This window comes from Medicago sativa, chromosome 5 (assembly GCF_051527215.1).
Source record: "Medicago sativa cultivar Bolivia chromosome 5, Bolivia_mono, whole genome shotgun sequence".
NCBI lineage: Eukaryota > Viridiplantae > Streptophyta > Magnoliopsida > Fabales > Fabaceae > Medicago > Medicago sativa.
Window position 1 is genome coordinate 10,307,841 of NC_140753.1, and position 72,089 is coordinate 10,379,929.

The 72,089-nt window shown below is 33.0% G+C and overlaps 5 protein-coding genes, 2 long non-coding RNA genes and 2 pseudogenes across 9 annotated transcripts; 4 read left to right on the forward strand and 5 right to left on the reverse strand.

The window, feature by feature from the left end:
- Positions 1-4,719: 4,719 nt before the first annotated feature.
- On the forward strand, positions 4,720-10,312 carry LOC146919894 (protein DA1-related 5-like). The gene is made up of 11 exons (XM_085713286.1): positions 4,720-5,450; positions 6,507-6,910; positions 7,320-7,678; positions 8,261-8,402; positions 8,577-8,660; positions 9,111-9,230; positions 9,419-9,631; positions 9,729-9,791; positions 9,896-10,000; positions 10,084-10,142; positions 10,238-10,312. The coding sequence occupies exons 1-9, from the start codon at positions 4,829-4,831 to the stop codon at positions 9,998-10,000; spliced, it is 2,112 nt and encodes a 703-aa protein (XP_085569412.1). The 5' UTR covers positions 4,720-4,828; the 3' UTR covers positions 10,084-10,142; positions 10,238-10,312.
- LOC146919895 (protein DA1-related 1 pseudogene) lies at positions 10,118-10,572 on the forward strand (annotated as a pseudogene).
- A 3,961-nt stretch (positions 10,573-14,533) lies between these two features.
- LOC146919896 (small ribosomal subunit protein eS4z-like) lies at positions 14,534-17,468 on the reverse strand. The gene is made up of 5 exons (XM_085713288.1): positions 17,403-17,468; positions 16,579-16,656; positions 16,309-16,489; positions 15,779-15,876; positions 14,534-15,098 (listed from the first exon to the last, which is right to left on the reverse strand). Exons 1-5 carry the CDS (start codon positions 17,403-17,405, stop codon positions 14,661-14,663), a joined length of 798 nt encoding a protein of 265 aa, XP_085569414.1. The 5' UTR covers positions 17,406-17,468; the 3' UTR covers positions 14,534-14,660.
- Positions 17,469-17,764: 296 nt separating this feature from the next.
- On the forward strand, positions 17,765-20,142 carry LOC146919897 (putative protein FAR1-RELATED SEQUENCE 10). The gene has a single exon (XM_085713289.1). The coding sequence runs from the start codon at positions 18,149-18,151 to the stop codon at positions 19,652-19,654; it is 1,506 nt and encodes a 501-aa protein (XP_085569415.1). The 5' UTR covers positions 17,765-18,148; the 3' UTR covers positions 19,655-20,142.
- A 6,130-nt stretch (positions 20,143-26,272) lies between these two features.
- LOC146919898 (uncharacterized) lies at positions 26,273-27,282 on the reverse strand. Its single transcript, XR_015011628.1, has 2 exons — positions 27,053-27,282; positions 26,273-26,674 (listed from the first exon to the last, which is right to left on the reverse strand). It is a non-coding gene; the product is annotated as an uncharacterized LOC146919898 (long non-coding RNA).
- Positions 27,283-36,162: 8,880 nt separating this feature from the next.
- LOC146919899 (uncharacterized) lies at positions 36,163-37,836 on the reverse strand. The gene has a single exon (XM_085711077.1). It carries the CDS (start codon positions 37,834-37,836, stop codon positions 36,163-36,165), a length of 1,674 nt encoding a protein of 557 aa, XP_085567203.1.
- Positions 37,837-41,116: 3,280 nt separating this feature from the next.
- On the reverse strand, positions 41,117-43,293 carry LOC146919900 (uncharacterized; annotated as a pseudogene).
- Positions 43,294-56,617: 13,324 nt separating this feature from the next.
- On the forward strand, positions 56,618-59,298 carry LOC146919901 (cytochrome P450 71D8-like). Its single transcript, XM_085710684.1, has 2 exons — positions 56,618-57,592; positions 58,533-59,298. Exons 1-2 carry the CDS (start codon positions 56,678-56,680, stop codon positions 59,139-59,141), a joined length of 1,524 nt encoding a protein of 507 aa, XP_085566810.1. The 5' UTR covers positions 56,618-56,677; the 3' UTR covers positions 59,142-59,298.
- A 7,487-nt stretch (positions 59,299-66,785) lies between these two features.
- LOC146919902 (uncharacterized) lies at positions 66,786-70,338 on the reverse strand. Of its 3 annotated transcripts, XR_015011630.1 has the most exons (6): positions 69,889-70,301; positions 69,647-69,807; positions 69,113-69,563; positions 68,642-68,711; positions 68,289-68,431; positions 66,786-67,800 (listed from the first exon to the last, which is right to left on the reverse strand). It is a non-coding gene; the product is annotated as an uncharacterized LOC146919902 (long non-coding RNA). The 3 variants fall into 3 exon arrangements; XR_015011629.1 differs by lacking the exon at positions 66,786-67,800 and having other exon boundaries at positions 68,132-68,431; positions 69,889-70,338; XR_015011631.1 differs by lacking the exon at positions 66,786-67,800 and having other exon boundaries at positions 68,132-68,431; positions 69,113-69,213.
- Positions 70,339-72,089: the final 1,751 nt, after the last annotated feature.

A 72,089-nucleotide genomic window follows, 5' to 3' on the forward strand; every position in this document is an offset into this window, starting at 1 on the left:
TGGATATGCTAATATTTGTTCAAGTGTGCAGGACCATAAACAAAAATTTAAGTGTCTTTATATCAAGATTAAGTTCTGGAAGAACAAATGAGAGCAATGGAATCTACAAAAAGGGAGCTTGTGTTACAAGATAGAGTTTGAAGAAGATAACATCTGAAGACATTTGAAACAGCTCAGCAGAAGCAGTTCATCAGAAGCTGCTCATTAGAAGTTGCTCATCAGAAGCAATTCATCAGAAGCTGTCACCAGAAGTTGACGTCATCAAAAGCTGAAGATCATCAGAAGCTGAAGACTTGAAGCTCAGTTTGTTAAATGTTGTTATTCTCATGCCTGTGATCGCAGAAGGAATGGAAGCTTATCCACTGAAGAACGCAGAAAAATGACATAGTACAATTGTACAAACACTACTCCACTCTCCATGTCTGCTATAGTACAACATAACAGCTATATCAACGTTGGTTTTACTCTATACTTGGAATGCATTTGAAATTGTTCCTTCATAGGACAATAACCAAATCAAGCAACAAATCATTGGTGATTTGATCAAGCTCCAACAACGACTCTTTTTGTGATGTGCTGGCAATTTCCAACATATCTCTCACACCTCTATATAAAGGAGTGAAGACCTGCTGTTTGGAAACCTAAGACTCTTACAACAATTTTACAAGTACCAAACCTCTGCTGAAATTGTTTCACATCACAGTTCACTTAGAATTTCTTAACAACTTTCATATCTTAGAAATTCTAGAGTCTTAAGAGTCGTATCTGATTTGTATTGTGAACATCATTGATTGTATATCAAGTGTTCAACCTCAAACAATTTTTTTTGTAATTCTGTTTGAATAGAAGTCTCTTACTTTTGTGCTTGAGCATAGGAAGTCTCTTGCAGTTGTGCTTGAGCATAGGAAACCTCTTGCAGTTGTGCTTGAGTAGTTTGAAGTCTCTTGCTTTTGTGCTTGAGCAATTGTAATCAGATATTTATTTTAGTGAACTCTCCTTGGGAGTGCAAAGAGGAGTGAATTACTTCTGTATTGTGGAAGGAACCACTATAAATTGTTTTGTGTCCTCTCTCTCTCTCTCTCTACTTATCTGTTGCATTTAGACTCTGAACATTACATCAGAATCTGAACCTTATCAGCTTCTGATCAGTAACTTCAGTTTTAGGAGAAGAAAAAGTAAACACAATTCAACCCCCTTCTTGTATTTTTCTCACCTTCAGAATTCACTTTATTCGAATTTATTTATTCAATGCACAATTTTTATTCGAATTCACATAAAAATCAATTGATGCTAGATACATACGCACATAATTTATAATGATGCTAGATGATGGAGAAAAGCTTATCGTACCTGTCTGTGCTGAACGACGGCTTAGATGAAAATACAATGCTCTGATTCTGATGATCGGGAATTAGAATTAGAATTAGAGTTCTTGTTTTTTTTTTTTTTGTTGAGAAAATTAGAGTTCTTGTTAAATATTTATTATTTAGAAATTTGCTCTCCACCCAGCAACTTTTACTCGCACCCTGCAGCCATGCCGAAAATGCCCATGCGCTAGTTAACTTGCGCAAGTGTAAGTTTCTGCGCAAGTTAACTTACGCAACGCAAGTTAAGTGGCGCAAGGATACTTTTTCAAATTATTTTTATTAACTTATTCGAAATTATTTTGTTTATTTTAACTTTATTCAAATTATGTTATTTTCTTAACTTTATTAACTTTATTCAAAATTATTTTATTAACTTTATTTTGAAATTATTTTGTTTACATTAATCTAAATTATTTTCTTAATTTTATTCTAAATTATTGATTCAATATTATTCTTTATATTAATACAAATATAAATAAAGGTAAATACAATACAAATATAAATAAAGGTAAATACAACAAATTTAAAACAAAGGAACAAAATTGAGGCATAAATAAACTCTCATTTTATTAATAATTCATAAATTACATTACAATAATTCATATGATAAAAAGTAATCTACTTATTCACTAAATCTACTTATTTTATCCTTCTTGGGGTAAAAAGTGAACAAATCTTCGTGGGGTAAAATAGTGAGCAGCCTTCTTGGGGAAAATACATCATCAATCCTTGAGCTAAATTTAAAGCTGTTTTTTTTACCACACGAACTTCTTTTTACCCACGGTAAAAAGTTTCTGCGGTTAAAAAAACAGGTTTAAAATTATCTCAAGGGTCGATCATTTCCCCAAGTCGGCTACGCACTATTTTAGCCCGACGAAAATTGATCACCTTTTACCCCAAAGAGAATATTGAAAAGAAAAAGAAGAAAGAAGAGAAATAGAGGGAGTGATGAGGGGGAGAAAGTGAGATGGTGTGAGGAATTAGGGAAATATGTAGATGTATTTATAGGTAGAAATGGTAGTATATGTGGTAAATACCATTAATGTGGTCAAAAGACGTGTAAAATTTGGTAGAAAACGTGTGGATTGAATGTTGAAACATTGACCACAGACCAAAAAAACGTTTGTTCTTCAGTTCTGACCACCGGCCAACGTGCGTGACTTAAGTCACGCATTGCTTACAACATGCGTGACTTAAGTCACGCATTGCTTTCAACGTGCGTGACTTAAGTCACGCATTGCTTACAACGCGCGTTCGTTAAGTCACGCTGCGTGACTTAACTAACGCAAGGGTATATTTGGAAGCAGTGCAGGGTGCGAGTAAAAGTTGCTGGGTGGAGAGCACATTTCTATTATTTATCGTGGCCACAATTTCTTCTCGTGTTTAATCCTAAATGGGCCTCCTTTTGTGTTTGCTTTTTGAAAATTTGTTTTTCTAACATGTGTTTTTTTCTTCTTCTTAAAAACACGTGGAAAATACCTTATTCCCTCCGCAACAGTTAACTATAGTTGACACCAATCGACACTAGTTAATTACCGCTGCGATCAAAACTGGTGGTAGCTAACTATCGTTATTCTTCTTGTTTTTTTTGGATCAACACACTTTGGTTCCAAGACTTCGTCATAATTGAAAGATGGCACAAACCGTCGTCATATAAAAAAGAACCAAACTGAGTCAGTCCAATTTTGTGTGACGCTTATGAAAAAGCAAATGAAGGATTTTAAGTTATTGCGAAAGATGAAGATGAATCAATTTCATTAGATGAAATATGACACTTTTTTGTCGGTGTTCGTCATTTTTTACTCGATATTACGCCGACATATTTTTTGTGATATAAGAAAAAAAACTCATTTTCTTTATCCCAAATTATAAGCAAAAAAGACCAACTTTTATCATATTTAATTATATGGTTTCAAAAAATTATCTTTTCCAAAGGAAAATTAAATGCAAAGTGCATTCAATTTGCTCTCCTCTTTCATTTTCTCAATAACCAATGAAAATTGTTTTAAAACTTATTTCAAGGATAACACAAGAAACTATGAGTAAATTACACTCCCCTCCCCTCAAAGATGCTTGAATTACACTCTCCTCCCCTCTTATGTTAAAATATACACTTCTCTCCCCTCTTATTCAAAACATATTAGAAAATATTTCACTCCCCTCCCTTGGGAGAAGCTTGAATTACACTCCCCTCCCCTTTTATGTTAAAATCTACGCTTTAGTCCCTCAATATTTTTTTTTATTCCAAATAATCTAACAAAAAAAAAAAATCTAACACACTTGAAAGAAAAATAGCATTGCGGGTTCATTTTAATATAATCAAATTTTGAATACATATTTTTCTCTATTTTTTATTCACAATTTCATTAACATATAGTTTTAAACCCTATTATAAAATATGAAACAACCCAAAATAAAATTAAAATATGTGAAAAATTATTAAAGTCGATTAAGTATGGCTATTTAAAAGTGAATTTTATACTCTAAATTATAAAATTAATAATAAAATATTTAAATTTAATTGTTTTTTTTGAAAGAATTTAAATTTAATTGTTATTGACATTTAGATTATAAAGAAACGAATTTATATTTTTTAAATTGTGATTCAAAATTAATATATATTATACAAATATTTATTTATGTTAAAATAGATTAAAGTGTAGTCCATATTTAATTATTAAGGGAGGAGGTTGTAATTCAAGCATCTTATAGGGGAGGGGAGTGTAAATTTTACTTTTCAAGGGAGGATAGTGTAAATCAAGCATCTTTGAAAGGAGGGGAGTGTAATTTACTCAATAAATAAAAAATATTGGCGTCGTTTCGTAGTGGCCATTATTAGAAAAACTAACTTACATACCTATCTCTCTTAATTTTAATCTCTTTGTTTATTAGAAAAATTTAATCGATAGATAATAAGATTAAGAGATAGATAAAGTTAGAAAAATGAAAAAAAGAAAAGTGAAGAGGATCCCTACTTTTAAACTATGTAATACTAGTGTTCAAAATATATCCTTTGTTTGATTCAAAATCTTTTAACGTGGGTAATTGAATGAATTTTTTCATTTAATATCAAAAAAATGTTTCGGTAAATTTAACGATAGTAAAGATGGTGAACTTATGATTTTGACAAATGTTTGACTTGTATTTACAAAACAAATTTTCTTTCTATGTATTACTTCTTAGAGTATTTGTTATCATGATTCTACATTAAAGTTAAAAAAATAATTATTTTTCTTAATAACCGGTTAATTAATTTTAAAACAAAAAACTATACGTGTCCTTTGAAGAAAAAATAAACTAGAAGGCGCCAAAAAAAAAAGCATAAACTAAGACAACATGAAGACCAAAAATCACCAAGTCTACGAAACATTTCTTGGTTGAGTTCAAATGCATTTCTTTCTCGTTAGGAAAAACATTTGATTCCACAAAAACAACATTGTTACAAACACAACAAGAGTTGCATGGCGGATCTATTAAGTGGAGGTGCTGTTGGAGGTGTGATGAGTGAAATATTGAAACAAGCTCTTCAAACAATAAAAAATGGTCGTGAATTCGGTCCCACACTTGAAACCAGCATTGAAACTTTGGAAGCTTTGGCTCCTTTGGTTGCAGAAATGAATGGTTTCAACGATTTGTTGGGTCGACCAAGAGAAGAGATAGAGAGATTAGAGAAACACATAAGAGAAGGTAAAGAGCTTGTGCAAAAAAGCAAGAAGCTTACTCGATGGAACTTTCCTTCTTTCCCACGTTACCAAGGAAAGCTTAAGAAGAAAGATGAAGGGTTAAAGAGACATTTGAATGTTAATGTTCAAGTTGAGAATAGAAGGGATTTGATGGAGGTTTTGACTAAGGTGAATGGAATTCTTGAGATTTTGATGAAAATGGATCAGTTTGATAGGAATCAAATAAGGGGTTTGTGTGATGCTCCTGAAGAGCCTGTATGCATGGGAATGGATGAACCTTTGAATAAGTTGAAGATTGAATTGATGAAAGATGGTGTTTCTGTGCTTGTTTTGACTGGTTTGGGTGGATCTGGTAAAACCACTCTTGCTAAGAAGCTCTGCTGGGATCCACAAATCAAAGGTAGTAATAGTATTAGTAACTAATTGCTTTTTTTACTAAATTATTACTACTGTTTTAGGGTCTGTTTTTATTGAATATTTTAAACTAATGTTAAAGAGTTCCAGATTGGTTTGGATAAGATACGGCTCGATAAGGTTGAGTTGGGCCCAACCCAAATTCTAATATGTATTAGAGTATATCCAAGATCTGTGATGTACAATCATGGGCGTGAAGGGTGTGTAGAGTCTCATGTTTTAAGGTTTAGATAAGTCTAATCCAAATTTTAATATGGTATCAGACTATCAGAGTCTATCCAAGATTTGTTGAGCCCCCTGCTACGAGGTTTTCACTTGTATGTTTGTTTTAGAGAGCTTACAGAAAGTGCTTGTAACAAGTTCGTGAGGCACTTTTAGTTTATTTACATAAGCTGTCTATAATAGCTTATAACTCATATGGAAATGGTTTGACTTTATTTTATCTTTTGTTATAGAAATAGCTTATACATAAGTACTTGTATGATTAACGCATATGCTATAAATGTTTAATTAAGTTGTTTGTCCAAACAGGGCGCTAGTCTTGTGAAATCACTTGCCTGTTTAGTTAGTAGTCTCGTATGACATGCATTTAATTTAAAATAGTAACAAACCTTATGTTATGGTTGGACTGAAATGTAATGGAATTGCATTTGTTTTCATTGTCTGGATAATTGGCAATGAGGTTATTTTTTTCAATTAAGATATATATGTGGTCAATCACTTATAGGAAAGTCTTCTAGATGGCCATGGAGAAGTTAAATGAGAAGGTTATCCAGAAAAGAGGGAAAATGAAGTAGTTGAATTGAACTTATTAAAAGCTGTTATTCTGTATAGTCTAATTGAGATTGAATGGAATGGATATTTATGTAGTTCACCCTATCATCTCTTTTCTACTCTAATTTTGGGTGTATGAGTCTCATCTCAATTGACATTCAATCATAGAAATATCCTAAAAAATAATTTCATTTCATTGCACTTCATTTTGCTTCATTTCAGTGCAATCCATTCTTCTTGATTTAGAAAGCTATTTTGTTTTGAATAGGCAAGTTTGGTGAAAATATCTTCTTTGTCACCGTCTCAAAAACTCCCAACTTGAAGAACATTGTGCAGACACTATTTGAACACTGTGGATGTCGGGTTCCTGAGTTTCAAACCGATGACGATGCCATTAACCGATTGGGTCTTCTGTTGAGGCAAGTTGGTAGAAATCCAATACTATTAGTCTTGGATGATGTTTGGCCTAACTCAGAAGGCCTTGTTGAGAAGTTAAAATTCCAAATGTCAGATTATAAAATTTTGGTGACGTCGAGGGTTGCTTTTAGAAGATTTGGTACCCCATTCGAGTTGGATCCACTTGATCGTAATCATGCAGTGTCTCTATTCCATCACTTTGCTCAATTGAATCACAGCAGCACATACATGCCTGATAGGAATCTTGTCCGTGAGGTGCTTTCTCTTCAATCGAACTAAATAGACATGATTATATGCGACAAACTGATACAAAATTATGTTTCTTTGTTATATTAAATCTTCTAATATGGGATATAAACTAAGTATTTATGAATAAAACCCTGATTAGTTTTCAAAGTTGTCAACTGACTAGCAACCTGTTTGGATAAACAGCTTAATTAAGAGCTTAAAGCATAAATGCTTATCGTATAAGTACTTTGGTATAAGCTATTTCTATAATAAAAGACAACGAAGTCAAATTGTTTTCATATAATTGCTACAATTTGTTTTGATAGTCTCTCACAAGTGTGTATACCAGTAGATAAACTCAAATAAGCCAATTCAAACAGTCCATAGTTAGTATTGCATACTAGTTATTACTCTCTGATTTTGCTTCTATGCACAGATAGTGAAAGGCTGTAAGGGTTCACCGCTGGTGATTCAGGTTATTGCTGGATCACTATGTAAGCAGCCTTTTGAGAAGTGGCAAAATATGAAGGAACGTTTAAAGAGTAAAGCCGTTCTTGAGTCTAATATCACTGACTTGCTTTGTTACCTTCAACAAAGTTTGGATATATCGGACGATATCAATGAAAAAGAGTGCTTCATGGATACGGGACTATTTCCTGAAGACCAGAGGATTCCTGTTACTGCCCCCATTGATCTGCCGGCAGAACTGCATAACTCAGAAGAAGATGGTGCAAAGGCAATCGCCATTGACAACGATTTAATCACCAGAAATTTGATTAATGTCATAGGTTCAAGGTAAACAGTGTCACTTATAAAGCTTGTACTCATACCACTTCAAGAAAGATGTACTTTGAAATGCATTCTCTCATGACATGTGATTTAAACAATTTGTAAATAAAGAAGTAAAGAATGCATGGATTTCGTTTTGTCGTTATAAAGCAATGAAGTAAAACTATTCTATCAAATAGATTAGTTTCTCTCGATTTTTACGTATTTCTAAATTTTGCTGATTCACGGAAAATTTTGCTGCTTTTTAAACAATTAATCAATGAAATGAAACTTGATGAAAATATTTCAATCACGGAAGGGGGGTCTTATGTGTTACTTTAGTTTCCATATAGATATCATATTCTTAAGTTTCCATTGTATTTGTAAGTTAGGACTTACGATTATACATCTATCCAAAATGAATTAAAAAACTTGATTGTTAGGCCATTCGACTAACTGATTCAGACTAATGTATGGTAATCATTCTTGTCTTTGATGTATTTACCCCTGTTGCAACAACATGGATCCATATAGTAGACATCTTTGGAATTCTAGTTTTATATTTTCATGGATATTTTTTTCCTTACTAAAAATGAACCATTGACGTAGTTCTGAAAAATTTGTATACAAAATCTGTGCGGGATGCAATGCCGAGATTTGCCATGGAAGATTTTTAAGTTGCATGGGAGGTGTCTGGCATCCACCATGCTTCATCTGCCATGCTTGCCATCTGCCAATCACTGATTTTGAGGTTAGAATTTCTTTTTCTATGCTACTTGCTCGACAAAACTGATTTTAATCAAAACAAGTTGAAACTTTATTCAAAAAATCATAAGTTAGTGTCGTCGAATTATTTCTGCTGTTTCTTTAGTCTATTACAATAGGATTATGAATAATACTTTGACATTCAGTCGTTCTATTACAGTTTTCCATGTCTAGCAATAGTCCTTACCATAAGTCCTGCTACAGGGAGAAGCATCACCCAAGATGCGATGTTTGCAAGAATTTTGTAAGTATCTCAGCAGGAGTCTTTCACTTGCAGTAGTCAATAGTCATTTTACTATCAAAGTTTCCTCTTATCATGGACATGCATTTGAAATTTTGATACGAAGTACATATGCTTTGGCTAGTAATGATATTGAGCTATTCTTATTTATTAAAGAGGTCGGAATTCAGAACAATACTTGAATATGTTCTGTTGAACTGTTTTTGAGTCTTTATGAAAAATTGTGGGTCAGCTATATTCATGCAACCACAAGAAGCATGAATGCAAAAAAAAAATATATCACAAGGGTATAAGTGAAAACATCACAAGTCATTGGGTTGAAATGTGATGCTCACTTTTCTTCCTTACTGGGAAAAAAAAAAGGTCTATCTTTTTAAATGAAAGAAATTTCGGGCAATACTGCAATATGTGGTGTATGGTGAATGACAAATTTTTATTCTTATATTATTGCAGATCCCCGTTAATTCAGCTGGCCTCATTGAGTTTAGAGTTCATCCTTTCTGGATTCAAAAGTACTGCCCAACTCATGAGCTTGACGGCACTCCAAGTTGTTGTAGCTGTGAAAGAATGGAGGTCAGTTATATCCGCACCAAAAACATTTCATCCTGCTATTACTAATTAAGAGCTATCAATGATCCAGTGTTTACCTTCTCAAATGTTTAGTCTTTTCCTATTATCTAATATGAAACTTTTTTTTTGGACTTTTAGCCCTCTTCGTAATAAAAATATATATTTATATGTGAACTTTTTAATCTGTGCAGCCAAAGGATTCAAAATATCTTTTGCTTGATGATGGTCAAAAGCTATGTCTCGAGTGTCTTGACTCGGCAATTATGGATAATGATGAATGCCAACCTCTCTACCGAGAAATACTAGAATTTTTTGAAGGTTTAAATATGAAAATGGAGTGGCAAGTTTCTATGCTTTTGGTGGAAAGACAAGCACTAAAAGAGGCCATGGAGGGAGAAAAGAACGTATGTGTTAAAACTTTCATTTGCAGAGTATTGTTACTTCTGTCTTTTTGTTGTCCTAACTTCGGTTTGTTATTTTGCTTTTCACTATCGAACATAGGGTCATTACCATTTACCTGAAACTAGAGGGCTCTGCTTGTCAGAAGAACTAACTGTCACCACCGTAGGGATTCCTTGCTTCCAAATTCAAGTTTTTATACATTTTTAATTCGGATGTAAAAGATTTGTGTATTATATAACAGTTTGATATATTTAATGTAATACCAGATTTTAAGAAGACCAATTATGGGGGCAGGATACCGAGTCACAGACATGATAACCAAGCCTTATAAACTGACCCGTCGATGCGAAGTGACAGCCATTCTTGTTTAGGTAACCATATAACATCTACTTTCACAATCTAGCGCTTGCAAATGACTTTCACCGTATATAATTCAAGGATTTTATGTTTATAGATTGTTGACAGGATCAATCCTAGCTCATGAGATAATGCATGCATGGCTCAGGCTTAAAGGTGTTTCATCTGTTCCCTGATATCATCATCATGCAAGAACTTTATATTTTGTTTTATGATGCTAAGTTAGACAAAATATATGGTTTTTTTTATAGGTTATTCCAACTTGAGGCCAGAAGTTGAAGAAGGAATCTGTCATATCTTGGCTCATATGTGGTTGGGATCAGAGCTCTATTCTGGATCTGGGAATAATGATGCACCGTCTTCATCTTCATCATCATCAATGCCGCCATCTTCTTCTGCATCATCGAAGAAGGGTAAACAGTCTGATTTTGAGAAGAAACTTTGCGAGTTTTTCAAAAACCAGATTGAGTCAGATACCTCACCAGCCTATGGAGATGGATTCAGATCGGGTTACCAGGCGGTACTTAATTATGGGCTCAAAAGTACCCTTGATCATATCCATTTGACCGGAACTTTTCCATGTTGAAAATTTGAAAGTTAGCATAACTTTTTCGCCCATATGAACCAATGCCTCATCTTGGTCCGGAGGGACCTGTCTAGCCCCTCCATTTCCTCGAATCAAATATCAGTCGTCGGATTAATCTGATGGTTGATAGTGTTGGTCTCTCGGTGATTAGATTAATTCAACAACTGAGTTATTGTTGGATAGGCAAAGGGATTCGGCTGCCATCATACAAATAATTGACAAATATTGAGTATCTTAAAAGCATTTTTTAAGAATTCCAAAGTAGGAGGTATTGAATCAAAGGAAATGTTACCATAAATACGTTATATTTTCGATTTATTATGAAGTAATAAAAATCCTATGATACCTTTAGGTTACTCGTTAATAAAATCCTATGAAGTAATAAGGATTAAAAATGCACATCTTGGTAACAGAATAAAAGTTGTTACTTGTTGTATTTACAGCACTTTTCAGATGTTGAGAAAAGCAGCTGAAGCAATGAAAGTATTGACAGGTGAGGTATCAGTGAGTTCTTTTGGACCAATTTCATGTGATCCATCGTGGACCGATACTTTAAATTATTATAAATTTCAACGACGATCAACGATACTATTCAGAAATAAAAACTTACGACATTTCTCATACTTACAACTAAGAAAAAATTGGAACGAAATAAACTAAATCCTAGTAACAAACTAAAATGAGATAAAAATCCTATAATTAACAATTTCAATTGCCTTGTTTAAATTAATCAACAATATACGACAATGGCGTCAAAAACTTGATAGACAAAATAGTAGCAAGTATACCAGTGTGTCGACAAGTAGTAATATTTATGAAAAGTTTGTTAGAGATTGTGAAAGTTCTACTAAACAAGATCAATTATTGTTAGGATGTGTAATTTGGAGGATGCACTTGGCAAATAGTTTGGTTTGCAATAAAGAAATAAAAGAATAACACGATAAGGTAAGGAGAATGATTAGGTTGTTCCATTAGCTTCTCTGAACTATTTGGTAAGCTTGATGATGGTCGAAAGCTATGTCTCGACTCGAGTGTCTAGACTGAGCAATTATAGACAGTCATGAATGCTACCTTGAAATACAAGAAGAATTTTATGAAGGTTTAAATATGAAAATGGAGCAGCAAGTTCCTATGCTTTTGGTCGAAAGACGAGCACTAAATGAGGCCATGGATGGAGAAAAGAATGTGTGTTAATGTGTTAAACAATCATTTGCACAGTATTGTTACTTCCTTACCTCATTCTGTCTTTGTGTTATCCTACCTTAAGAGTTGTTACTTTGCTTCACTATTGAATGTAGGGTCATCACCATTTACCTGAAACTAGAGGATTCTGCTTGTCATTGCTTCCAAATTCGAGTCTTTTCAAATTTTTAATTCTGATATAAAAGATTTGTGTATTATACAACGGTTTTATATATTTAATGTAATACCAGATTTTAAGAAAACCAAGTATAGGGGCAGGACACCGAGTCACTTAACACTATGAAATTGTAAGTAACACTATGGAACTGTATGACTTGACTTTATAACTATTTTTTGTTTATGTTCTGAATAGTGAATAGTTTAGTAAAATTCTTCTTTCTTTTGCCTTCTAGACATTTAAAAATACATTATACAATTGAGTATGTTTGTTCTATCTTTTCATACCTGAAAATCACTTTTTCTAATTGTACTTGTTTCAGATTTTCAAAATAATTGAGTATACCTCCTTAAAAAAAAAAAAATAGGAATTTGGGTATGCCATGAATCATATGTTTTGACAAGGTTTAAAAGAATTATGTTAGCAACTCACTCTCATAGGCACACAATTTATTAGTTTGAAATTCATGAATCTCAATTCTATTTAGAGTCTGATTTAGAAAAATTGATTTAGAATTCAACGAATAAAAGTGTGTTAAAGTGTTAATATGTTGCTAGCACCTATTTTAATGGAAATTTATACATACACTTTTCTAGCCTGGGAAAGCAAAGTAGTTTCCCATGATGGGAAAATGCACATTTTACTGCCAGCTGGCTGTTTGTCCCGGTTGTGACTTATTTATCTTTTTTTTTGTTTTAAAATGTGAAAACATATTTTAATTGATTAAGTTTGCAACATTGAATTTGATAAATACATTTCACTTTCTCTGAAAAGTTATCGACACCTACCAATCTTCTCAACTTAATATCCTTCCAAAAATGCCATATCTCCAAACTGCCATTGTTGAATTTGAGCTGGGTTTTTTAGCTTCTATTCAGATCTGGAACTATACCAGTGAAGTGAGGGCAAGATCTTTCTCTATCATTTATATATCGGTGGCACTTTTTACACCTAAAAATCTCGTCGGAGTATGTCTTCTTCGTCACCCAGAATATGGAAAAAAATTAAACTGCTGGTGTAAAAGTTTCAATCACAAAATCCAATAATGTTTCGATTACTGAGAAATTCGTCAGCCATAGGTGTGGAATTCATCTGAACTTTGTTGTTTAACCCCTCAGGTCGTTAGACATGGAACGATTTAGTGTTTCAAACCTAATATACTGATTCTTCATAAACTTCTCCATAAAAAAGATTGTGGTCCTATTGTTGTGGTGATTGTTCAGATCTGTACATTTTTGTGATTATTGTTTAGATCTGGACTTTGAGTAAGAAAAATTGATGAAGATGATGAAGATTCTTTGAAGAAGGAATGAAGAAAACATTAATTTTTTTTTTTTGAAGAAAACATTAATATAAAGTTGTCAATTTAATATCTCCACAATCTGGGTTTTTCTTGGGACAAATATTAATCTGGATTTTAATGAATGAGATTCAATTGAAAAAGGCAGCTTCTTTAAAAAATAAAATTAAGATAGTAGGGCTGCTATAACAATAATACATTAACGTTTTCTTAGAAAGAAGAAGAAAAAAATGCAGGAGTGGTGGAAGGAAAAGGAGACAATGTTTTTGTGTGAATTGATAATTAAATAAAAAGTATAAGTTATTATTTAGTTAATTGGTGGGGCTGGAATTTTTCTTACACAATGACCAACAACAAGTTGCAACAATTACCACTTCTTCAATCTCAGCCATCCAATTAAATCTATGGTTGTAAAGGACACTTGACCATCATGGGAAAAAAGAGTCTATTCCCATACTAAACGTACCTTATGAGAATATTAAAAAGAGAAATGATATTTTGACAACCACTTTTTGACAATTTTTGGACAACTTTCTCTCTCATACTCACATGATGTTGTTATCCTCTCTCTTCCTTTTTCTCTCTCCATTGTTTTTTGACCAATAAGAAGTGCGAAAAACAAGGTTGTCAAGAAAGTTGTCATCAAATGGATGTCAAAATATCATTACTCTATTAAAAAATATGGAGTGATGCATTCACCTACAAAAATATTCATATAAAATTTTGAAATAACAATATGAATCCATCACTGATTTATACAAACATTCTTTCGGCTCATAGTATTCTTGTCGCACATGAACTCGATGTCAGGTTATTACAATTAAGCTAAGCTCAATTCAAGCCAAAAGCACGTGCTCGATTGATTCAGATATCCACACAAAACAAATACCTCAGATTAACATGTTACTTTAACTGTTGTTAGAACAGTCAGACAATTACGTATCCAATAATGTTTACTAATTCTACATGCATATTAAAAAAAAAAAAAAAAACCTATAAATATTTGCCATTTTGATTTCAGAATCATCCAGGCAAAGAGGCACTGGTGCCTTGAACATTGACAAAAGGGAAAACAAAAGCAAAATGTATGGTGATTGTTTTGACATCAAGGCTCTGGAGCTGGGCATTAGGCACGCGAAAACAAATAATCAGCATAATCTAAAATCACAATTTCAGCTCTGGTTATGTGATCAACTAGTATTTTGGTAAGGTGGAAATATAAGAAAATAGTCTAAAATCACATTTCCAGTACCAATATTAAGCTTGAATAATAACAAAAAAAGGACAATAAGTTGAGGATGTGAACTAAAGTTGCTCATATTATAAAAGTCATTCAAAACCAAAATTGATAGAAGAAATTCAAAGCAACAAAGTTGAATAAAAACTACTACAAAACACTCGAGTCTATTAAATTCATTCCATAGATATTTAAGCAGCAACTGCTTGCTGAGCTGCAGCAGCCCTCTTCCTAGCTTCCTCAATGACGGTTAATTTAATACCCTTACCCTTGGGAAGAGATACCCATGGCTTTGTCCCCTTGCCAATAGTGAACACATTGACCAGACGAGTTGCAAACTCATGACCTGTGGCATCCTGAACGTGGATTGTCTCAAAGGTTCCCTTATGTTTTTCTCTGTTCTTGATCACTCCAACACGCCCCCTATTCTTACCACCAGTAACCATCACTACATTCCCAACATCGAATTTGATGAAATCAACAATCTTGTTTTCCTCGAGGTCCAGCTTGATTGTGTCATTAGCCCTGATGACGGGGTCTGGGTAGCGGATAGTGCGACCATCATAGGTGTTCAGGTATGGGATACCTTTCTGCCCAAATTGCACTGAACGAACCTTGCACAGCTTGAACTACCATGTATATCACATACACGAAAAACATGTCAGTCAAACTAAAGTGTAGCAAACAAAAAATATGTATATGCATACTATACATACACAAATCTTGCAAACAGTAAATGCCATTCAAAGTAAAAGCCATCACGTGTTAATTATACTAAGCATGTATATGCATACTATACATACACAAATCTTGCAAACAGTAAATGCCATTCAAAGTAGAAGCCATCACGTGTTAATTATACTAAGCATGTATGAATCTTATATATATATATATATATATATATATATATATATATATATATATATAAGCTGCATACACTAATCTTACAAACAGTAATAGCCATCACATGTTAATTACACCATGAACACATAACATAAATCTTATACATACGATACATACATAAATTTTATAAAGAAAAATCCATACAAAGTAACAACCATCACATGTTAATTATAATATGCATACATGAATCTTATTGATAAATATGATACATACTTGAATCTTAAATAGTAAATCCATTCACAGTAACAGCTATCACATATTAATTATATTATGCATACATGAATCTTATTAATAAACATGAATATGATACATGCTTGAATCTTATAAACATTAAAAGCCATTCAAAGTATCCTACGGAATAAATTAAAAGATCATGGAACAGAGATCAGTAATCAAATAAAGGTACCTTTGCCTCATCATCTCTGACTGAATGGAGACGGAAACGGCCTTTGGTGTCATACAGCAGACGAAAGCTCTCATTTGTCTTAGGGATTGAAACAACATCTGTCCAGATACAAATATTTTAAAAAACACAATCAGGCCGCAGCCAAATCAAATGATTCATAGAATTCTTTCACGAGGATTCCAAAGACCAGGCAGCTTATTTAATTACACAACTTCAGTTCAAATTTTCATATTTAACAAACCAGTAATGAAAACATGCCAAATACAATCTATTGTAACATGGTATTCAATTATTATTTAATTTCCACTTTTAACTTCAGATAAAACCTTGTATTCAATTATTATTGTCTTCAAACAAAACATACCTTTAACCTACCATACTCTGCTATAATACATCAAAAGTCATCAAGCTCAAAATGCAATAACAATAAAGAATTGTAGCATATAAATCATCAATTACATTCCAAAGCATGTTGATTGTCCAAAATAAATTAATCAATTATTTTAGACAAAGATCAGCAAGATTCATACCCATGAATCCAGCTGGATAAGTCTTGTCAGTCCTGACTTTGCCGTCAACAAGGACATGTCGTTGCATCAGAATAGCAATGACTTCACGGTATGTCAAAGCATACTTCAATCTGTTTCGCAAGATCAGAATGAGTGGGAGACATTCCCTAGACTTGTGTGGTCCTGAGGAGGGTTTAGGAGCCTATAAATTTCACACAAAAATTACATCAGCCTTAGATTAAAAAATAAATACTTGCATCAATTGAAATATGATAGAACTTGGAGACTTACAAAAGCACCACCCAATTTGTCAAGCATCCAATGCTTGGGAGCATTGAGCCTCTTCAAATGCTTCTTCAAACCTCTCGCCTGTAACATTCACAAACATCCCAAGTTCAAAAATTATCTTATACCAAATAAAGGATCAAAATTCAATGTTCAGACACACTAAACAAAATGTTCAAAAACACTACATAAAGGATCTGAACATTCAAATTCAACTATGAATCATAAAACTTATTCTCAAAAATCAAAGTTCAAACACACAAAAACTAAGCACCCGTTTGGATTGACCTATTTTTTAGCATATGAAAAATAGGTTCATAAATAAGCTTTTATGTTAATTCAGAGTTCTCACTGACAAAAATTGTAACTTCATGAGCTGATTTTTCATAAACTACCTTAACAACCTTATGAATAATACATAAAAACTTATTTATTTGCATAAGCTATTTGAATAAGCTCAAAAAATAAGCCAATCCAAACAGCCCCTTAAACCATATTTGGATCGGCTTATTTAAAAAGCTTAATCAAGTAGTTTATTCAATCAAGCCCTAAATTAAGGGATCTAATCATCAAAATAAACTAGGAATGGATAAAGCCTAATATCATAAATCAAATAACACAGGTTCCTAAACTCGAAATAAATTTTCGCAACAAACCCAGAAAATAAATCATGATAAAGATCGAAACTTCATCAATTTCAGTAACAGCACTGTGATATGACATAAGTGATTTCAATTCTAAACAGAAAAATTGAATATCATTCCGAAGATTAGATTGAAAAGAAAATGAAAACATTGAGGGAGGGAGAGAAAGAAGAGAATGATACGAACCATTTTGGATTTTCTCCTTCTTCGCAGCAGCTACAGAGTGGAGAGAGTGAAGGTGCGGCTGTTATCAAAGAAAAGATGAGAGGAACAAACCCTAAATCTTCAAGCGTATGTGGATATGGGCCTTTGCCCCATTTATTGCATTCTTAGTGGGCTGATTAGGTCCATATAAAGTTTGGAATGTAAATGTTATAATTTGGAGTAATAAGAAAATTGCTTTTTTGACAAAGAATACTTCCAATTGACACATAGAAATGACCATATTGCCCCTGGCGGTAGTTAACTACCGCTGGGAAACACGCCGGTAGTTAACTGCCGCTGGTACCCAGCGGTTGTTAACCGCCGAAGCCTTTCCCCCCAAAACCAGCAAACCACTACCTCACCTATTCATTCATCACCTTTCTCATTCCAAAACCATACCTAAAAAAAATCCTCATTTCAAATTTTGTGTGTCAAAATCATGCCTCCAAATCGTTGCTGATCGATTGCTAAGACGTTTCTACACACAAAATGCATCAAAGAACAGGTATTACAACGTTAAAATCCATTGCATTTGATTGATTTTTCTGGTTTTTTTTTTGTACTGTCACGCGTTGTAGCGGCAGTTAACTACCGCTGGCGAGCGGCTATTAACTGCCGCTGGACACTTAGAAAATTTTTCAAAATTTTCTAAGTGCAGTAGCTACTGCCCAAATAGTGTTTTTTCCATTTTTTTTCCTTTTGTTTTTTTTGTTTGTTTATGTTAATATATGATATTAGATAGATGTTTATTAATTAGTTTAGTAATTGTATGTTGTTTATTTATAGATAATGTTGAGAATGCGGGTGATGATTCGGGTGATCGAAAACCTAGAGTTGTCGATTCCATTAAGGTTGAAGCTCCCTCTAAGGTCGAAGTCTCCGTAAAAGTTGAGGCTTCAACCGTCAATTCCGATGTGTGGAAACTTCGTGACAACGAAGTGGACACGGCTCATTTCTTTTCAACCGAAGACACATGGAAAGATAAAAACGAATTGTTCGGTTGGGTCCATCGACAAGCAAATAGGGCTGGATTTACGGTTATCATTAGAAGATCTTGTGAAGGAAGAAATGATATGTTGGAGTTGGTTTGTGAACGGAGCGGCGAGCACAAAGTACCGAAGACAAAAGTGAAGAATGAAACAATTGGATCAAGAAAGTGTGGGTGTTTGTTCAAGGTGCGTGGATATGTCGTTAGGGAAGACAATGCTTGGAAATTGGCCATTCTTAATGGCGTTCACAACCATGAGATGGTTCCATATGTAGTAGGCCACCTTCTTGCCGGAATATTAACGGAGGACGACAAGAAGATTGTACATGACTTGACCGATTCTTCGGTGAAACCAAAAAATATTTTGACAAATTTGAGGAATAAAAGGAAAGAGTCCATGACAAATATCAAGCAAGTCTACAATGAACGTCACAAATTCAAAAAGGCAAAAAGGGGTGACTTGACGGAGATGCAATATCTAATCTCAAAGTTGGAAGAGAATGGATATGTTTATTACGTAAGAGAAAAAAAGGAAAGTCAAACTGTTCAAGACATATTTTGGACTCATCCAAAATCGGTAGAGTTGTTTAACAATTTTCCGACTGTTTTGATAATGGATTCCACGTACAAAACCAACTTGTATAGGATGCCATTGTTTGAAATAGTTGGAGTCACCTCAACCTATTTGACATATTCGGTTGGTTTTGCATTTATGACTAAGGAGAAGGAGGATAACTTTACTTGGGCTTTGCAAATGTTGCTTAAACTTCTTGGACCAAATAACGATATGCCTAAGGTGACATTGCCGGATATGGGACACATCATTGCATCATGTTACAATAGGCCGGTGTTAGAGATTACTACATGGAAAGACTACATCTCCGAGACTTTTTTCCCACTTAGAGGACGGCCTCCGGTTAACCCGAAAAGCAACATGATTTGCCTTGGTCTAATTCCAAATCATTTTGTCCTTCTGTCATTAAAAGATGGGTGCTCACTACCTCCAACATCCCCGGAGTGGAGAAATCACAGGAGCGAAGAGGCGGCAACATGGGAGGATGAAATTTTGGATCAACACGATCGTTTCCAAACACTCATGGACATTGAGCTCAAAGAGAGACCGGTTCCACCAAAAAAGCCAACAAATGAAGACAATCCAATTATGTTTGATGACACTCCGGTTAAAGAAAACACCGAATTTAAAGATTTGTTTTTAGATGATTTGCTTTTATTAGATGAAACGTGACACTTTTTGGTCGGTGTTAATCCGTTTTTTGGTTGATACGCACCGACGTATTTTTTTGGATATATAATGTAATGACCAATTTTTTGGGTGATATAATGTAACTAACCTTCAACTATTTATATGTATATCAATATATTTGAGTTTCGCATTTATTAGTAATTAATGTACATTACGTGTAATGTTTTGCATAATGTGGAAAATTTGATGAATTTCAAACAATTGTTAAACGTTAACGCATTATCGGTTTTGTGTAATGTTACCGAATAATTGATAAACTATGAAATGTTGATGTTTGTGATTGCTGGATGTTGTTGTTTCGGTTTGATTTCCTCCGGAATTGCCGTTTGAAATTACAGGTAAAACAGGACACATTTCCTGGAAAAACCAGTTACAGACTGCACTGGTTCTGTAACTGGTGTGAGCGGTTGTTAACAACCGCTGGGTACCAGCGGCAGTTAACTACCGGCGTGTTTCCCAGCGGTAGTTAACTACCGCCAGGGGCAATATGGTCATTTTCATGTGTCAAATGGAAGTATTCTATGTCAGAAAAGCAATTTTCGAGTAATAATCGGCTTGTTGGTCCTTCAACGTATAACGAGTAATCACATTAATCCTTTTATGTATCAAAATTTTAAAATATTCTCTAATTATGCACTTTATTAGTCGAAGTTATCTTTGATGTCAAAATAGTCCATCAATGTCTATAGTAACTCTTTTCTTACAAGGATTGATAAGTAAGTATTTATATTGATTAATATGAGAATAAATAAATATATTGATACACTTTGTCATATATATATATATATATATATATATATATATTCATGAACTTATACGATAATATTAACAGAATATTTTAATGTGAGGACCTATTTTTATTAACAGAGTAAACAATCAGGGACTATTTTGGAATTTCGATACATTCAGGAATTATTGTGGCTACTCGTTACACATTCAAGGATCAAAATGGCTAGTATCCCGTTATATTTTATTTAAGTAAAGAGTTTAATTAGTGTGTTATGTCAATGTATAACTATTTTACAATGTATTCAATTATGTGTTGCAATGTCAATTAGCGAATATGCATATAGTCTGTTTCTCTCTTTAGCTCTCAGACTCTTAGACCTCTTTCAAACTCTCACAGCGCCGCCACCTTTCCCTTCCAAATCCAAACCCGTTTTTCAAAGATGTAGTGGTGGGATGGGTGGCTTTGTCCTCCGCACCATCTCTTTCCTCGTTGGGGGTTTGGGGCTCCAGATTTGAGGCAATGTTCCAATGTGTTTGATGGTGGCGCTCCGTCACAGCTATTATTAACGTTTTGATTGGCTGTGTGTGCAAAAACAGTTTTGGACTGTCGACCCACTATCATTAAACTCACAAGTAAAATGACTTATAAAAAAAATGAAGTAATAGGTAAAATGCATATAAAGTATCTAAAGTATGTTTTTTGCTTGTTTTCGTGAACTTAGCTCAGTTGGTAGGGACAGTGCATAAAATATGCAAAGTCAGAGGGCAAAGTCAGAGTCAGAGGTTCGAACCCCGGCCACAATATTTTTGGTCAATACAATTTTTTTTAAGGATAATTTTTTTTTTGTTATTTATACCTTTGACAATTCCTTTTTATTAAATGCTGAATTCTATTTCTCTATTGATTTGACCAAATTATAGTGACTTGGTAAATTTTATATTTTAAAGTATTAATTAATTACAAATCAACAATTTCATTAAAAGCTCCCCTAAAAAATACAATTTCATTAAAAGTTCATAAAAAACAGTTTTTATTAAATATAAATAAATTTATTTAATTAAAACACTTTTTCTCCCACAAAAGAAGGAGATATAAGTCTAGCCGTCACCACTTTTCTCCTTCTTGATCTATTAAAGATGGGTAATTTATGGTCAATTTTGACCTACATGTTATTCTTTCTTTTTTAGTTAAATAAGTGATTTTCACATATTTTTAATCTTATTTCGTTTGTTTTTCTGATTTCGTCGTGTTTGCACGACTTTGTTTGTTTGATTTTCCGTCTTAGTATGATGTTTATTTCAACTAGAAAAATTAGTTTCGAGTAAGTGCAGATTCAATTAATGACTTTGGCGTTGTCTACGTTGCAAATTCAGAGACATAAGTATCCGGGAGACCCGAATATAGTCATATTTGTATTGTAGGCATATGTACTATGTCGTTTTATGCTATTAACATATATGTTGTGTGTTTGTTCGTAGATTCATAATTTTTGTTTTTAGCGACTTTGAATTTGTATTGTATCGATGTACTCTATCAATTTAAATGAATGAATGTCGTTTATTTTTGTAAAAAAAAAAATCTATAAAGAAAACAAGGAAGTCTTCAACTCAAAACTTGTACTACCTTCAAGCCTTTAACCAAAAAAATAAAGAAATATTTTCTTCATCCATACTCAAGACTCGAGGAATACCATATGCATCGTCAAATTTGATCCCTAAATGGAGCGGAGACCAAAACTCATAAAAAATGAAAGTGGGGATGAGAAAGTTGATTTTTGAGAGAGGGTGTCAAAAGTTCATTTTCATACAAGAAAACAAAAAGTACATTTAAGCCTAAATCAATAATAATTTTATGGAAAATGCTAACCAGTGTTTGAAGGATACTCTTTGAGAACTTTAGATAGTAACATTTTATGGAAAATTGTGCATACATTGCATTGAAAATTGAGATGTTAAAGAATAATTTCTTAATTGAGATGTTAAAAAATAATTTTTTAATTGAGAAACCTTAAAGAATGCCTTTAAGACACTCGTTAACAAGACCCTAATTTTTCCTTAAAAAAAAAAAAGACCCTAATTTTATCAACAATTGATCGAAGGGATGAACCTCTAAATGATATTAAAAAGTTTGTATTTATTACATGTTAATCGAAATGATAATAATAAATTCTAATTGGATAATATTTTTATGGCTTAATTGCAGTTTTAGCCCCCTAAGAAAAAAATACAAAACCGCCCCATATGTTTTGCAACTGTGGCAATTTTGGCCCCCAAGGCCAATTTTGACTCGGTCTACGCTGACGTGGCACCCTAAGTGAGGTGTCATGTGTCATTTTTTTATTTTATTTTTTGCCTTGGGGGGCCAAAACTGCTACAGTTGCAAAACTTAGGGGGCGGTTTTGTAGTTTTTTTTCTTAGGGGGCTAAAACTGCAATTAAGCCTATTTTTTTTAACCGCAAACATGAATTCTCGTAGTTGCAATACATGGGTCGTTGGATTCATGTAAATTGTATTCAGATCTTAATGGTTGAAGTTTGGTTTCAAACTCCATCCCCACAATAGGGGTGAGACCTATGTTACACCTTCATGAATTAAGTGTAATTTACCCTTAATGACAAATAAAATTCATTTTTGGAACGAAGTAAATGAAGATCACATGTTGAATAAAAGGAGATAAAGAAGTTTGATGTTTTTGAGATGAAAATGATAACTGATAGTCAGAAAAAACAATATCGGTGAGCCTACAGTTTTCCTTGATGAATTGGGGGGTAATTTACCGCTTGTGACAAATACGATTCGATTTTGGAATGAAAGAGATGTAAATCACATCTTAAATGAATGAGATAAATTTTTTTGATGTTTTTAAGATGAAAATGATAACTGATTGTAAGAAAAAAAATGTTTTTTCTTTGATAGAGGTAAATTACCTCAATTCATCAAGGGGTAACGGAAAAACTAACAATAGGACCTTTATTTCACCTATATATAAGAGCATTTTGAGTGCCCAAAATTTTATAACCACCTTCTTAACCCATATTACACACTATAGTTTATATATATAGTTCTGACGCCAAAGGAATCTTCCACTCTAAAAAACTATGCACATATTGTTGGAACTTTTGTTAGTACTTTGGTTCAGGGGTGCCATTACCCTTTCTTCAGTGCTTTGCAGAGTTGTTCATAACCTTCTCGTGATCCTGGATAATATTGCAGATTTTTTTTTAGGTGATTAGATAGCTATAGATCCTTGGTTTAGGACTTAGGTGATTGTTAACAATAGATTTCTGATTCATGTTGTAAATGGTCTTTTAAGCTAGATTATATAATTGTTTTACAATTTGAAAATGATGAATATCACCAAATTGTTCAGATTTGATAAAGAAAATCCATAGTTCAAAATAGAAAACTTTGTTCTATTTAATTGTAATTTTTCATCAATGATAACCCCAAAAATATTGTAACTTTTTTCCAAGACGAGAAATATTAGTACTGTTTTTCTCTTAAAAAATATATTGGTATTATTTTTTGGTTCAAACTCTTAACCTTTTTATTATTCTACTCTTCAATTTATTCTTATGATTCAATTTGTCAGCCGACACCGATTTTTGTCTTTCATATGGGTTTCAAATTCTGGGTGTTCTCATGGCCCGTTTTGTCCTTTGATTTGTCTGATACGCTTCACCTCGTGTGACAAATTTGTTGTTATTGTTGTTTGTGTGGTTTCCTTGTTGCGGGTTGAAGTTCAATTGTGGTGTTTTGGTCTGTCACACTACTATTTTGTGATTTCTATTCGTCCGATGTTTTAGGGTTCACAATTTGGTGTTTTTCAGGTCGTTTAGTAGCATCTTGTTGTTGTCAAGGTTTGTCATATCGAGTTGTCGGCATGTGGATGCTTCCGTGTTGGTGATGAGATTCTTTCGCCATATTTCAAAGGATAGGGTTCTTGTGGGCTGGGCTCATCTATTATCATTATTGGTTGTGATTACTCATTCGAGACATTTTTTTTTTACAATTTGGTTTCACACGTATACGCGGATCCAGTGAATTTTGACCGTGGTGCGTGTACGTTTGCAATTTGAATCTTTACCTTTTTGGTTGTTTTTAACACTTTTTTTTTTGGGTAGAATTTTTAACACTTTGATGTTGCGCATTTTTTTTTTAATTTTAATAAATCTATGGGTGTTATAGCTGGTCTCCATTTACCTAAAGAAAGATACAAAAAATATTTTAAATAATATCGCTATACATAGTCTACTCTATATTTCGATATTTTTTTTAAAAATATAAATATATTCAATGTAATTCAATATTTTTTTCAAAAAAAAAATATATTTGAATTTTATGTGGTTATGTGTCAAATATTAACTATCCCATTTGAATTTTATTTGGTTATGTGTCGAATATTAATTATCCCACACTCATTAATTTTTCGGAATAAAAAATAAGCTTTTAAAAACTCAGAGTGACTTTGAGTTTTTTTTTTTTGTACCGGTCACATTATCAGTTTTGTTAAAACAAAATAAGTTTCAAATAAATTAGATTTTTGACCCGTGCTCCGCACAGGTTTATTGTAAAGGGATTGACATATGAATAATAAAATGCAATATATAATTGGTATCGGTGAAAAAAATAAAACGTGATTATTCATAGTAGACAAAATAAAACACTTCATAAAATGTATGAAATCTGAAAATATTATAAAAGAAAATTCGGTAATCCTATCAATAATTCGGTAAAAGAAATATGAAATTTTAGTACATTGGCGTGTAGTTTCATCACACGTTGTGAAATACTTCCTTATATACGACGTTAGATGTTACATTGGTATCTTCACCATCTTCATCACTGATCATTATCTTTAGTCCTTCTCTGGATGTAACTCTTGAATCAGTAACATACAACTGTCCGTGAGAAAATACAGGTGTTGGTAGATATACACCAACATATTTAAGCGACTGCCCTTGACTTTTGTTAATTGTCATTGCAAATGATACAGTCAAAGGAAATTGTGAGGATGGGCAATAAAATGTTAGATAATCCTTCGAGAAGTGCATATGAGAGGGAAAAAAGTTATCGCAAAATATTAATCAAGGAAATATAAAATATCTGGTGTTGAAATCAAAAATTAATTTGACCTCGAAAATCATTGTCTTTATCTTATAGTACTCATTGTCTTTAACTAACTTATCTAAACTATAAGTCATTATGTAATTTCATGAACATGGATAATCACAAATTAATGATGCAAATTTAGAGTCAAAATTTTAGGGTTGAGGATTAGCATTTAATGATGCAAATTTAGAGCTAAAATTTTAGGATTGAGTTGTTGCAAACCTAATAAGGGATTAGTGGAGGGAAAAAATTAGGTTAAGTTGCTGCAGACTTAACAAAATTAACAAATAAGCAGGAAATATCAAATATCTGGTGTTGAAATCAAAAATTAATTTGACCTTGAAAATCATTGTCTTTATTTTATAGTACTCATTGTCTTTAAGTAACTTATCTAAAATATAAGTCATTATGTAATTTCATGAACATGGATAATCACAAACTAATGATGCAAATTTAGAGCCAAAATTTTAGGGTTGAGGATTAACATTTAATGATGCAAATTTAGAGCCAAAATTTTAGGATTGAGTTGTTGCAAACATAATAAGGGATTAGTGGAGGGAAAAAATTAGGTTAAGTTGCTGCAGACTTAACAAAACTAGATCGCTGACCCGTGCGCCGCACGGGTCTTTTAGAGATGAATATGAAAATATTTTTTAACCATTGATATTTTATTTTTTATGATATCTACATTACGTTTCCAATGAGATTGAGGTGTTTCATGAATTACATATAGGAGCTATTTAAAAATGATTACATAGGTGAGAAAAAATAAATCATATATGGTATCGTGTTTTGAAAAACCTACATAGAAATGGTACCAAAACTTTCAAACTTAGCATACAAATCTATCCGTGTAGAAATTCACATCTATGGAATAACTGCTTACTACTCCCTGTGATTTACTACATAGCATGATCTTGCGTACAAAATTTATGTGCCAAAAACCAAGCAACCCAGCTGTTAGTTCCAAATATGATGTGAAAAATTGTTACAAACCTTGAAATTCCAATTGGACTTATAGTATATAGAAACACATCACAACAAATCCTCCCACTCCCAAGCACCTATTTGCATCTCCATTTCCACTCCAACGACATAAGCACCAATCCGTTGCAACATAAAACAGAAGCAACTCCGAAAATGCAGAAGCAACCCCAATCCCTACAAACAATATAAATAATCAAAATTCTTGAAGTTTTATTTCCAGCATATAAAGGACCACTGGATTTTCCAACATATAAATGAGAGAGGGGTTCATTTCAAGCATTGCTCATAAAAACATGATCTCAACAATTCAAATATTTTACTCTTATAATTAATTGTATTCCAATTATCAACATCACAAATGCATAACTTGACCCGTCATATAAAAGCTACTGAAAATTTAAATACTTATAACAGAGAGCTTTATTGAGTTGTATGCATCATGTGATTTGCAATTATAAAATAACAATCACCAAATAGTAAAAGCCAACACAACTGTGAAATATCTCAGAGTGCATAAGCTCAATTGAATGTGTAAAACTACATTCACCCCACCTTTACGGAACACAAAAATGGTAGCTACCTCAGACCAAAATAGGTGATCCATAACCATGTCACTTCCAAAATCGTTGTCATCATCAACTGAATCATTCGATTCAGCTGATTTGAACTTGTCAGCCTCATCCATCCACTAATAACCCCTGAGCATCAACTATCCATTGATTCAAACAACAATCTAAGTTATACGAAATGCAAAACATGCTGCCAAATAAAAAGAGCATAAAGGAAATAGAATGGCGCCTAAATGTGCAAGATCCAATGGCTCAGAAAAATGGAGGGGAAAATGGGGAAAAAATATTAGGGTTAGGGATAGCTTTAGGGGTTAAGCTTTAGTAAATAAGATTAATAAATAAGATTTTCTTAACGATCCGATCCAATCATTTTAAAAAAAGAAATCTCTAAATCATCAAGACAAAGGAAACATCTTGAAAATAGTTATTTTAGTTTACTAATCGTATAAATTTATTTATTTTTTCATGAATCCCTCTATATTAATTAGTACCATTCCACCAAATTACTTATTCTTAATATTCTCTCTCATCATAAATAAGGACACAAATGAAATTTAACATCTAATGCATTTAAAAAATGGTCATTGTTTCTTATAAAAAAGATCGAAAAATATAGTTTATTCGTCCAAACACCACGAATATCAGATTTTTCCCGTAATTCTAGAATACTTAATTATCCATAATTTCATTATTTTTATTAATAAAAAAACTTTATTCCTGCATGAATCCTGCTTGATGTTGGAATATTAGAAGAAAGAAATTAAATACCCAAAAATACTAAAAATTTCAAAATACATTTTATATTTTTCAAAATACACATATATGAAGTGCTGTTGATTTATTTCCCACTTCTTGGCTTGATCATTAAAAAGGACTTTGATTACCGTAGGTCTTGGCTTGGTCAACATTAGAAGTTTCTAGCACCTTTTTGCACCAATGCTCCAAATATCTCTTTTTTTTTTTTTCCCGAAACAAAATTAACTATTATCATTAATCATCCAATGTTCAATACAAGAAGGATAATAATCAAAAATACGGTGACTAGCCCAAGAACAGGCCGCCCTAGCTAAACTATGAGCAACCATATTCGCTTGTCTCCTAACAAACTTCACCTCGAAGTTGGAATGTAAAGATAACTGATAAATAATACTAGAAACAATAGCATAGAATTCCGAATCACCCTGGCACGGAGACGATAGAGCTTGCACTAGAGTATATGAGTCGGACTCGAAGACAACCCTGTCCCATCTGTTCGCATCAGCAAAGTGAAGAGCCTCGAGTAAGGCTACTGCCTCCCCCTCCAAAACTGTCATATTTGCCCGCTGCCATTTCGTTTGAGCCCGAATAAATTGCCCGCGGGAGTCTCTAACACAACACGCAAAAGATGTAATATGGTTACAGTCATGGAAACAGAGATTCAAGCTTATCAATATCCCAAACTCGTTCCTCGTCAACTATCAAATCAGACACACGCAAACTATGCACACCCTGACTTTGTGGGGATTGAATCCAGCTACCATGACCACCTCGAACCCATGGATCATTCATCACGCTGACCTGATGCCCATTCCCAATTGTCCACCTATATCCATATAAAAGTAATTGACGCGAATTCCAAATACTTCGCCAAGCAAAGCTCGGGTTATGTCCGAGTTTAGCACCCAAAAATGAGGAACGTGGAAAGTACCTCGATTTAAAGACTCTAGCAACCAGCGATTCAGGTTTAGACAGAAAGCTCCATCCTTGCTTAGCTACCATAGCGAGATTAAAAGCTTTGAAATTCCGAAACCCCATTCCACCAAATTCTTTGGGGCATGCCACACATTCCCATGCCATCCATTTAATCCCTCGGTTGTTACTCCTTCCTCCCCACCAAAACGCATTGATCATCTTTTCAATATCATCTATAATTGAATTCGGCAAAAGATAAATACTCATTATGTATGCTGGAATAGATTGTAACACAGATTTGATCATAACTTCCTTTCCCGCCATCGATAATGCTCGTCCCCTCCATGCATTTATTCGTTTCCAAATACGATCCTTGATAAAAGAAAAAAACAGACCTCTTATCTCTACCAATCATCGAAAGTAACCCCAAATACTTTCCGCTACCCATCACATGTCGGACACCAATAATGTGTGACAAATCCTTCTGCGCCGCCTCACTCATATTGCGACTGAAAACACCTCAGACTTTGATAAGTTGATTTCTTGTCCGGATGCTACCTCATAAGTTTTAAGAATAGTGAGTAAATGTTGTGCTTCCACCACATTGGCCCTGCAAAACAAGAAACAATCGTCTGCAAACAACAGATGGGACACCACTGGTGCGCCGCGACATTCTTGTACCACATGAATATCACCTCTATTAATAACCTTATGTATTAGAGTCGAGAGGCCCTCAGCCACCAATATGAATAAATATGGTGATAACAGGTCACCTTGGCGCAACCCTCGGCCGGGTACAATAGGCCCCACCCTGTCAAAGTTCATAAGCACCGAATAAGTAACAGAACTAACACACATCGTCATCCATTGGATCCATTTCTCATTGAACCCCATACGCATAAGCACACCACGAAGAAACCCCAATCCACTCTATCATAAGCCTTGCTAATATCAATCTTGAGAGCCAATTCCCCTCTCCAACCCTTCGTCTTCCTCTTCATGGAGTGGATTATCTCGGTAGCAATTAACGCGTTGTCCAATATAGAGCTGCCCTCAACAAACGCTGACTGCTCCTCTGACACAAATTTATCCAAACATCGTTTCAGTCGATTAGCGAGCAATTTCGACACCATCTTATACAACACATTACAAAGAGATATATGCCTAAGATCTTTCATACTATCCGGGTCTTCGCTCCAAATATCTCTTGTATTACCTTTTTAGTTAAAATAGAAGAACAAAGCATTACAATGCAAATACAACTTAAATAAAAATATATCTTTATTGAATAAAATATTATTAAAAATATTATGAATTATTGAGTTTTCACCTTTTCTATTCACAACACCCCTAATATTCCATGAGATGCTAGATAATCCATGTAAGCATCCATAAATAACCTTAGGAATAAAGGGAAAGTATGGTAGCCACACTAGCTGCTAAAGTCTCATTTGTTCTACTTAGCGCTAAAGATACTTGTCGATGCCATATCGTAATGAATTTTGTTGTCATGGATCAATTTACTACACATGATGGGTCGTGTTCTTCAAGGCCAACAATATCATTTAGTTTCTCATGCTTGTGACGATCATCATAAGGGACATATTTAGTTTATCATTTAGTTTCTCATTGCTTTCTGATGTGCAGAGGGAATGGCTTGGTGGAAGAGGTTAATAGGTGGTTAATGTGAGGTGAGGGACTACTAGAAGAGCTAGGTAGAGAAGTGGGTGGAATGATTTTGTGTTGGGCTTGTTTAAATGTAGCACGTGTGATATTAGCATGACGTAAATTAACACTAGGAATGTTTCTCAACAATCGGTTGTTGGGGCTTAGGATATTTTTCAAGGCTTATGACTTCTTGTTGAGGGTTCATGATGTCATCATCATTGACATGACGAGTTCTACGATGTTTTTGGGTTGCTTGTGATTTTGTTGGGTTGTTTCACTTCATGCACACGTGGTTTAGGAGGCAACGAATGGGGGGTCTATTTTTTTGTTGTTTTGTGTGTGTGTTAGGTTTGAAATAGTCTCGAATCGGTTCTCCTAGTAACAATGAACCACTCTCAATGCAAAGTATTTTCCTTATTACTAGGAAGATTGGAGGGGGAAGGGGGGATTAGTTACATGTTTCTTAGCATATTATGTTTGCATGTGATTGTGATCGTGGTTGGAAGGGTCAAACTTGAAAATATAGTAGGTAGTTGAGCACTGCTGCCATTTGAGTTTAGTGACGATGTTGTTTCACTTTTCTTCGCAGTTACGTTGAAGATGACCATAGCATCTACACGTTGTGAAAATGATGTGAAGATCTTCGTATTGCACCTTATATTAATAATCGTTGAGCCAAATTTTTCAAACAATATTTGAGGGTAAGATCCACCTCTACACACCCAGGCAAATCTGCCACACTCCACTTTAAAGTATTGTTATTCACTTTTATGTGGAGGCCAATGGTAGTGGGCATGACAAGCAAGAAGCTATCGTCATAGTATACCAAGTTGAGAACATGAAATCGAATCCAAACAACTGCATGTTCAACTTTTAGTTCTAGCAAAGTGAATTCCAATGAACAATGAAAGACCACTAAATAATGGTAAAAAATCATCCAAGGACCATAAGAAATAACTTTCTCTTAATCGTTCGATTGATCGAATTTAACCATGTAGAATCCATTATCTTAATCCATGATATAAAGTCCTCCTTGTAGTTTCCAAATTTTCTTCAGAAGATCTTTCAATGTGTTGTATCCTAGATTTTTCTCCAAAAGTTTAACCACTAAGACATCTTTTCATAGAGTGCACATATCTTGAAATTTTTTGGTTTCAAGAATACTTTAGGCACATATCTTTCAATGTGTTGTATCCTAGATTTTTCTCCAAAAGTTTAACCACTAAGACATCTTTTCATGGAGTGCACATATCTTGAAAATTTTTGGTTTCAAGAATACTTTTGGCAAAAACCGGTTGCCGTTTTCTTGTTCTATTCAAACTAGTTTTTTGGCGATCATATCTTCTTTTTCTCGAATTTGAGGGCTCTGATTTGAACCTAGAAGTTTGTCATGGCACGAAAATGTGGTTGATGTTGATGATTGAGAAATATCGGAAGGTTTTTTTGTATGTTGTTGATCGTCGCCTTGCGCAGAACAGACAAAGTCGGAACTCATCGTTTTAAGCTAATTGCACCAAAAAATCATGATTCAAAGCTATGTTTTGGGTTTCTTGTTGTCATGTTGTTATGGTTGTTGTCACTGTCATACATCTAAAGCCATGTTAAACCATATTTTTGGTGTCATATTTACAAACGAGATTCTATTGGATGTCAATGGGTACCCATGAGTATGGATAGTATGATACCCGTCCTCGCCCCGTTGGATATATATGATACCTGTGCCCGCCCCCGTACCCTCGTAGGTACCCACGGGTATTGAGGTATCCGTGGGTAGTCATGGGTACCCATGGATTTTTTAATTAATTTATTTTTTGGTACAAATAATATCTTTTTAAATTACCACAGAAAATCTTTCCATTTTAAACATCCATACATAATCCATTCAAAACTTCATAAATCATACATAATCCATAGAAAATTCATGATTCTTACATAATCCATATGATATGTTTTATCATATGAATGAAGTAGAAACAATGAACTTAATAAGAAGAATTAAACAAATTAAAAATAAAAATAGGTTATTAATGAGGAATCTTAGGTGGGCGGTAAAATTTCCTTCAATAAGGTAACAACTTTAAGTAATAAGATAAGATATATAAAGATATTTTAGTAATTTACTTAATTTATTATTGTGTATGGGTACAATCAAATTTATGCCTGTATCCATATAATAATGGGTAGTCAAATACCCGTTTATTATACCCGTGGATACCCGTTTAGCTATCCACCCCGTATCTGTGACGGATTTTACCCACTGGTACCCGTGGGCTTAGGTATTTTTGCCACCCTAGATACTATCATGTTTGAGGTTTACTATTAGTGTGTATATCAAGTGTTATTCAAAACAAAGTCGATTGTTTCGGGTTCCATATATTTAAAAACCAAGTCATATTGAATGGCAACTTGTAGTTGAGCATTATAAAGAGAACTAATTTTGGGTACTGTCCATTTAAGGCTATGTTTGGTAAGACCATAAAACTAGCTTATAGCTTATAGAGGATATCTTATAAGCTCGTTTGATCAAAAAAGCTCTGTTTGGTACTGGTCTTTCACCATGAGCTTATAGCTTATTTCACGAGCTTATAAGTTATTTTTCAAACGCTATTCCAAGTAGCATTTGAGCTTATAGCTTATTATCTTTGAAGTAGATAAAATAGTCACAAGAAAGGGGGGGTTTGAATTGTGACCCTTTAAAAATAACCTGTAACTTAAAAATAATTCTCAAGAAAATTCTTGGAATGGTTAAGTTAACTTTCTGAACTCAGAACGTTCTGAAGTTCATACACAGAAACTGATTAATGAAGTAAATGTGTTGGTGTGTGTTGTGTATACTGAAATTAAAGAGTATAAGGAAGAAAGAAAGAACACACAGAGATTTATAGAGGTTCACCCAATGTGGGCTAGTCCTCTCCTCACAATCTTGTGAGAGTTTTCCACTATGATGCTTGAGATAACTTCTCAACTCCTGCACCTTACAAACTGTGTTCACCTGAACACTTACAACCTGTATTCTCTAAGCCTCAGCAGGCTTGCACCTTGTTGCTAAGTTACCCACTTAGACTTTTACAATTCTTGCTCAATCTAACACTTTAGAACCCCTAAAGCTAGATGAGACTTTGTTACAATTTGTGTGAAAGTTTGAATGTGAATCATACAAACAGAAGAAGAGAGGAAGGAAGAAGTTATCTGTGAATAAGATAACAAAGAGGGAGAAAGAAAATTGATATACACTATAAAGAAGGTAAGAATAAAGCCTTCAGTGATGATCAATTGAATTGCAAGAGCTTCAAACAAATTAAGTTGTTTTCTTGTATGCTTTGCAATGGTGCAAGTAATGTTGAGCCTTTGATCTCTATTTATAGAGTTTTTGGGCTCATATAGCCGTTGTAAGGTGACCAATGGTGTTATGCCACGTGTCCTGGGCCCCACAAGCTTTTACTTGAAAATCTGGGTGATCATTCTGACCATCAGAATGTTGTTGAGTTCCCAGGATAAACATCAGAATGTTGCTGTGTTCTTCATCAGAATGTTGGATATTCATGATGTTCTTCATCTGGGATCATCATGGATGAATGTTGGATGAATATCTGGGCTTGCCCAGCACGTGGTATGAGATTTGTATGAGTTTTATCCTCCAAAAAGTAGCCTTTCCATATGCATCCAGTTTTACTGGAAAAGGTGGGATAAAGTACACCAAATCTGTCTTGGACTTTGTGCAGGAGAGAGAGAGAGCAGTGGATCTGCAACTTCTGGCCCATGCTTCAAAGAAATCTGCTTGTTTACAGCTCAGAGGTCAGGTTATCTCTGATGCAAGATCTCTTTTGCTTTGCTTGCTAACTTTTCACCAACTACACTGTTCATTGGCTGAAGCATGCGTAGACATGAACATTCTGACCATCAGAATGTTCCATTTGTGCTTACTTTAGGATGATTTGTAAGACTAGCTTTTAATGTAATCAATCCTAATAGTAATTAAGGACATAACTGAAGTGCAGTGAATGCAACATCTGGGATTAAATTCACATTGGAATATTCCTAGTACTTTAATGTTCATAGTCTTGGATGAACATTAAAGATCCTTTTCACATGATTCCTTGTTCATGCCTTTATTTGTTGATAGGCCCATGCAAATGTACTTTTCTGGACCTTTTATTTATGTCAAATGTACTAGCATGTCCTTCACGTTCTTGATGAACCTGGGTTTGCTTATGAACACCCTTCTGGGTTTCCATCAGAACGTTCAGCTTTCTGATCAACATTCTGAACAACCTTTTGAACTAACTTTCTAAACTCAGATTTAGTTCATGAGTTAAAATGTCCTTTGATTTGGTATGATTTAAACCTGTTCCTGTCTTAGTAAAACACTCAAGAGCACAAGTTAAATACCAAGGAATTAATCAAAGTCCATTTAATCCTTTAATCATTTAAAGTTTATTATCTTTAAAATTAATTAGGGATTTTGCCTCAACAATCTCCCCCTTTTTGAAGATGATAAACTTATGATTTAGGATTATGGATTTTGATTATATATGAAGAATTTCAGAGCTTAAAAGAAAATTTATCTTAATGCTCCCCCTCATTTTTATAATCCATTATGAGTTTTTAGAAGTTATAAAAGCTCCCCCTCATTTTTATAATCCATACCATAAATAAAAATATGCAGATTTGAACCAACATCAATATTCATTCATTACTTATCATTCATGAAGTACAATTATATGATGAACATGGTTCAAAAACAAAAAAGAAATTCAAAGCATGTGATCAGGCAAAAAAAAAAATGAAGTTTAAAAAAACTTCAATAACTATTGATCACTAGACATACTTAGGGACTTAGGGCCTAATACTTAGAAAACTTAAGACATAATATCCTAAAGCTTCTCCCCCTTTAGTCATCTGCAAAAAGGATAGGGAGTAGGACTAGAAATGATTCAGGGAGTTGAATCCCCAGAATCTGAGGATGGTTCAGACTCAAAGACAGATGGATCATCAAAGATTGGTGGATCAATGGCCAGACCAGGAGCATGAACATTCTTAGTCCAATCAGCAAGTGCACAGACAATCTTGTGGGTTTTTGTTGAAACCCTTAGAGCCCTAACAGCTAACTTCTCAGCCTTTGAAGGCTTAGCAGGTTCAGCAGCATGAGAAGGTTCAGATTTCTCTCTATTGGCTGTGACAAAAGTGTTCAAAGAGTCAAACAGGGCAGACATGTTTGGAAGCTTTTGAGTGGTTCTGGATTGAGGAGGTGGTGGTGTGGATGATGGAATGGTGTTTGGTGTAGGTAGAGAGGACACCAAATATTGGCTAATTCCAGCAGTAGACCCCATAGTTGATGTTGACAAGTTCACAAACTGAGCATGTTCCATGTTCTGATAAGAGGGAACATTCTGATTAACCCGAACATTCTGATTAGGTTGAACAAGATGCTGAACTTCCATAGAGGGCAAAGATCCTGAATCCAGTGGATTTGGATCTGCTGACAGCTGCTCAGTGGGAACATTCTGATCTCCAGCTTCCTGAACATTCTGATCAGTATTGTTTTGAGCATTCTGATCATTTGGCTGAATGTCTTCTTCTTGAGCATCTTGAAAGATCTCATTATAGAGATCATTTGTAGTATCTTCAATGTTGAGATCAAAGTCAGAATGTGTTCCAACATTCACTTGAACTTCATCATCAACTTCCATTTGTTGATTCTCACTTCCAAGAGTGTTTGATGCCAGGATTGTAGCAACTTCCTGTGTATCATTATCAACATTCTGAGCATCTTGCTTCAACTCTTAAATCTCCAGAAGGTGCTTCAACTTTCTGCTGACCTTCAGCAGATTCTCCAACATTCTCAACAGCTTTCCTAGCAAGCATGGCTTCAAACTGATGAGTGCTTGCTTCAACCAGCTCTCTTGCATGTTCAGCAATATGAGCAAATACTTCTTGAGCTGGAGTGGGTTTTCCTTTCTCATTATTGTGAGAACTTGATCCAATGACCTTCTTCGTATGCTTGTCAGTCCTTTGTTTCTTCCTGACTTCTTGAACATTCTGATCAGCAGTTCTTTTTACTGATTCAGTCTTTTGAGGAATGGGCATGTTGGAGGAAGTGAGGCGTAGTTGACTTATGGTTTTAGCTGTGAACTTCATGAAAGTATCCAGACTTTCTTCTCCATCCAGAGACACACCAACAGCTTTGAAGATGGGTGTCAGATGCATCCCATATGGTAAACCAGCAACTTTTTGCTTGAAGGAGAAGCATTGGTCAATCATGTATTGAATCATGATATAGCAGAGATTTAGGGGAGTCTTGTTCATAAGATGATAAAGGATGCAAAGGTCTAGGTCTGTGATTGCATCAAAGGTTCCACATCTAGGTAAGATGGTGTGCCTAATCATGTTATGAAGGATTTTGGGAGCATCTTTGAGGTTTGTGGAGGTGAAATCAAGGTTTGGTTTGGTATACTCTAGGATGAGTTGCTCACGTGTCACATCTGAGCAAGAAAACCAAGTGTTAAAGAGTTGTTTACCTTGATTGGGAATGTTCAGAATGTTTGAGAGAGAGTCTTGAGTGACTTGGAACTTTACTCCTTTGACTGTGGACTCTAGGAATTTTTCTCCTTTTTCTTCCTTGACTCTCATTGATGCATAAAACTCTTTCACCAAGTCCTCAAAGGTTGGTTCTTGTGTAGAGACAAATCCTGACCATCCTTGAGGATCTGTGAAAACTTCCAAGTTCCAGCCCTTTGTTTTGAGACTTTCAAAATCAAAGAACTTTGCTCTGCTTAATGGCCTTGCTGCCATTTTCTCCAAGTTCTGAACCTTTAAAGCAGAGGCAAGAATGGCAATGTCCTTGCCTTTTCCTCTTCTCAAGGAAGGGGCTTCTTCCTCAACATTCTCTTCTTTTCCAACTTCTTCATTTTCCAGAGATGGAGAAGCAGTTTTCTCTAGAGGCAGAGCATCAGCAACAATTTTCTTCCTCCTTTGGTAAACCTTCTTAGCAGTTTTAGCCATTTGAAGAAGAGTTTCACCAGTTTCTTCAGAATTTGCTTCCTCTTGAGCAATTTCTTTTCCCTTATCAGAGAGTTCTTCCTCAACTTTCTCTGTTTTGTCAGACTCGTCCTTTTCAGAGTGTGTTCCTTCCTCAGAAGCTGTTTCCTTTTCTTTCTTCTCATCATCAGAGACTAGGTCCATGTGAGAAGTGGTTGGTGTTGATGAAGATCCTCTTTTCATTCTTGTTGATCTTCTAGTAGCCTTAGGTTTTGGTTTGGCAGATTTTTTAGAAGATTTAGGTTTAGGAGAGTCAAATAGAGGAATGATCTCATCAGGAAGAATGGTATGAACAGCAGTTTCGTTGAGTGGAGAATGATCAGAGTGTTGATCAGCAGCGTGTGGTGGTGATTGGGAGTGAGAGCGTGAGGTGGTTTTGGTTCTCGCCATTTTGTTAGAAAAACAGAGTGTTGAGAATTTTTTAGAGAAAAAAAAAATGTTTGAAGATGTGATGAAAGGTTTGGAGTTGGTTTAATGATTTATAGACCAACGTGTAATAGTGGAAAGAGGAAATGAAGGAGTGTTGGCAGTTTTATTGGGAAAGATGAAAACTGAAAAGTAGTGGGAGAGAGAAAGAACTAGCCGTTTGACAAGATGGAAGGGGAGTGGTTGAAATAATTTTTAAGCTTTTGTCTAATGGACATAGCTTTAGCACAACAACCCTTAATCAAGCATTAAATGCTAGAGATTTTGAGAAGATTACTGGATTAAATCCCATGATTTCCTGCGTACAGGATTTTTACCCAGAATCTAAGACTGAATATTCTGAACCTTATGAACATTCTGACCTGAACTATCAGATGAACATTCTGATGAACATTCTGATTGTATGAACATTCTGATGAACATTCTGAACTCTTGAACATTCTGATGAATGTTCAGATTAAGATTGATCTTACTGATTTAAATCAGATAACATCAAGGGGGTAAGTTTTAGGCCCTTAGTGATTTAATGATCAATCTTTATTGGGATTTTTAATGATTTGTAATTTCTCTTTAAGAAAATTAAATCTATCCTCAACAAGGGGTTTTGTGAAAATGTCAGCTAGTTGATTTTCTGTATCAACAAAGCTTAATGCAATATTCTTTTTCTGAACATGGTCTCTAATGAAATGATGTTTAATTTCAATATGCTTAGACCTAGAATGCTGAATAGGATTTTTAGACAGATTAATTGCACTTGTATTATCACAAAAAATAGGAACATTTGTGTACCTTAATGAGTAATCTTCCAACTGATTTCTTACCCATAACATTTGAGAGCAACAACTAGCTGCAGATACATACTCAGCTTCAGTTGTGGAGAGTGCAATGGTGTTTTGCTTTCTGCAAGACCATCCAATCAAAGCTTCTCCCAAGAATTGACAGGAGCCACTTGTACTCTTCCTCTCAACTTTGTCTCCAGCATAGTCAGCATCACAATATGCTACAAGATCAAAACTAGAACCTTTTCTATACCAAAGGCCAAGATCAGTAGTACCTACTAGATATCTAAAAATCCTTTTAACTGCAGTTAAATGAGATTCTTTTGCACATGTTTGAAATCTAGCACATAATCCTACTGCAAACACTATGTCAGGTCTGCTAGCAGTCAAATATAATAATGAACCTATCATGCCTCTATATTCTTTTTCAAAAATAGATTTTCCACTCTCATCCTTATCTAAACTTGAAGATGGATGCATAAGGGTGACCATGATTTTTGCCTCATTCATTTTATATTTTTTAAGAATGTCTTTGACATACTTTTCTTGACTAATGAAAATTCCATTTGGATGTTGTTTGATTTGTAAACCAAGGAAGAAACCAAGTTCACCCATCATGCTCATCTCAAATTCACTTTGCATAAGGTTGGAAAACTCTTCACACATTTTTTCTTTGGTAGCACCAAAAATAATATCATCCACATAAACTTGAACAATTAGTAAATCAGAGTTATGTGTTTTTCTAAAAAGTGTGGTATCAATTTTTTCTCTTGAAAAACCATTTTCAATCAAAAATGTGCTAAGTCTGTCATACCAAGCTCTAGGAGCTTGTTTAAGACCATAGAGTGCTTTAGTGAGTTTGAAAACATGATTTGGTTTTTCTTCATTTATGAAGCCAGGAGGTTGGCTTACATAAACTTCCTCATTTAAAAATCCATTTAAAAATGCACTTTTAACATCCATTTGAAAAAGTTTAATGCTTTTATGTGCAGCATATGCAAGAATAATTCTGATGGCTTCTAACCTTGCCACTGGTGCAAAGGTCTCATCATAGTCAATACCTTCTTGTTGGTTGTAACCTTGAGCAACTAACCTTGCTTTGTTTCTGACAACCTTACCATTTTCATCAAGCTTGTTTCTGAAAACCCATCTTGTTCCAATGATGGTTTTCTCTTGATTATTTGGAACTAGGTTCCAAACTTTGTTTCTTTCAAACTGAGAAAGTTCTTCCTTCATGGCCTCAATCCAAGAGTCATCAATAATAGCTTCATGGATTGACTTGGGTTCCATTTGAGAGATCATTGCCATGTTGGCATCTTGAAAGGACAATCTGGTTCTTACACCATCAATTGTGCTTCCAATGATTTGATCTACAGGATGATCTCCTACCATTCTCCAACTTCTGGGTGGACTTTGGAAGGTTTAATCTTGAACATTCTGATCATCTTCTTTCTCTGCTGAAGCTTCAGTGTTCTGACTGGGAACATTCTGAAGTGCTGGCACTTCAGTGTCTTCACTTTCTTTTGGTTGAGAATGTTCATCATATTCATCAAATATGACATGCATACTAATTTCAACTGTCTGAGTTTTAAGATTGTACACTCTATAACCTTTAGAAGTTGTAGAGTATCCTAAAAAGATAGCTTTATCTGATTTAGGATCAAACTTACCCAATTTTTCTTTGTTGTTCAGAATGTAGCAATAGCAGCCAAATATGTGAAAATAAGATATGCTAGGTTTAATGTTTTTCCAGAGTTCATATGGGGTTTTATTAAGAACCTTTCTTATTGAAACTCTGTTCAAAATGTAGCAAGATGTGTTAATGGCTTCTGCCCAAAAATAATTTTCAACATTAGATTCATTTAACATTGTTCTAGCCATTTCTTGCAAAGTCCTATTTTTCCTTTCAACAACTCCATTTTGTTGTGGAGTTCTTGCACAAGAAAAATTATGTTTAATACCATTTTCATCAAAGAATGTTTTGAAGGATGCATTTTCAAATTCTCCTCCATGATCACTCCTAACTGTAATGATATTAGAACCTTTTTCATTTTGAACTTTTTTACAAAAGTTTTTGAAATGCTTCAAAAGATTCATCTTTGTGTTTTAAAAACAGAACCCATGTAAATCTGGAAAAATCATCAACAATAACAAAACCATATCTTTTGCCTGTTAGACTTGCAGTTTGAACTGGACCAAAGAGATCAATGTGAAGAAGCTCTAAAGGTTTCTGAGTTGAAATAAGCTCAATGGTTTTAAAACTGCTTTTTACTTGTTTACCTTTAACACAAGCTTCACAGATCTTGTCCTTTTCAAAGCTAATCTTAGGCAATCCTCTAACCAGATCAAGTTGAGAAAGTTTAGCAATGGTTTTCATGCTTATATGACCAGCCCTTTTGTGCCAGATCCATTTGTTTTTTTTTCAAGAGACATGAAACAGGATTCAGCAGGCATATCATTTAGTTCTAAAACATACAAATTTTTTCTTCTTGATCCAGAGAAAAACAGTTTGTTAGAGGAGGTTTGTCTTATTTCACATATGTTAGGTTTAAAAATCACTTCAAATCCATTATCACACAATTGACTTATGCTAAGTAGATTGTGTTTTAAACCTTCTACATACTGAACATTTTCTATTTTAGCAGAGTTAGGCTTACCTATAGTACCTTTACCTCTGATCTTACCTTTGTCATTATTTCCAAATGTTACCAGTCCTCTATCCTTCTTTTCAAAGGTCAGAAAACAGTTCCTGTCACCTGTCATGTGCCTAGAACAACCACTATCCAGGTACCATGGCTTTGTTCTAGCACCCTGAGGCAGGACCTACATTTGACAAGATAAAAACTTTAGGTACCCATGTAATGTTGGGTCCTTGAGGCTTAGTTCTTCTAAGAGATCTTTCCTTATTGTAACATTCTGTCTTGTAGGGTCAGATTTGTTACAGTAGGAACATATCTTCTTAGCCTTCTCAGCCTTTTGTGAACTTTCTGATCTATTGAGATGAGAACGTTCTGAACTAAGATTAATCCTATTTTTTCTGATAAATCTCTTCTTAGCATGACATACTGATTCATTATGTCCTGACTTATTACAATAAGAACATTTCATTTTAATCTCAGTTTTCTTAGGTACAAAACTTTCAATGATTTTGCTAGGATTTTTAAAACCTAAACCAGATTTTTTCAGCAATGTTACTTTGAGATCCCAAAATGTTTTGAAATGTTTCTGTAGATTTTATAAAACATGTAAGATCATTTTTTAATCTTTCAACTTCCTTTTTCAAAAGTTTATTTTCCTTTTGCATTTCAGAAGGTATAGATAAAATGCCTTTTTGTTTCTTGTTTAATTCTTTTTGTCTTTCTGACATTTCAAAATGGGAATCTTGCAAAACTTGTATGGTTTTTCTAGATTCATCATACTTGTTTTGAAGTGTTTCTTTTTCTGCCTTTATCTCAGAAAGTTCTTTGATTAAAGAATGACATCTATTAGTTAAGAAGTTTGAGTCATATAAAAGACTATCTATTTTACTTTCAAGATCTTTGTAAAAAGAATCAGTTTTATAGATAATTACCTCTTCTTCATCATCTGACTGAGCCATCAATCCCATGTTGGCTTCTTCATCTTCTTGAGGTTCTGATTCTTCCAAGTCATCCCAAGTGATCATTGCCTTCTTCTTGAAGGGAGGTTTCCTTTGCACTTTCTTGATGTCAGGACATTCACTCTTGTAGTGTCCAGTTTTGTTGCAGCCATAACAAGTGACTTGGCTTTTGTCAGCTTCAGTTCTTGTGCTGTTGTTGGTGTTTGGAAACTTCTTTCTGATCTGATTTCTTCTTAACATCATTCTTTGAATTCTTTTGGAGATTAGAGCAAGTTCATCTCCAGCTTCCTCTTCATGAACTTCTTCTAATTCTTATGGTTCTTGCACATCATCATCAGCTACTGATGGAGTTTGCTGACATGCTTTCAAGGCAAGTGTCTTTACCTTCTTTATTGGTTTGTCTCCTTGAAGTACAACTTCATGAGCCCTCAGTGAACCAATGAGATCTTCTAGGTTCATGGTTTTTAAATCCTTGGCCTGAGTGATTGCAGTGACCATAGGTCTCCACACACTAGGAAGACATCTTAGGATTTTTCTGATCCTATCATGAGTGGAATATGTCTTTCCAAGAGATCTCATTTCATTTACTATTGTAGTAAATCTAGCATACATCTCATCAATGGTTTCATTTTCACTCATTTCAAAGACTTCAAACTTTCTGACACCAATGTCAATTCTAGTTTCTTTGACATGAGATGTACCTTCATGATGTATTCTCAGAGTATCCCATACCTCTTTAGCATTCTTACATTCATCAACTCTTTCACTTTCTTCCATGGTTAGTGCACATGATAAAAAGAGTCTAGCTTTAGAGTTTAACAATACCTTAGCCTTTTCATCTGTTGACCATGAACTCTTTTCTTTGACAGCTCCTTCTTTGGTTGTTGGAACAAAGTCTCCATCTGTGATGACTTGCCACATATCATTGTCTTGAGATCTGAGAAAGAGCTCCATTTTGCCTTTCTAGAAGTAGTAGTTTGAGCCATCAAAAAGAGGTGGTCTGTTTGATGATCCTCCTTCAGCTATGTACTTGACTTTAGACATACTTCCTGAATCTTTTCTCTAACACTTGTTTAAGTGTTCAAACCCTTAGAACCAGGCTCTGGTGCCAATTGAAGTAGATAAAATAGTCACAAGAAAGGGGGGGTTTGAATTGTGACCCTTTAAAAATAACATGTAACTTAAAAATAATTCTCAAGAAAATTCTTGGAATGGTTAAGTTAACTTTCTGAACTCAGAACGTTCTGAAGTTCATACACAGAAACTGATTAATGAAGTAAATGTGTTGGTGTGTGTTGTGTATACTGAAATTAAAGAGTATAAGGAAGAAAGAAAGAACACACATAGATTTATAGAGGTTCACCCAATGTGGGCTAGTCCTCTCCTCACAATCTTGTGAGAGTTTTCCACTATGATGCTTGAGATAACTTCTCAACTCCTGCACCTTACAAACTGTGTTCACCTGAACACTTACAACCTGTATTCTCTAAGCCTCAGCAGGCTTGCACCTTGTTGCTAAGTTACCCACTTAGACTTTTACAATTCTTGCTCAAGCTAACACTTTAGAACCCCTAAAGCTAGATGAGACTTTGTTACAATTTGTGTGAAAGTTTGAATGTGAATCAGACAAACAGAAAAAGAGAGGAAGGAAGAAGTTATCTGTGAATAAGATAACAAAGAGGGAGAAAGAAAATTGATGTACACTATAAAGAAGGTAAGAAGAAAGCCTTCAGTGATGATCAATTGAATTGCAAGAGCTTCAAACAAATTAAGTTGTTTTCTTGTATGCTTTGCAATGGTGCAAGTAATGCTGAGCCTTTGATCTCTATTTATAGAGTTTTTGGGCTCATATAGCCGTTGTAAGGTGACCAATGGTGTTATGCCACGTGTCCTGGGCCCCACAAGCTCTTACTTGAAAATCTGGGTGATCATTCTGACCATCAGAATGTTGTTGAGTTCCCAGGATGAACATCAGAATGTTGCTGTGTTCTTCATCAGAATGTTGGATATTCATGATGTTCTTCATCTGGGATCATCATGGATGAATGTTGGATGAATATCTGGGCTTGCCCAGCACGTGGTATGAGATTTGTATGAGTTTTATCCTCCAAAAAGTAGCCTTTCCATATGCATCCAGTTTTACTGGAAAAGGTGGGATAAAGTTCACCAAATCTGTCTTGGACTTTGTGCAGGAGAGAGAGAGAGAGAGCAGTGGATCTGCAACTTCAGGCACATGCTTCAAAGAAATCTGCTTGTTTACAGCTCAGAGGTCAGGTTATCTCTGATGCAAGATCTCTTTTACTTTGCTTGCTAACTTTTCACCAACTACACTGTTCATTGGCTGAAGCATGCGCAGACATGAACATTCTGACCATCAGAATGTTCCATTTGTGCTTACTTTAGGATGATTTGTAAGACTAGCTTTTAATGTAATCAATCCTAATAGTAAGGACATAACTGAAGTGCAGTGAATGCAACATCTAGGATTAAATTCACATTGGAATATTCCTAGTACTTTAATGTTCATAGTCTTGGATGAACATTAAAGATCCTTTTCACATGATTCCTTGTTCATGCCTTTATTTGTTGATAGGCCCATGCAAATGTACTTTTCTGGACCTTTCATTTATGTCAAATGTACTAGCATGTTCTTCACGTTCTTGATGAACCTGGGTTTGCTTATGAACACCCTTCTGGGTTTCCATCAGAACGTTTAGCTTTCTGATCAACATTCTGAACAACCTTCTGAACTAACTTTCTAAACTCAGATTTAGTTCATGAGTTAAAATGTCCTTTGATTTGGTATGATTTAAACCTGTTCCTGTCTTAGTAAAACACTCAAGAGCACAAGTTAAATACCAAGGAATTAATCAAAGTCCATTTAATCCTTTAATCATTTAAAGTTTATTATCTTTAAAATTAATTAGGGATTTTGCCTCAACAATCTTTTCTTTCATTTTTACCCTTATTATTTCATCTAAAATCCGTTTTTACCCTTTATAATTTATTTTAATTTAAATAAAAAGTTTTTGTTGTTTGCAAAAGAGGGTTACGTCACAGCTTATATATAACATTGTTGAATGGATTTAATGTTCTGCTCACGTTTCTGATATAACATTGATCCCTTATTACGTTTCTGATTTTATTCTAAAATATATTTAATTATTTTTAGGGATCTAAAATATATTTAATGTTATGCATATATATATATATATATATATATAGGGTTTTGCTAGAAGACACTTTTTATGAAGGTGTCTTTTAGCAAGTTATTCTATGAGCATTTGCTAAAAGACACCTTTATGGGTGGCTTCTAGCAAAATCCATATATATATATATATATATATATATATATATATATATATATATATATATATATATATATATATATATATATATATAGGGTTTGCTACAATAGACCCATTCATTTTTATGAAGGTCTATTTTAGCATTGTGCACCTTTTACTTTAGACATAAATACCCATGTTTTTGTTTTTTGAGAAAGACAAAAGGAAGTGACAAAGTTGTAATTCTGTATTAATCATTAATGATTTTTCTTTCCTTTCTTCTCTCTCTTTCATTCTCTATCTCTCTTTCGCTTGCCTTTCTCCATTCTTCTTACAACAAGTTCCATGGACTGTATTTTCATAACATAATTCCTTGTCACAAAGTTCACACCAAAGACAAAATTTATTGAAACCCAACTGAATCCATAACAAGATTTTTAAAACATTAACAATATATATAGAAAAGAATAACCAGCAACTGAAGAGAAGAGATACAATTCCAGATTTCGGATTATTGGGGTTGACAGCGATTTCGGATTATTGTTGGGAGAGCATTACCAATGGATCGAAGTGAATGATGGTGATTGTTGTTGAAGAATGAATGAATAGCTTCTTAGTTATACCAAATTTTTTGGAGTTAAACAAAGATTAATGCCATCAACAAAGAATCTATGAAACAGTGAGAGTGTAAGGTTCTTCATTTTTTTTCTATGCTTGATTTGTTATCATCAATGGAAAAATGGTTGAAGAACAAAAGAGATCCGAAAGAGAGAATGAAAGAGAGAGAAGAAAGGAAAGAAAAAGAGTAAATAGGCAATTACCCCTCTGAAATTGTAAGTTTCGTCAATTACCCCCCTGAAATTAACAAAACTTCAATTACCCTATGAAATTGCACAACGTTAATCAATTTACCCCCTCCGTCAAATTTTTCTGTTAGTCAACGTGACGTTTTGCAAATACCCCCCCTGAAGTTTTGCACTTATGTGCAAAATGCCCCCTGAACTTGAAAATTTATATATTTTTCTCTTATCCTTAAAAGTGACTGCATTATCACTGAATTGTGGAGTATATTAGCTAAGTTTTGACGGTATGTCTATGACAACATTTCAAAATCCTTACATGGGAGGATATATAGGCCGAAACCCCAGCCTTGTGACTCCTGAAAGTCCTGCATTATTCAAAACAATTGCTGCTGCAGATTACATGAAAGCACACCTTTCAAGCAAGCAGGGTCGTCCCTAAGAATTCGGAGGCTCGGCTCTGGGAATGAAAAGAGGCCAGTGATAAAATCAAAACGTATTTTTTTTTTAAAAGAGCAATGTTCTATTTATATTTTTTTAAAAGATAATTATAAGGTGTCGTATATATGTGGTACACCCAAAGGTGAAAATGACTACCGTATACATGAGGAACCCCCACCTAACACCAAAAGCAAAGGACCTAATTCTAATAGGCCTAAAAGGCTAAAACAAGAGGACAGAAAATGGCTGGGGGTACTAAAAAAGATTGGAGGGCAGTAGTATTAGTGGATATTAAAAAAAAGAATTGAGGCCCATGGCTGAGGGAGGCCCAGCTCTGTTGAGCTGTTTGCACCCCCTCAGGGCGGGGCCTGCAAGGAAATCATTCTTGGATAATTTTAGGATATGAAATAAGAGCACCACATAGGCTTTGGTCATGTCCTGTCAGACAATTTAGTGATAATGCAATCACTTTGAAGGATAAAAAAAGATATATATAAATTTTAAGTTCAGGGGGCATTTTGCACATAAGTGCAAAACTTCAAGGGGATATTTGCAAAATGTCATGTTGATTAACCGAAAAATTTGACGGAGGGGGTAAATTGATTAACGTTGTGCAATTTCAGGGGAGTTTTGTTAATTTCAGGGGGTAATTGACGAAACTTACAATTTCAGGGGGGTAATTGCCTATTTTTTTTTTTTTTGGTACAATTAACTTTTTTTTGTAGTGGCCGGGGTTTGAACCCGGACCTTTGCATATTTTATGCATTGTCCCAACCAACTGAGCTAAACTCACGAGGACACCAGGTATAACGTTTATATATACGTGTTCATATTTTTGTTTTTATGGATTCATAATTTTTTTTAAGGGTGGATTTATAATTTTTATTGTTAGGTTTATAATTTAAAATTAATGCATAGAAAAAATAATAATGGATAGAAGAATATTTTAGTGTTGTATTCTTTCCGTAAAGTATAGTAATTTTAATGAAAATAAATTTAAAATAAATAAATATATATAAGATAGATTAAATTAATAGATTTAAATTATTAAATTTTAAGTATTTTAAATATTTTGTAAAAAAAGTATTTTAAATATTAATTGATACAATTTTTATTATAAATTATGAATGTCCTTTTATGTCATTTTATATTTATCAGCTAGTTGAACCGCTTATTTTACCAGACACTTCAATTAGCTAATAAGCTATAAGTCATTAGTCATTAGCTATACGTTATCCACTATCAGTTACCTTATCAGCTATCCACTATTTTTACCAAAGAGAGCCTTAATTAGTTAGCTAGAACCATGACAATAAAATATTTGATTGATTCTATTGTTCTACATGAAATATTTATCTACGATGGAATTTTCTGAGTATCTAGATCCGCAGGAAATTTACATAAGAATTATTGGAAGATTTCCACCAATTATGTTCAATAAAACTTATAAAATTATCATGATAAGATTATCTCGGGTCAATTCAAACAGTATGACCGTTGAAAAAGGAAAACTCTCAACCCAAGTTGCATATTTTCAATTTAAACTTAGGAGTAAATTCTCTCTCTCTCTCTCTGAAAAAAGGAGTAAATTCCCTGTTAAGTTTTAACTGTTACATTAGTAAAAAAAATAAAAAATAAAATTCCCCTCAAAAAACAAAAATATTCAAAAATGAGTGTAACTTTCTTTTTTCAATGTAATTTAAATTGAATCTTTGAATATCTCTCCAATGTTCAAAATATATATATTTGTTGCTACCCCTCTGTTTGTTAGAAATATGGATTATGATAATTCAAAGTTCGGTTCAGATGTAAGTAAAATTTAACTAGAAAATGTTTACTCAAAAATAAAATTAGGTTTTTCTGAATAATTTGTCATTTCGGGAGTTCATTAACCACTCAAACCCAATTGATTGGTTAGAAGAAAATAAAATATTAATTTCAATATAAAAAAAATTGATACCATATATGTGTGTAACACCTTAGTTTATTTTTATTTTTTTAAAAGAATGGTTGTAACACCTTAAATATTATTTTTCATTTTGCATTTATCAATCAATTATCATAATAAAAATTAATAAATATATTTTAGTAAAATGTCATACGTTAAAAACATTATTTAAAGAACTTTAAAAAGAATTGTTGTCTTTAAAATAGAAGTCAAATACTACTTTTCAATATCATAAATACACATTTTTCTATGCATAAATTATCTTTTTGATCTCTTAAATAAGGTCACGAGGGCATTCGTTAATATTTTCTTTTAATAAAAACTTTATTATTTTGCTTTCCTTTAAGGCTTTAACATATTTTTTTTTTCCATCAAACACAATAGTTATTGCGAGATGAACAAGTCCTATTTACACGCAAGGGGCAAGATGGCAAATAGGAACATGTGTGAATATCCTATTGTTTGGCGCACAATGGCTAAAAGATGGGTTGCTTTTGACAATTGATAGTCCTATTTACGTGCCTTTGGCTCATGTGATGGTGAAGGATATTCTTGATCAAGGATGAGAAGGTGTTGTTCTTATTTATTTGGAAAGCTGAAAAGAATGGTAAGTACTCGGTGTGTAGTGCCTATAAAATTTGTGTTAATGAAATTGCTGATAATTCACATTGGCATTTAGTGCGTCGTTGGAATTTAGTTTGGAAACTCAAAGTTCCACCCAAAATAAAAAATCTTGTTTGGTGCGTGTGTCGTGACTGTTTTCCAACACGGGCACGCCTAAGCAGGGGTTCATTGTCCAATGAATTGTGTAATATATGGAAGTAATTATGAGGATAACATTCATGTACTTCTCAAGTGTTCTAATGTTGTGTAGGTTTGGCATGTTGTAAATTTATGGAACAAAATTGATAGAATTCTTCGCCAAAATTATAACATGGCTGCAGTGATCTTTACCCTTTTAAACCAGCTTAGCCTGAGCCAAAGTGAACTCTTTGCCACTGTTTTGTGGAGTTTATGGAAGAGAAGGAATTAGAAACTTTGGAAGTAAAAGAATGAAACAAATTTGCAGGTAGTTGAACAAGCAACACACCTTGAGGATTGGAGACTGGCTCAAATTATCTGAGGTGGTCGTGGAGCAAATGTTAACAGAAATCAATTGAATCTGAGCTGTCAGGAAACAATTCGATGGGAAAAGCCAACAATCGATCGTTACATGTGCAATATCGATGCCTCATTCTCTTCATCTATGAACAAAGTAAGAATCGAGATGTGTATCTGTGATATGCATAGGACCTTGTTATTGCAAAAACATCATGGTTCTAGACTCTAAGAAGGTTGTGGATGCTTTTAGAATATGTAACAGTGAATTTGATTGTATTATAGATGCACAGTTGGCTCAAAGTAGATTTCAAAACTCAAATAGAAGGTAATCTAATGGGATCACTCACAAGTTAGCTCATGTAGCTTAACATAATGCTTGCTCCCACACTTGTGGTGATGTACCGCCATATATTTGACATATTTTAGCTAATAAAATGCATTATAAGTTGTCTCTTTCAAAAAAGAGAGTACTAGTAGTATGCAGTATTCTATTCCTACAGCCAGTGAGAGTAAATCCAAACATCACTCTTGTTATGATATATCCATGTTGACCTGTTGAATTAGTTGGGGTGAATTGTTGACTGTGATATTTATAAATTGAAAATATTGACTGAAACAGTGGAATAAGAAGAATTGTTGAACGTGACATTTATAAATTGAAAATATTGACTTTGAAACATTTGAATATCAAAATTCCCAGCAAGTCGTCATGTAAAGCAAGTTAGTCAGCTCTGATACGTATATGCCGGAAGAACATAGGTCCAGGTGGCTCGTCACTTCAATTTCTTTGAAATTTCTATTGCTCTTTTGGCTGATGCTAGGGGCACTTTGTTTTATATGGATCTTTGAGTAAATTTCAATGCAATTAAAGGATAATATTCTTTGAGTAAATCTAGTATAGTACTACTTAAAGGATAATATTTATCGTTTATTTTTTATTTTTTTTAAGACGATGTATCTTGAACCGTAGATTATAAAGTTGAAGATCAATCTTACAAGTTACAATGAAATGATATTATGTTTGCACAATATCAATACTTTTTATACTTGTTTTTAAGCTATCTATAAGTTTCATTTGAAGAATTGTGAGTAAATTTATTTCAACACTCAATAAAAATAAGTTATATTATTCTCTCAAAAAAAAAAAAAAACAAGAAGAAGTTATATTATGAAATTTGCAAGTCGGGTAAAATTTAGTTTGCGGAAACAACATGCAAGATTTGCTTGAGAGGAACATACAAGATGTTAGTAAATTATCCATAATTCTTCAAAAACAACCTATTAGTGTACAAATTTTACACGGTTGACAAATCATAATCATTCATATGTATGATTTTGAGGGTCGTCATGATTAAAATCAATCATTTTTAAAGGCTTAAGTGCAATTTTGCCCACCCTATTTTGACTTAATTGGAATTTTACACCCCCTATTTTAAAACTCGGAATTTTACCCCCCAATTTAGCGTTTTTCGGAATTTTACCCCCCTATTTTAAAACTCAGAATTTTACCCCTTCAATTTAATGTTTTTCGGAATTTTACCCCCCACCACATTATCTTATTATCCACCTAATTAATTATTTAAATTAAATAATTTTTAATTACAAAAAATAAATAACTTTTTAAAAAAATCGAAAAACACTTTAAAAAATACCTTAAAATGCAGAAAAAATTCTAAAAAATACTAGAAAATAAAGATAAAATGTAGGAATTACAAAAAATAAATAACTTTTTAAAAAAATCAAAAAAACTTTAAAAAATACCTTAAAATGCAGAAAAAATACTATAAAATAAAGATAAAATGTAGGAAATAAACCAGAATAAGCGAAAAAATCCAATAAAAATACATGGAAAATTCCATTAAAAATACATGGCTAATATTTGGATGATCAATTATTAGGTGTATTATTGCACTCGTATATTTGGCTAATGATCATCCAAATATTTACAGGTGCATCATGTTTTTTTTTTTCATGTATTTTTAATGGGATTTTTTCCGTTTATACTGTTTTTCCATGTATTTTTAATGGAATTTTTTTTGTTTATTCTGGTTTATTTCCTACATTTTATCTTTATTTTCTAGTATTTTTTCTGCATTTTAAGGTGTTTTTCAAAGTTTTTTTTTTCGATTTTTATAAAAAGTTATTTATTTTTTGTAATTCCTACATTTTATCTTTATTTTCTAATTTTTTTCTGCATTTTAATGTATTTTTTAAAGTTTTTTTCATTTTTTTAAAAGTTATTTATTTTTTGTAATTAAAAATTATTTAATTTAAATAATTAATTAGGTGGATAATAAGATAATGTGGTGGAGGGGGTAAAATTCTGAAAAACATTAAATTGGGGGGTAAAATTCTGAGTTTTAAAATAGGGGGGGTAAAATTCCGAAAAATATTAAATTGAGGGTGTAAAATTCCGAGTTTTAAAATAGGGGGGTAAAATTCCGATTCAGTCAAAATCGGGGGGGGGGGGGGGGGGGGGGGGGGGTGCAAAATTGCACTTAAGCCATTTTTAAATGATTTGATGATTATGGTTAGTCGACGGTAAATATATATGAACTAAATTCTTGTAAATAAAAAATATATTGTAAATAAAAAATATAAACTAAGTCCATGATTTTTTTATATTATCAATTAATTATAATAGTCGGATTAAACATATTTAATTTTTATCGTATCTTATTTAACGATCTATGATTGATTGACAATGTTTTTTTTTTAAAATCAAATTTAGTCTCATTAATATATTCTTGTTTCTTTTTTGAGGGAAAATTATTAGTATTGTTCAAGTAGTCTAATGACTAGAGCTGACACAATTAAATGTGGAGAATTGGGGTATCCGGGATTCGAACCCCAACCCTATGCATTGTCGCTAAGCTACGCTCACGGAGACAGAAAAATATTCTTGTTAATTTTAATGATTAAGCTACTTGTTGATTTGAGAGCGGAATAATCTTATATACGGTCCAAATCTTCCTAGGTCAAATTTTGAAATAGTTTCTAATATTTATTTTCATTTTCAATTACAACAAGTTTTATATTAATTCTTTCTAAACATGCATTTTGAGTAAGTGTTTTGTTCAAGTGAGAGAACTTGTATGGAGGAAACGTCTTTCGTCTTCTCCTCGCCAAGCACCAACCCTTCTGCACTCATGGAAAGACTCTAGGCATCCTTAACCCTATCACTTGGATGAAATTGTATATGATTTTTATGAATTTCAATTATAATAGTTAATATTTTCCGCTTCCTTCAATGTTTTCGGCAAGATCCGCCATTGTCCACTTATAAGGCATCCTTCTGTGACAAATAAAACTAAAAGATAAAATTTTAATTCACAATTAGTGATTAATGCTTTTTATTTCCTGTTTTTTCTTCATTTCTATTTCTCTCTCACATTGATTCTCTCTCTCTTTGAGAATAATATCTATCAACAACAACAAGGAGCTGAAGTTGTTTTTTAACATAAACAAGGTCAATGCTTATAGCAATATTTATCTCTTCCTTCCATTCCCGTTCTTCTCGTTCCATCTCTCACTCACGTTAATATGATAAATAAACTACCGTCTTCAAAAACTTACTCTTACGTATCTTGGTCTCAACTCACGATTCAATAATCATTTTTTTCTTTTTGTTTTGAAGAAGCTAAATAGATTTAAATACCAAAGAACCAAGACTTCCAAGCATAAGGTGTGCCACGAAGAAAAAGTTTAATTGTCAATAATAAGGAACAAAAATAATGGAAGAAATAGACAATTATGTTATAGTTCCCAAACACATAGTTGGGTTAAGCCACCAAGAATGATAATCAAAAGAGAAAGTGGGATATTTCGCTTTCAACCACTAAAACGTCTGTAACTTAATTTTGTCTAGAAATTGATGCAAAGAGTACTCCTTATGCTAGATAATGCTGCAATTCTTTTCATTCCAAATAACCCAAACGTAAGATAACCATATTGTTTACACTGATTTTTTGTAATACAAACGATATTATTCAAAATAGTTAACGACTGAATTAAAGTCCTTTTTGGGGTTAGTGATTTACGGTCTCTTTCCTTATGTGATTGTTGAGAACAAATCAATTTGTTCTTATTAGTGTTATAATTGCTTCCAACCTCTGTTGTCAAAGCAGAAATGCGGCGCGGCGCGGCCATCCCATAAACTGGCGCGGAACGGGGTGCGGGTGCGTAGCGGGCGCTATTTCGTTGACGTGGACATTAATATATTTAATATTAAAAATAATATACTGTTGAAAAAAAAAAATACTAAAATACCTTAAACATTACTCAAAATTCATGGAGTATTTCTAATTTGAAATAAAAGTCACAAGTCTTAAGCAAAACATAAAACATACTTGCAAAAAATACTAAACTTCAAGGAAACCAACATTCTAAGCCTTTAAAGCTTAAAGTAACAAAAGTGCAAAACATTAACAATGGAGTAACAATTTCATCCTCCCAATTTCATCCTCCCAATGTAGATAATGAAATTAGTAGAATATCTCTGACAGTTTCAAGAATGAAACCAATAAAATGGTCGCTCCCGTTCAAAATCTCACTGAACTCTGCAAATTTTAGAAAGAAATACTAATTACGATGAACAAAAGAACTCGTGTGCAATAGATATATTTATTGATTATAACTCCACTATTATAATAGTTGTTTCTAACTAAGTAGAACATATCCAAAGACAAACATATACTAGAGTTTGGAATTATATTTCAACAGTGATGACATTAAACAATACCCTTAACACTTATAGCCTATGGTTTGAAATAAAGGTTTTTGAATTAGATGGTGTGGGAGATGATTTAGCTGCTGATCAAAGATTTTATGTGGAAACATACATTCAGTTTCTACTATCTAAATTCAAGAAGAAAAAAACTTTATGAGATTGAACCTTGTCTGTAGAAGTCACATGTCTTTCAATTTGAAGGAAAAGCTTTTATCTATTCTTCATAACGATTCATTGTCTATGAGAACTCTCAGCTATATTAGCTACAAATTTTTGTGCTTTTGTTAGAAACAAGGGGTCACACGGCAGATATTTATAGAGCATCAGAAACAGTAAGGTAAAAATTGTACCAGATATAAAACAAAGGGTCAATCCAAACCTGCATTAAACAGAAATTTGCAATTTTGCATTGCACTTGCCACTAAAGATCAAAAGTCAATAAATTTGAAATAATAGAGGTTGAATGAAAAAAATTCACATGAAAGAGAATATGACATCCAAAAAAATAAATTTTAAGATGAAACCAAATTAAACAAATGAAATTCAAGAAATGAAAGAAAAAAAAGTTCATCATAATATTTTGACTTTCAAGGGATCATTGAGTTTGATCATCGCATTATATTAAGAGAAATCATACAAAGTGAGTTTGACACCACACATTCACCCTAAACCTTAAGGCATTAGATATATTGACCATATCACGTATATGTTATTACATCTACTTTTGCATTCAATGTGAAACTTTAACTTACACTTGACACATTAACATTTCTTCCTCAACTATGAGACTCTTTGGATCTATCACCAGAAACCACAATTGCTTCCCCACAAAGTTGACTCGAGCTATGTTACCATCATCGTGCCTTATGGGGAGCCAACACTGGTGTGGATCAACCTATTGAACATAGATCAGTCACATAAATGAGAATGATACCATATCTTCATGCAATATTTGAAATATGACAAAATCCTAGGTCGTGCTTGACACATATATATATTTAGAAAACAATAACAAATGCATCAAATAATTTGAATGACATTTTTTTCTTTCCAAAATGAGCTTATAAATAGGGAAGTAGTTTATTTTAGTTTAAGGATAAAATCTAGGTTTTTTTTTTAAGAAAGTAAACTACGAGTCTCCACACTGTAAACGCAAACTAACACTATATTTTTTGGATTTAAATTTTTCTTTTTTTTAGGAATTTTAGGAATCAAACTTCTAACCACTAGTATTTGTATTTATCAGAAAATATCCTAATTTTTTTGAAAGATAAAAAATAAAATAAAATAAAAATTATTCTAATTAAACTTTGGAATTTGGAATATCAAATCATTCTATTTCCTCCCACTCAATTCCATCGCATATATCACCAATTCAAATACCTTTTATAAAATTTAGAACGAATATCATATCCTACTCTAGCCTTTTATTAATAAAATAAAAATGAAAATATTTTATAGCATAATATTAATAAAATAAAAATGAAAATATTTTATAGCATAATACAGATAAATATTAATTTTATACTCCCTCTGTTTCAAAAATGAGTGTCACTTTACATTTTCAATACAACTTTAATTTTTTTCTTCCAACTTTACCCTCAACAAATACTCTAACTTTTCTCTCACACAATTTTCAATGCAACTTTAAATTTTTCTTTTTCTTATAAAGTAAGGGTAATTTAGTAAAAGCGTTATGTCTAATGATTATTTCATTCCATTCCTTAATATGTGTGCAATTGGCTAAAGCGACACTCATTTTGAAACGGATGAAGTATAAAATATTATATATATTTTTTATATTTAATGTTATTTGATATTTATCAACTAATTAATTCTTCGACTAATTTTACAAAACACCACACACACAATATTAGTTTATGCATGCATGGTCAACTAGTTATATATCCAAGACTGTATAATATGGATCATGAATCTTTCAATTCTTCCAAATCACGTATGCATTTTCACCGATAAAGAAAAGTAGGTACACATGTTATTATCCTATGATATAGACACATTCATGATTCTATAAATAGTGCCAACCGTCTTAGCAAACAACACAAACACCTGAAACTTGAATATTATCTTTCTAAATTAATTAATAGAATCAATAGATACCATGGAAATTCAACTTTCGTCCTTTGTTATTCCCTTTTTTCTCTTCTTAACACTGCGTTTGCTTGCAAAATATTTCAAGCCCAAAACCTTAGGTTACAAATTACCCCCTGGTCCAATGAAGTTACCATTCATTGGTAACCTTCATCAAATAGCAGCATTAGGATCACTTCCACATCGTGCTTTTAAGCAACTTGCTCATAAATATGGACCTATTGTCCATCTAAAACTTGGTGAAACTTCTGCTGTAGTTATATCCTCACCAAAGTTAGCAAAAGAAATATTGAAAACCCATGATGTTATTTTTGCTAATAGGCCACACCTTCAAGCTTCTCATATTATGAGCTATGGTTCAAAAGATATTGCATTTTCTCCATATGGTGATTATTGGAGACAAATGAGAAAAATATGTATGTTAGAGCTTCTAAGTAATAAAAGAGTTCAATCTTTCTCTTATATTAGAGAAGATGAGACGAGAAATTTTATAAAATCAATTCAGTCATCAGAAGGGTCGTCAGTAAATATCACCAATAGAATTTTTTCGTTGGTGAGTTCTACTGTTTCTAGATCTGCTTTTGGTGACAAAACGGAGGACCAAGATGAATTTGTAAAAGTGATTAGAAAAGCAATAGAATCTGTTGGAGGACTTGAACCTGCTGATTTGTTTCCTTCAATGAAATCTATAATACAAGTGCTAACTGGCACAAAATCCAAAGTGGAGAAAATGCACAAAAAAGCTGATAAAATATTGGAAAAAATTGTTGGAAAGCATCAAGAGAAGCAAAGAAGAGCAAAAGAAGGGAAAATTAGTAGTGATGAGGCAGAACAGGAAGATCTTGTTGATGTGCTTTTGAGAATCCAAGAAAGTGGAAGCCTTGAAATCCCAATAACAACTAGCAACATCAAAGCTGTGATTTTTGTAAGTACATAAATATTGTTGTTGGGATTAATTTTTCATTTATTTTTGGGTGACCATGCCATTAATTTTACTAGCTAGGATCGTGCGAGGGTACATATTTTTTTTTGTCTATATTTATGCGTGAAGTTATCACGTTTTCAATCATTAATTTTTCTACTCAAAGAATATTTTCAACGTTGCGATAATGATATTTTCATCCACTTTAAAATCGTCAATTTCACAAGTTGTAATTACAAAAATTATGCTGAAGATTGTTTTCCCCTCTATGTTTTTCCGATTGGTTGGGTTCCTAATATGATTTTTTTTTTTTGGTTACATTTCCTAATATGATTTTAAGGTTTCAATATTTTTTTCATTTCATCATATGTTAATTCTTGTTAAACATTTGATTGATTCTACAATTTTGCTTTTGGTCTTCGCTATATTGTCTAAATTTCTATAATATTTGTTATTTTTTTTAATAGTATAATATTTTTTTTAGGAAAAATAATAATAGTATAATATTTTTTATTTTGAAGTCAGGACTTGAAATATGTCGACCATATTGATTTATTTCTTATATAATCCATATTGATTTATTTGTTATTTTTGAAATGGTTTTAAATGCCTCTCACAAATAGACGGTGGGATTGCACCGATCCTTGTTGCTGAGTTTTAAAAAAATTGTATGGTTTAAGGACTGATTTTTTTTTTTTTTTTATTTATAAAAAAGGACTTAAAAAAGATTCTACAGAGTCTAAAAATGAAAAGTGATATATTTGCGGGTAAACAGATATATAACCTTCTAGAATTCTCAAATTGAGGGAATACCTACTACTTTTTTTTTTTTAATTGTTCATTTAAATTAATAATTCTATATTTATCAATTTATGGAAATCATATGAATATAATTTTAATTTTTTTGGTGCAATATGAATTTAATTTAAATTTGTTCATTCAGGATGCATTTGCCGCAGGAACTGACACCACAACATCAACAATAGTATGGGCCATCTCAGAACTGATGAAAAATCCAAGTGTGATGAACAAGGCACAAGCTGAAATAAGAGAAGCATGCAAAGGAAAGAAAATTATATCTGAAAATGATATTGTAGAACTTCCTTACCTAAAATTAGTGATAAAAGAGACCTTAAGGTTACACTCACCTACTCCTTTATTACTCCCCAGAGAATGCACTGAATTAACCAACATTGATGGATATGATATACCTAAAAAGACTAAAGTCATGATTAATGTATGGGCTATGGCAAGGGATCCTCAATATTGGACTGATGCTGAGATGTTTATTCCAGAGAGATTTGAAGGTAGTTCTATTGATTTTAGAGGGAATAACTTTGAATATCTTCCTTTTGGAGCAGGTAGAAGAATTTGCCCTGGCTTGCAATTTGGTATAGCTGGTATTATGCTTCCTGTGGCTCTATTACTTTATCATTTTAATTGGGAACTTCCAAATAAGATGAAACCTCAGGATTTGGATATGACTGAACATTATGGATTGGCTATTGGAAGGAAAAGTGATTTGTGTTTGATTCCCACTGTTTATGCATGATGTATAATTATATGATTATATAATTAAATTCTAGTGTCTGTATTTGATATTTTAAGTTGTACTTTAGAGAGTCATGCATGTGTCTTTTAATTTTGGAAATAAAAGTCAAAGCTGAATTGTTGTATAATAGAAGTAGAAAGAAATAAATGTTAATGTATCCCATTTAGCAAGAGATATGATTATGAATATGTTTGTATCACATGCTGCTTTGTTAGAATCTGAAGCAACAATACAATAAAACATTTATTTGAATTTCAATAGTTATATTATATACTCCCTCCGTTTTAAAATAAGTGTCGCTTTAGCAAAAAAAAATTGTTTCAAAATGAGTGTCGCTTTCAGTTTTCAATGCAATAATAACTTTTTCTTTTCAATTGTACCCTCCAATTAATACTCTGCACACTACTTCCAAAGTATTACTTTTAAAACTAACCAATAGTTAATAAGAATAATTTGGTAAAATAATCATTCTCTTTCTCTTAATCATTGCATTTCTTAATATGTGTGTAAACACCTAAAACGACACTCATTTTGAAACGGATGGAGTAGTAGGTTTCATATTATTTTTCTTGCATGCAGTACTATTTCTTTATATTCAAGCATTCTAATTAATAATATTTATAATCCCATTCCTACTTTAAATAATACTTAGGATAACTCATCATAGAACCATGAAAAGTAAATGTAGCCTTAGGTTTATAATAATAATTTTTTGTGCATGTGTGTGCAATTCCATGAGTTTTACTTTTACCGCCGTATATCCACAACTTTGGTTCCCATGGATCCTGATCCTGTTCCATTGGCTTGTACGATCCATAAGAAACCTTCTTGGTTTCTCACCTTGGTACAATTTGTGCATTAAAAAGCTTTGCCTTTAGTCAAATTTTGTTTCTGTAATCCGTTTGAATTTGACTGAATAATTTTCTCCTCATTGATGCTACTAGTAGCTAGACTTTATCAAAGACACACCTAAATTGGCAAAACTTATGAGAGAAGATCATGGCATTACCAATGATGTGTATTGGTCCCCCAAGGAAAAAGTAGCCATGATGTACAACCCAAGCTTAATGACTGTTACTGTATGAGAATTTTATCATGCTTTGACTGAGTGGATTGGATAGAAGAAATAGAAAAGTACGAGTGTTGCACTTTGTCCAAATTCAATTGAATATACTATAGTATACTATATTTTCGTATTTGAAATCATTTAATTACATTGTAACACAAGAAAGCCATGTAGAGGCGAACAAAGTAAAATATTGAATTAGAAGTATATGAAGTCAATTAATTCCACCTCGTCATCACTTGAATTATAATTTTACCTTTGAACAAATTAATTAACCATGAACGAAGTCAAGACTAAATATTTTGTCCCTATCCATACATCCAAGAACGTAAATATGATATGAGGTGATCACAAGAACGGCGTAATGCAAGCTTTCTGCGATGATGTTTGCAGATGGGTGCAAAATTAGTATTTGATCAAGAAATGTAGATTTAAGGTTAGATCAAACGCACCTTGAGAGATAATGGAAGATCCCTTTTTCTAGGGATCATGGTTGGGCCTAACACAACCCTATAAACCGATTTGTGAAGTGAGGATTGCTCACACTTATAAACACATGTTCAGGTCATCTTTTGTCCAATGTGAGACTCTTTAACACACCCCATCACAACCAACGCTTTTGGGTTTGGTTCGTGGACATAATGGATGACGCGATAGTGGAAACCTGATAGCAAGTGACCCAATGAATCTTGGAGAGGCTCTGATACCATCTTATAAATTGTGGTTAGGCCTAACGCAATCCCACAAAACTGGCTAGTGAAATGAGCATTGTCCCAACTTATAAACACATGTTCAAGCCATCTTTTGTCCGATGTGAGACTCTTTAACACCATTTTATACGTGTGGTCGTAGAGACCTCATAATGACAAAAGAGTTGTTGGGTTCGATGATTAGGCATGACAGAGTCTTGGAATAGCCAACTGTTGGTTCATTTAAGGGTTATACGAGGCGTTTTAGATTGTAGAATCCTATGCACTTATAACATTGAAGTCCCCACTTCTAGTAGAATGAAGGTGTAGATAGTGTCTTGGGCCTTCACATAGTTGGGTCTCTGCTCGACATTGAAGTTCCCACTTCTAGTAGAATGAAGGTGTAGTTAGTGTCTTGGGCCTTCACATAGTTGGGTCTCTGCTTGACTTTTGTTCATAATGAGTTTATGAGTTAAAGACACAGAGGGGTCCATTACTAGAGTTAGACCCATGTTCGTGTATGAATTCTCTTGCAAAGCCTTTTGGAAAGTTCATAACAGTTGCCCCTTAAGTCATCAGTCTTGTTGAATAAGAGTGGTGACGTTGAGCAATTTGAGCTCGCCTAGACAATATGGCGAGTTGGACGTGTCACATAGACAAATTTTTTTTTGTTTTTGAAATTCTTGTAAGTGTTTTGCTTGTTGATGACTTTATATGTTTCAAACACGAAGAAGGTGTGTTGAAATAGTCAATTGTACTATGGTAAGTGTCCGAAAAGGATGATTTAGAGAACTAAGTTATGTGTTTAAACATGCATTAGATTTATTCATATCGAATAGTAAGTGTCGAGAATAGATTGTATACATAAAACGATTTTGGCCGACGAGATGTATGTCGAGGGAGATAACCGCTAGATTCATAATCATGTTACGTTTGTGTCCAATTCCATGAATTTTTTGGCCATGTATCCACAACTTGGTTCCAGTGGATCCTGTTCCGTTGGCTTGTATACCATACCATGCATAACAAACCACATTCGTTTCTCACCATGGTACAATTGGTTGCTAAATGCAGTGTCGTGAATCCCCATATCAAGCGCCACTTACGATCCTATACTTTTGTTTTGTTCATTAAAGGATATATACCTTGACTTGAGTCAACTTTTATTTTTCTAATCCGTTTGAATTTTAATGGATAATTTTCCCCTCATCAATGCTACTAGACTAGATCATAGGTACACCTAAATTTGGCAAAGGTTGAGGATCGTGGCATTACAAATTTACGTGTATTATTGGTTTCCATGAACGAGCAATTATTTCACCAAGATTTGCACCGCTACTGACGGTTACTTGCATGAGAAGTATACTCCTTATGCTTTGACCGAGTGGATTGAATAGAAGAACCGTAAAAAAAAAAAGAGTGGATTGAATAGAAGACATAAAAAGAGTTTTCGTATGTTTTTTCCATCATCATTTATAAGAAAATGTTAACAAGTGCCCTTAATACATTTTTTTAGAAGACCAGAGAAAAAATTTATTATTGAAAATTGTGTATTCAACACGTGAAACATAAAAAAGGAACATTTTCTACATAAGATTTATAAGTCATTTTTTCTTTTGAATCACAAAGGGCTTTTGTTAATATAACCTTATAAAGACTAAAATATATCAGTTATTATTCAATAAACCTAAGAACTTTTTTATATAACAATGATGAGGAAGTACTTTGTTCAAATTGTATAAATATTTTATTTATTTTCTTATTTATTTTCGTATTCCAAATCATTTTACATTTACATCTGAAACAAGAAAGCCATGCAGATTCTACATAAACGAACGTAATAAAATGATAAAAAAAAAAGATTAAAAATTAAAATAACAATGAAGTCGATTCTACCTCGTCATCACTTTGAAAATTTGTCTATTTGTAATCTTACCTTTGAAAAAGACTAAAAGTTTTGTCGATATCCAGTTACCGAAGAACTTTCAATTTAATATATAGTATTGTATACGGGAGTATAAACTTCAAAACAATGTCGAGTAAATAAGTATTTTAATTTTTTTAATAATGTATTTTAATTTTTAAAAAGGTATGTTCATTTCATTTAGCCTAAAAAAATAGTAATTCATTTAGTCTTTTAATTTAAATGTACAAGTATAAATTGATATTATTAGAGTTTTTTTGAAGGAAGGAAGGATTTAGAGTTGTGAAATATAAAATATACTAAATTATAAAATACAGTTAAAACTCTATAAATTAATAATGTCAGGACCGGAGAAATTTATTAATTTAGAGAGCTATTAATTTATCAATAAATTAATAATTATTAATTTAAAGAGTTTTTAAGTAATTATACTGTACATACCAAACAAAAAGGCAAATTAGTCTATGCCTCTTAGTATTACGTTGCAGCGAACCTTGAGATTCAACGTAAATTAGTAACTACTGTGTTCATATGGATTGGAAATCAATAATGACTTTTGAAGTACAGTAAATGTAAATAAGAGCAACAAATGTGTTCAATGTATTCTTAATATATTTTTTTTCAGTTTCTACGAATTATTAATTTATGATTTTCTTGGGACCGAAAATCATAAAGGGATCTCCCGAAAAATTATTATCTTATTATTTTATCGAGTTTTTCAATTTTTTACATTGGCCTAAGTCGGGACCAGACAAATTTATTATTTTAGAGAGTTTATTAATTTAACGAATATTAAATTAAAGAGTTTCTACTGTATACTGACTTAAAACAAAATATATTGGGGTAACTACCCTATCATTGTGAACAGCTTCGCCCTAGTGCCCGAGGACGTTTTTTGTGGATAAATTACTAATACCTCTTATATCGTTTTTTGTGTTATTCCTTCAATGGTATATAGCAGTAAATTGATTCCTTCAAATTTAACCTTCAATGGTATATAGTAGTAAATTGATTCCTTCAAATTTAAGAAAGTCAGTCCATTCAAACTTTATCTTAGTCTTAAAGTAGCATGCAACTATTCAAAATAATATGCACACTTAATCAGCAAGATGTTCCATCACAATTTTTCCGAATGAGATTAAGAGGGGACCACAAATCACAAAAGAAAAAAAAGTGTCAAAATCACTAAAAAATAGTGGATCAAAATCGTAAAATCGCAACATTTGAAGGGCAAAATGTGCAATTAAGTCATTTTATTTTTTATGAGAAAAAGTTTAGTCATTTCATTTTCGGTGCACAAGAGTTAAGACACCTTAAGGTTTATTCAACGATATAAGAGGTGTCCTTATGAACTTAGTTCAATTGGTATGAACAATGCATAATATATGCAAAGTTCGGTGTTCAAACCCCAACAAAAAAAAAAAAATACAAGAGGTATTAGTAAATTATCCACAAAAAATGTCATTGGGCTCTAGGGCGAAGCTGTTCACAATGATAGGGTAGCTACCCCAAGATATTTTGTTTGAGGATTGCTTTTCTGACCTGGAGAAGTTCACATTGACACATGAAAAATACTAAAATGCCCTCAGCGGTATTTAACTACCGTTGAAGACCCGACGGTAGTTAACTACCGTTGAGGACCCAGCGGTAGTTAACTACCGCTCAATTCATTTCTTCAATTCACTTTCTCTGTCTTCTTTTGTTCTTCTCCATCTTTGTTGCCGCAATTTTCATTTTTGTATGTCCTTATCTTTCAATCTTGGTTTTAATTCTTTGTTGCTGAATCTGCATATAGCCATCAAAGAAATTTCTTTACTTCCTTCTAGGTGCTGAATAACCTCCACAGTAACCTCAATGGCAAATTACCATTATTTCCAACATTGAGATGAAAATAATGTTCATCACATCACTGATTGCCAGAAGAAGCTTTAAGAACTTTAATAACTTGTTCATCCTACAAATTACCATTAAAAAAAAATGTAGTCCAACGTTATTTCTGCAAGGAATCTTTTTTCAGTTTTCAGAGAATGTTCATCCTACAACTTCTTCAACGTTATTAAAGTTCAACGTTAATTAAAAAAGTGATGTGATGGAGAAGCTTTAAGAACTTTAATGGTAATTTGCAGAAAAACGTTGAACTTTAAGAAAGATTTTAAGAACTTTAAGAAGCTTTAAGAACTTTAATAACTTGTTCATCCTACAAATTAAACCATGTTGGAAATAATGGTAATTTGCCATTGAGCTGAAAAAAGATTCCTTGCAGAAATGGAGAAGAAGACAAAGACTGAGAAGAAGAAAAGAAGACAGAGAAAGAAGACAGAAAAAGTGAACTGAAGAAATGAATTGAGCGGTAGTTAACTACCGCTGGGTCCTCAACGGTAATTAACTGCCGCCGGGTCCTCAACGGTAGTTAACTACCGCTGAGGGCATTTTAGTATTTTCCATGTGTCAATGTGAACTTCTCCGGGTCAGAAAAGCAACGCTCATTTTGTTTTAAGTCAGTATATTTTATAATTTAGTATATTTTATATTTCACAACTCTAATAATATAAATTTAGCTATCTCAAATCAATAGTGGAGTAGCGAAAAATAAAGGGAAATACTAACTTATATATATTGGAGTAGCGAAATATAAAATATACAAGCTTTTCCTAAAAAAATATACAAGCTTATAGAATATACTAACTTAAAAATTACAACATGTTTGTTGTTGCTAAATAATTGGTGAGAATTGTTAGAATTTCAAATAGTTGAAGCTATGTAATTTTTAATTATGAGCCCATGAAAATATATGTTTGCATCGGACTGCACCAGGACTCATCTCTTTTTTATTGTGCAACCACTTTTTCTGAAGTAGACTAATTGTTTTATCAATGGATAAGAATTCACGTGAACAAATGTGCAAACGCACTAACTAATGTCTAATATATATATTTTTTTGGGTTAATTAAGTTTTTAGTCCCTATAAATATCTGCAGTTTTGTTTTTAGTCTCTATAAAAATAAATCACACTTTTTAGTCTCTACAAAATTTTCCGTTAGTGTTTTTAGTCCCTATAAAATTTTCTGTCAGCATTTTTAGTCCCTATAAAAAAATTTCATCAACATTTTTGGTCCCTAAAATGCTTAAGGAAAATGTCACAAGGACTAAAAAGTGTGATTTTATTTTGTAGGGACTAAAAACAAAACTGTGAATATTTATAGGGACTAAAAACTTAATTAACCTTATTTTTTTTAAGTAATAGTACTAATATATATTCTCTAAAAAAAACAGTACTAATATACAATTCCTAAAAAAAAAAATAGTACTAATATATAAGACTAAAAACTTAATTGATTTTCAGATACTCAACATACAAAGTAGTTCTATGACTGTTTAAGTTTTAAAATATACTAGATTACCGACCCGTGCGATGAACGGGTCCTATATATTTTAATTCAAATCATAAGTTATTTGTATATTTTCATGATGTTCAATAATTCGTAGAAAAAATTTATATTATACTATATTAAAATTACGTTCAGAATTGTATTTCCTATCTATAAATATTCATATTTTTTGGGAATGAGTTGCAGACAATTTTAGTTATCATAAATTACGAAATAATTATCTATAAACCACATTTGAATTTACAATGGTAACTTCACTATCTTAATTGGTCATCAATATCTTCAACCGTAACATATAAGAATAAAGTATATCATGAAAAAAATTGATGTGAAATAAATTGTATGTTCTCCTCTGTACTGTCAAATGATAAAACACCTAAAGAAAAGATTGATATCAAGAGTGAAAAGTTAATTATGTTTAAGGAAGATACATTTTTTTTTTTGTTGCTAAAATGGTCTAATTAAAAGAAAAGTCGAAAACTGCCAAGCAGCCAAAAGTGCAAGATGCTGAAAAGAAGGAAAAATTAAATAATAAAAGGAAAATAGCGTAGGATTCATTGACTAATAGTTCAAGAAGGATGCCTAATTTGCATACACAATACAAAATACATCATAATCACAGGGAATTGAAAAATTCATTTGGAGTTATACTGTGATATACACTAACCTATAATAAAAGCCCATTCGAAATTAATCTAAATTGAAGTAATTGAAAAAAAAAAGAAACTACATCAGAATCACAATGCTAAATATTTTTCAATTAACGTGCACATCCCTGCATAATCAACAGCAAGACATGCGTATAAAGCATGTATTCATTACGTTGGAAAACAAATTATGGAAGCTAACCAACATTTGTATAAAGTATGTATTCACTTAAAAATATTACTTCTCTTACATTCTTGCATAATATTGACACTAAAACCAAAATTATCCTTACTCCTCATTTCATTTGTTTGTCTGTTGTAAACACCAAAGAACCTTTTCTTGATACACACATGACTATAATCATCCACTACGGTAATTTTCCTTCTGAAAGTTACCATTGAGATCATTATTACTTCTTGGAAGTCATTAGTTATCAGAAGATATAGCTATTAGCCAAATTATAAAATGTGAAAAGAAAAAAAAATCAATGATCTCTTTGGATTTTCAACGTACATGGTGATAATTCTTCTGTGGTGTGAAATAGCAAAGTTCTGTTAACTTTCTAATTTCAATGTATTGGTGGTACCCCAAGAAGTAAGCACAACTAATGAAGGAGTTAATTGTGAAAAATTGGATCCTTTCTAATCTGCTAATGATGTGTCTTTTATTGATGCACTTCCAATACTAATTCTAGATCCTAAATAATCTCACTAAAAGCTTTTTACCTACCGCTATGACTTACACGATTATAACAATCTTCCATCGAAACCAACCTTTTATGAATAAAAAAAAAAAATCAGCTATCCGAAGCAATAATCAACATAGTTACAAAAATCAGTCATCCTAAGCTGTCCTTTGACATGCTGCTTTGTGCTAGATTCGACATTAATTGGACCAGAAAGGTATGTCAATAATTAACTTGATGCTATTAAAACCATGAAACCTGAAATGGATGAAGCAGGGTATATCTTCAAAAACATCTCAAGTAACACAAATTATCTCAACTCAACTCACCTCACATCAAACCCAATCAAAAACTGAAAAGATTGTGTCAAATAAAAAAAACTTTAATTTGTGAATACCAACTAAAACAACCATGTATGCAGAGAATAAATAATAACATGATTTTCTTGTCTTTTCCCTATCACAACTTTAACAATTAACTTTATCACAATAAAGAAAATAAGTAGTGCATTGAGAAGTTATGCGCTTACCATGAATTCAGTTTAATTTGATTCTCATAATCTAGCAAGTAGCAACCAATTTACTTAACATTCACAAATACAAAACAAATCAAACAACATAGAACCACTTAAGTAAGAATACAATGTTTCTTATCCTGTTTAGATTCATAACATATAAAATATACATATATAGAAACAATCAAATTTGTAGACCATGAGAAATAATACAACCCTAACAGGCACCAACCTCAAGAGATATGAGAGAAGGGCCAAAAACAGAGGCAAATTACAACACTTAATTAGGGACGCTGCAGCTACAAAAGCCAAGCCCCCTCACAGTACACAAAACGCAAAAAAAACTACAGGCACCCAACCAAAAAACAGCCGAACCTGATTCCAAAAACGACACAGAAACCAGCAGCAACAGTCAATTAAATCATCGATGGAAAAACAAAAATGAGACCCCAAAAGATATGAACATGTCAGTGAAAATATAAAAACCCAAAATATAATAGAGAAAACAAATAAATTGTGAAGGTATATGACAACTATTCAAACCAAAGCAAAAAATCATAAACATATATTTTGAAAGAAACATACCACCAATTTGTATAAATAATGAATTAAGGCATTGCAATTAAGGCATTGTACAAAGGTGAAGCTGCAGAATCTGTTGCAATAACGAAACAAAGGGAAATTAGAGAGAGAAACAAATGCATTCTGAGAGGAATAGGATTGTGATGGATGTGTTGTGTGAGAGGGTTGGAAGAGGACTGAAGATGAGTGCAGAATGACTCCACTGCGTTGCATTTTTCAATCAAACAATGAACAGTCTAATCCATAACTCAAGAATGATACATTAAGTAGTTAAATACACATTTCACAAACATAAAAAATGTCATATTCAGTAACAACTATTTACATTCACACTCTTGAATATTTGATTTTAGAGTTAAACCCAAACATGTGGTTTCTGTCATAAACTACAGAGGATAATTGATTTAAGATACATGTGCACAAACATGAGTTTCATATTGAAATCACAGCAAGTCTCACAAACATGTATATTACCTAAGGTATACTCATTAATGCAAAGATATCTTCAAATTCGGGCTAAACAGGGACCTCTTTAGCAGATGGGGCTGAAAGATCTCGTCGTTGACTTATGAAGCCTGGAACAAAGCAAAATGAAACTATTGGTTTTCTACTTCCCCTCAAATAGAAAAAGCAAAAATGAATAAACACTAAAAGAATAAGAGAACCTCCAATAAAGAAAAAGAAAATCTTAATAAAAACTTGATAGAAAGTTGCCAAATATTAGTTGAGTAATACAATTCAAGGAACACCATAAAAAATCACACACATCTAAAGTAATGATCATAGAATTGCAAGCAAATGAAAAGAAATCAAAATAGATTTAAAAAAATTATGAACTTTATAAGAGAACCCTTCTTGGATTGGTAAAAAGGAGCAGAAACATGTTGCAATTGCTCCAACTCGTGAGATCTTCATAGTTTGTGACCTTTTATTCCATGAAAAAACAATTACTATACAAAATAGAATCAGACTAAAACAGAAAAAATAGGAGAATAAGTGAAGAAAAACCTTTGGAAAGTAGAATCTGGCACAATCTGGAATCAGACATAACCTTTGCTCTGAACACTTCAAAAATGATGTTAAAACTACTTGAAACATAAAAAGATAACACCAGGTTCAGTGGAAACGATAGCTTCCCCAAACAACTTGACCAATTTAGCATTTAATCCCTATATATACATAAACAAAAATCACCATTATTTAATCACACAAACATTTAATAAGAATTGAAACTTAGAAATAAAAATTACCATTGAGGAACGTCAATGAACATGGTTTGCGAGAGAGAGAGAGAGAGAGAGAGAGAGAGAGAGAGAGAGGGGAGACGACAGACAACGGGCGAGGGAGAAGGTGGGAGAGGTAGCGTCGCTGATGGGACCCATGTCCATGTGAAGGCAGAACGGTGGTGTACAGAGAGTAAGCTTCTGGAAGATAGAAAGTAGTGCTGGAGAGAGAGATATGAACTAAAAGGTATGAAAGGAGTCCGATGGGTCTAGAAGAGGCAAAATTTTTATTTCTTTAAAAACAGATAAGAAAAAGAAGGCTTAATCTGACTGAAGTCATTGGAAATCAAAATCTGACTGAAGTTATTGGAACGTGCAACAGCCTAGAAAATGATGGGAGAGAAGATAGCAAATTCAAAGTTGAAATGGTTAGAGGGAAATATTTTAGGGTTATAATGTATTTTGTTTTGGTGATGTAGTTATAATGTAAAGTTGAAAATACCTAATATCTAATGAATGTTTTAAGAATCAAGGATTATTTTTAGGTATCAAAATTGAACTTTCAATAATTGTAGTTTATATTTAAGTACATAAGTGGTTTTATCAAACACACTCATGCGGGTCCGATAAAATATTTTCTAACACAATTTGAGGAGTTGTAATTTTTCTTTGTAAAGTTTTTTCTCTTAATTTTTTACTTTCATATTATTATAACATCATGCACAATGAATAATAGTAGCAGGAACTACTTTGACTTAAAATCATTGTTTTGGTGTTTTTTTTAGTGTCATTGTGTTGGTGTTGTTAAATATTGTAGTAGGCACGATGAATAATATATGATTATCTATGATAGTCTTGAATGGCTATAATAGTCAATAATGTAACCCACAAAAATCTTTCATAACAATCCATTGTTAGAAAAAAGAATTAACAACGGTGTAGCATCAAAGATTGTATTTCTATATCCCATTCATTCTCCATATAGGTAAAGGCATTGTGCATGATATGGAGTTAAGGACCATGTTTATGCAATAAAAAACCATAGCAGATAACATGTGTTCTTCATACTCAGAAAACAACATTTTATGCATTTGAACTGTTGTTTTTGGATTTCCAAATATTTGAATTTCCAAATTCAATTATCTACCGAAGTTGTTACTAGATTGAGTCACGACCAGGTCGCTCTCTTTAAGACGTTTCGTGGCACTATCCAAAATTGTGCAAGGTAGACTATCAACCACGCCGCCTCCAGGATAAAACAAGCTCAGCTACAACTGTGCGGTTAACTACTGCACTGTAGAAAACCGTTCGAGAATTACACCTTCAAATATGGTACTAAGACCACTCTTTAATACTGAAACCACTTTAATATGGTATTATTACCATTCTATTATGGTGCTAAGACCACTCAAATATGGTGTTTCCACCATTCTAACCCTTAAGTTCTCCAAACTATCAATATGGTACTATGACCACTCAAATATGGTGTTACCACCATTTCTCCTCAAATAGAAAAATATTGTTATAATATTTATATACTGTTAAGATCATTCTTGATTCCGACGGGACATTGTTTATTCCAAATAGGGACTATGATCTTAAAAGTACTCTTTATTCCTTAAGAACACTCTTAATTCCGAAGGGACAGAAAGGAGTAGAAAAAGGAGAAAGACTTGTTAAACAAGTCGAAGGAGGGAGAAGAGATGAAAGACTCGTCAACACAAGTCAAAAAGGGAGAAGAGAGAAAGAGTTCCCGACAACTCAATGAAACTCTTTGGTGTGTGGAATGCACTGTGTGAGCTCTCTATTTATAGAGAAAATTCACAACTAATAAGTGAGAAACTTTGAGAACAAGTAATATATTACTTTGCGATTAAGTAATTCACATATTAGATCTAGTACAAAAATATCTTAATTGAGTACTAAAATATATTAAATTTAGTACAAAAATATATTATATTATGTACCAAAATATTTTAGCAAAACTTGGGGACTAAGAAAGCACTTTCTAATAATGATTAAATTAACTATTTAATTTATCATTTCCAAATAATAAAATATATATCAATATATATTTTTCTCTAGTGCTTATGTACCCCCATTAATTAGAGGTACACCCCCACTATATAAACACTACTAATGTGTGTGTTCCATCCGATGTGGGACTTCCACTTTTTTCAATTCACACAACACTAGTTCTACCCAACATGGGAATTTGTGTTTAGTCT

Bases quoted from the DNA above. Each gene is read 5' to 3' on its own strand.
- LOC146919894 (XM_085713286.1), top strand. From the start codon at position 4,829: ATGGCGGATCTATTAAGTGGAGGTGCTGTTGGAGGTGTGATGAGTGAA. The intron at 6,911-7,319 runs GTGCTTTCTCTT...TTCTATGCACAG, and splicing joins ATAGGAATCTTGTCCGTGAG to ATAGTGAAAGGCTGTAAGGG. The intron at 7,679-8,260 runs GTAAACAGTGTC...CCATTGACGTAG, and splicing joins ATTAATGTCATAGGTTCAAG to TTCTGAAAAATTTGTATACA.
- LOC146919896 (XM_085713288.1), bottom strand. The intron at 15,877-16,308 runs GTATGAATCTTG...GTATCTGGACAG, and splicing joins TTATCCAGCTGGATTCATGG to ATGTTGTTTCAATCCCTAAG. The intron at 15,099-15,778 runs GTACCTTTATTT...TATACATGGTAG, and splicing joins TCAGAGATGATGAGGCAAAG to TTCAAGCTGTGCAAGGTTCG.
- LOC146919897 (XM_085713289.1), top strand. From the start codon at position 18,149: ATGATATTAGATAGATGTTTATTAATTAGTTTAGTAATTGTATGTTGT.
- LOC146919899 (XM_085711077.1), bottom strand. From the start codon at position 37,836: ATGGCGAGAACCAAAACCACCTCACGCTCTCACTCCCAATCACCACCA.
- LOC146919901 (XM_085710684.1), top strand. From the start codon at position 56,678: ATGGAAATTCAACTTTCGTCCTTTGTTATTCCCTTTTTTCTCTTCTTA. The intron at 57,593-58,532 runs GTAAGTACATAA...TTGTTCATTCAG, and splicing joins ACATCAAAGCTGTGATTTTT to GATGCATTTGCCGCAGGAAC.